This window comes from Zea mays, chromosome 10 (genome assembly GCF_902167145.1).
Source record: "Zea mays cultivar B73 chromosome 10, Zm-B73-REFERENCE-NAM-5.0, whole genome shotgun sequence".
NCBI classification, from domain to species: Eukaryota; Viridiplantae; Streptophyta; class Magnoliopsida; order Poales; family Poaceae; genus Zea; species Zea mays.
The window spans coordinates 74,838,924-74,911,012 of NC_050105.1; the positions used below are offsets into that span (position 1 = coordinate 74,838,924).

Sequence of the window (72,089 nt, forward strand, 5' to 3'; positions counted from 1 at the left end):
TTCCAATAGGTTCCTTGTCGTCGTGATATCGTCGTCAGCCTAGCTAACCATCGCTTGCATCAATGGAGGGGATGGAGGGGTACACGATAGCAAAAAACTTCTAATAATTTGCTAGTCCTGAGTAGTTTATTATCTATGTTATCACAATCCAAGCTAGTATGAGGATGTTGTGATTGTGAGCTATGTTATCAAATTAATTTGTATTTGGCCACTATTTATTTGGTGCAACCTATTTGTTACTACTTATGGTACGGATATAGTTAATATATGAAACAAGAGACAAATATTATGGTTGTCAATTTTGGTTCTGACGTTATAGATGTTAAATATTATTCTTTTGCATAACATTTTATACCCAATAGAAATGCAAAATGCATTGTCGTATAAATTGTGGGTTTGAATATATGTAAATGCAACGATTTTATTGGTTGTTGTATGGTTCAGTTGCAATGATTTTTTTGTTGCAATAAGATGTAATTACCATGGATCTATTTCGTTGGGACTTCAGTACTCGCAACCTTTTATCCTTGTTGCAACATCATTAGTTACAATATTTTTTGTTGTTGTTATAACGGTTCTTACCACAGATAATTTTTATAGCAAAAAGGTCATATAGCCACGAGACACATTATGTTGCAAAATGATCAAATGCAACGAAATTATTTGCATGGCAATACATCTTGTTGCCACGAGTCACTTGTGTGGCACTAGTGTTTTGTTGGCACGAAGCATCTTGTGGTAACAAAGCCATTTGCAACAGATTTAAACGTGGCATTAACACTGATTACCATGAAATATGTTGTGGCAATAGAGTTTTTGGCAACTATCGTAAATGTTGCAATATAACTTATTGCAACAGAATAGTCCATTGTAACAACGAACTACTGCAACACTTGAATACGTTGCAAAAGATGTAGTAATTGCAACAGAAAGTAAAATTGTTGCTATAGCCTATTGCCACTCTGTTTTCTGCAACAGCAGGCAACGACAGTTGTTCTATCGCAATTGGTGCCTATCACAACGATTTATGGTCTATCGCAACGATTTTTGCCCATTGCAAGAAGGTGATTTTTAGTAGTAGTCACGACTTGAGCTCGAAACACAACACACGGAGTTCGCAACTCAAATGAAGCTCAAATCGCTAACACAGAGAATCAAATGCGTGGAGTCGGAGTCTAGGAGTCTTAGAATGTTTCGTGAAAGCCTTGGTTTTTCCTCCATGCGCCTAAAGGTCTCTTTTATAGCCCCAAGGCAGCTAGGAGCCGTTGGAGGCCAACTTGGAAGGCCAAACTTGCCTTTTGTTGGGTGGTGCACCGGACAGCCCGGTGTACCACTGGACAGTCATTGTAGCTGTCCGGTGCACGATCGCCTTCCATATCTGGCGCATCCGACCGTTGGTGCGGGCCACACGTTTCCCGCGGATCACGCAACCGACCGTTCACGCTGGCAACTGTTGGCTCACCAGATAGTTTGGTGCACCACCGCATGCCTCTGCTTTTTCTCGAGAGCAGCTGGTTCACCGCTGGCCAGCCTCGCCGCCTGTCAGCCGCTCGTAGTAGGCCACGTGGCAGCATTGGGTCTCCGCCTGGGCGAGGAGCAGGAGTGTATGTGATAAGGTCTGGATCCCACCAGATCAGGTCTGGACACGTGTCGGCACCGGACCCCCGCCTGGGTCCTGATTGAGGCCCGGGTATGTTCTGTCCTGGAACCCTAGGACTCCACTGTGGACGTCCCGGACCCCATATAGGGGGGGTCCGGATCCCATTCCAGGGGTCCGGTTCGCATACGGGGAGGTCTTGGACCAAACTTGGAGGCCCGGACCGTATATACAGGGGTCCGGTACCTTCCCATGGCGGTCCGGACTCACTGGTGATGCCTCAGAGTATGTCACTTACTTTGGGCCAGCAACAACACCTAACTCGAGTGTCCGGTGCACCACCGGACAGTCCGGTGTGTCTGGCCAGAGTTGGTGTTGGCTGCACACAACCAACTCTTTTCCTTTTCTTTTCTTCTTCTTTTGTCACTGTTTCTAGCACTTAGACAAACACATTAGTATACACAATAATATACTAAGTCTAGAAACATACCTTATGCTTTGATTTGCACTCTTCACACATTTTGCACATAAAAACTCATTTAATGTGTTGGGCATCTAATCACCAAAATACTTATAGAAGTGGCCCAGGGGCACATTTCCCTTTCAGGTGTCAGCGAGCCAGGGCGGGCTGACCGGTCGGGCCTAGGGGCAGGGGCGCAGGTGAGGGGGAGGGGGAGAGTGGCCGGATCCAGATCGGAGGGCTGCGATCAGATCCGCATTGATGAAACCTAAACCACCCGATCTCGGACGGACGCCCGAGATCTAACGGCTGGGGTCCGAACCTAAACGCGGTGGCACTGCTCGGTCCCGCGGCGAGGGCTCGCCGGAGACGAGGGGACCGGCCATAGCGGGGCTCCAGAGGCTTGGGAAATAGCTCGGGTGCGTTCAAGGCGGTCTGGCGAACTCGGCCATCGGCATCACGCTGGCGCGAGAGCACCAGAGGGCGCTGCACACGACAAGGCGGGCTAACGGCGGCGTGGATCAACTCCAGCGAGCAATCACACGGGCAAAAGGGCAGTAACTGTCGAATTAAGGGCGCAGGTAGGTTGCTCACCTCGAGTGCGAACTCCGAAGCGCGTGGAGGACGGCGAAGGTGCGGTGGAACCTCGGGTCGATGGCGGCGGAGCTCCGGCTACGCAAGAACTGCTTTGGTGAGCGCGGGCCGGACAAACCAGAGAGGGGGAGGGCACACCGAAGGGTGTCCCGAGCAGCTAACGGCGAGGCAGAACTCATCAAGGCAAAAGACAAGGCGCGGGCGCGACGGTGATCGCAGAACGGATAGCAGCCGACGGTGAGCCGTGGCGGAGTTCTCTGGTCGCGCGCGCAGAGCTAGAGAGAGAACGAGGGGGCTCGGCTGAGGGCGCAAGTGAGCGAGGGGAGGTGGGCGAGAAGGGCGCGGGGCTCAAAAGGGACGCGGACGCGAGGACGTGGTCGGAGAACGTGCGGACGTGGGCGCGTCCACGGCGGGGGATCGTTGGCGGGAGGTTGGGGATGACTGACAGGTGGGCTCGACAAGGCAAAGAGAGAGAGCGGGCGCGGGAAAAAGGAACGACGCCGACAGATCGGCCCCATAGAGCAGCGAGAGGGAGAGAGAGTGAGTGCGCTCGGGTTGGCGCCGACAGGCGGGGCCCGCCGGTTAGACACCGAGGGCACGCGGGCGCGGGTACGCGCAGGCTGGGCTTAGTGGGCCGGCTGGGCTGAAATGGGTTTTCTATTTTCCAGGGACTTTCTAATTGTTTTTCTATTTATTTTCTCTAGGGTTTTCAATTCAAATTCAAATCAAGTTTTAAATTCAAACCAAATCAAACATGTGCAACAATTCAAAGAATATTTAGGCTCAACATGACGCAACATTTCATGACTCATATGTTTTGGGGAAAAATAAAATAAATAATCCCTCACTAAATAAACTAACCCTAATCAAAAGAGGAAGAGGGGGAGAGAAACTAGAGAGAGAAACTAGAGTGAGATAGAGAAGAGTAACACCTGAATTTGGATGATAATAAGAAAAAACATTATACAGGAACTGTTCGAGTTCCTTAACTGGTGCCTGTATTTCATGAGCCTGTTCGACTACAGGATGGTTTTCCACCATCTTATAGTCAAACAACTGCTCTATGATGTATAGCTCGCTACCAGCATCAGAAACAACTGCTCTCATCTAATGCATCCCATAACTCTTTTGCATATGTGCACGTTATATAAGAATCAACATACTTGTTAGCAAGAGCGCCAATCATGGCGCCTCGAAAAAGGTTATCGGCAACGTCGAACATTCTCTCCTCTTTAGGAGTGAACTGTTCAGGTTTCCCCTGTGCGACATGAAAGCAGTTCATTGAAGTCAACCATAGTATCATCTTACAACACCACCTCTTGTAAAACGTCCCATCAAAAGGTTCACTTGGTTTTAACACAGCAGCAAAACCACTAACAGAAAAAAATGCCTAATATTAGCTTTTTGGATTATTGGAGAAATAAGCATTTTCAGTTTTAATTTAATCTAGAAAATCACAGTGATATATGTGACGACATGTAGGTGCATATGTGTATCACTACTCACATAAGCAGTAAATAACAATAAAATATGCACAAATACTAATAACAGAGAGTACCCTGAGGAGGGACCGATGCTTAAGGCATCAGTGGCTCCATTCACACGAGACATCTCATGTGTATGTTCGATGTAGTCGTACGCAGTCGATGCAAGCAGATGTACCAGTGCAGTCCCACGAATAGTGCCGATGACGAAGAACTAGATTAGTGTTGGTGGAGCGCATGGAGCGAGCAGTCGCGAGTACGCTCCCCAAAAACCTGATCGCCCGCACACCCATGCAAGTGTAGCTCTGCAAACGACGATTTCAGAGGCCTGCTCTCCCACACACCATGTGCTAGCAGAAGGTGGGACGGGAATGACCACGTGCAACGCGTCTGAGACTGTTCGGTGTTCGTACGTACTGTAGTAACCAGAAGCAGCCTCACCTCCTCCGTATATATACACGCACAGAGGGAGGCCAACGAACACTAACGGTCGCCATCGGAACTACCGGCCCGTCTGTTACTAGCCATAACACAGGAAACGGCCAGTAACGGATGCCAGGAATGGACGGTCATCACTCCAGGCAAAATGCACAACCATTAGGAAAGAATATATTCAGAACAAGGTCCGATCTACCACAGCCACGGCCGAGTCGGTGGCGCGAGCGTGTGGCAGTTCTTCATCATTTTCTCAGCTTCTCAATAGATGCACCACACGTCCACCTATTTAAAATGATTGAATTGTCCCTTAAACTTTCGGTATGGTACTAAAGTACTAGTATGCCGTAGCATTAAAATGGACCTTTAGCATTGACTATTATTGAATATTAATTTGGCACAGCCCCATATTAATTCAACAAATATGACTACTGATATATAAGTGATAAATGAAATAGAGCAGTGCATAGGGAAATCCAGTTCTTTATTATCTGAGAATACATGCAAAGTACAATACAATTATAAGGTAACATTTTTTTTGTTTCCAAATATAACCTGTGAACAATTAAGCATTAGGACTGCTGTACTACACTAGACCAAGAACACAGTACAATTATTTGTGTCAACAATTCAATATATGTAGGTGTTGACTTTATTTCGTGTAACATAATAACACCATGCATGTCCTCAAACATGACTGTGACAATTATTTCAAAAGCACACGGTACAATATATAATTCAGGTATTATTGGCTCCACGAACAGTAGTCGTATCGTTTCTCTGACTGCTTCTGAAGAAGTAAATGCATCGCAATTCTTGTACATATTATCTGTGGTTCTTAAAAAGTCAAACACTGTTCGTGGCACAGCCTTTGGGAGCCCGTTCAGTGCTTGGTATTGTTCTAGCATATCCTTCCACGAATCTTCGATAAGCTCCTTTATCTTCTCGCATGCATCGTCCATTGTCGTTCCATACTTCCATGCTCCTTCATGTAACAATGGACAGTGGAGGGACTATGGTCTTTTGAAGCAAGTCTGAGAATCTTATCTGAAATGGGCAAGCAGGGAAGTGTTTCTCATGTATAAGGAGGTTCTTGGATTGATATGTCTGTGATAGCTTTTCAGATGAGGGATTCCCATACCACCTCATCTTGAAACCACCTCATCTTGAAACCGTAGTAGGTTTTCTCATGCTATTGGAATTTTGCAAAGGCCTCTTAGTGAATCTTACCTCGCCTCCTTGAAATAGGTGTATAGGAGTCCCAATCCCTTGACAAGAGGGTAACATGACTTGTGGGTAAAAATGTGTGACCTCTATAGAGTATAAACTGATAAATCACCATTCTCACAGTCAAGTAAATTTAATATGGAAGTAAATCACCATGCTCACCATGCTTAGACCCTCACATGATTAATATATGGATGTAAATTTAACCTATCATGCATGTGGTTGGTTTATGGGCAACGGTTTAATTATGATCCTTTCTCTAATTGGGTTGGTATTACTTATACCTATTAATTGCTAATAAAAGATTGACCAACTTAATTAAAAGATAATGGTTAGCCTCAGACTTTTCCTTGGTAAGCCTCACATTACACTTATTCTCACACACTTGTTGAGCTCCCACCCTAAGTAAGCCCACCCTTGCTATAATTATTGTTTTGATCAGGAATAGGTACCGCCAGAGGATTATTATTATGATGAATTCGATGAGTTATTGGACGTCGTCTCCTAGTCAATCGTGTCTGTGGAGAAGTTTATCTTCATTTAGTTATTTTATCTAGTTATTTATGTAAAGACATTTTATTTATGTAATAAAGATTATGACATTGATTTTGGTTGATGAATGTGAAACTTGATTCTGGCACACATGTGAGATGCATGTGGATTTATCCTTAAATGGAGGTGTGACAGATCTAGAGTTTGGTAAGGGATGCAAGAAATGTTCGTATTGGACTAAGGTCTGATGGCTTCACCTTTTTGTCAAACCGCAACATCCTAGTCATGATGATCTATGTTTGCTAACAACCTAGACATATATTTAGAGGATAGAAGGATGGTTTTAGAAAAGTTATCTTCGCCCAAAAGGGACTACCAAAACGTCTAAGCGGATAGATTACTGGTAAATTGAATAAACTGGTCATAAATGAAGAAGGGGCTGGCTACATAAACTGATCATAAATTGAATCAGCGTCAGCTTTACTATCAAAACATATTTCTATCCAAAACTTGGTTTTTAAATTAGAAGGTGATATAATTATTTTTAGGCTCTGGAATCATTCACCCTTCCCTCTGAACGTCTATCCTTTTGTACTTTACGATCCCATAGGTTTCTCTTAGTCTCGAGAGCTTCAATGAGTCCCTTGCTAGCAGTTCAAATGAAAAGTTGTCGGTTTTGGCATGTATATATGCGTGCGATAGCTATCCTTTATTGATTTGTTTGTAAAACTTGGCACTCCTCAACATGTAAGGACTAGTTTGGGAGCTCAATTTTCTCAAGAGATTCTTATTTTTCCAAGAGAAAATAAACTAATTTGTCTTAGAAAAATAAAAATCCCTTAGTGCCCGTTTGTTTCCCTTCATTTTGATGAATTAGAATTTAACTAATGTAATAGATTATTTTTTTAGAATGCGACATTCCACAACTTTCCACAGTGTATATATAAGCCTATCTCAAATTTATAGGTGCGAGAGATGGAAATTAATTCTATAGATTTACATGTTACTTTTCTAATGTACAATTTATAGCACATTATTCTACTTATTTGTCTATAACATAAATGTAGTGTATAACTATCTATTTGATATGATTTTGGATAGCATACAAATATATTACATAAATAAATATATTAACTTAATTAGTTTTATCTAAATTGTAATTATTATAATAGAATTCAATTCCAACGAAACAAACGGGGTCTTATGATAATGTGGTTCCCAAACTAGCTCTAAATAATGTTTTTTTATCCGCTGCTTTTTATTAAGTCCATTTGTGATCATAACATTGTAATTAACTTTTATGCTTTCGCATCGACAATACGACTATTGATGATAAATGATAAATGAAATAGATCAGCAGTGCATAGGGAAATCCAGTTCTTTATTATCTGAGAATACATGCAAAGTACAATACAATTATAGCTAGGGTAACATTTTTTTGTTTCCAAATATAACCTGTGAACAATTAAGCATTAGGACTGCTGTACTACACTAGACCAAGAACACAGTACAATTATTTGCGAACACAGTACAATTATTTGCGTCAACAACCCTATATATGTAGGTGTTGACTTTCTTTCGTGTAACATAGGGCCTGTTTGTTTCATCTTTTTTCTGACCAGCTTTTCTGAAAATCTGGTTGTGGGGAGAATCTGAGTATCATTACGATTACGTGTGGAGGAAGATAAAGTTGTTCATAGGGCTCAGGATCTAGAAAGTGACGGATTCCTACTATTACAACGACTCAACCGATTATGTGTTTATGTTGATTTTGGATGATTTTTGCCCCAACAAATTTTATAGAAACTGGCTGAAAAGCTGAGCGTTTGACAGTTCGCAATAGCTTTTGGTGGCTAGAAGCTGCCAGAAACCGAAACAAACAGGCCCATAATATCACACCATGCATGTCCTCAAACATGACTGTGACAATTATTTCAAAAGCACATATATATTTTTTTTATCTGACAAGCAAACAGCTTCGGTTCATTATTCAGGTATTGGCTCCACGAACAGTAGTCGTATCATTTCTCTGAGTACTTCTGAAGAAGTGAACGCATCAAAATTCTTGTACATATTATCCGTGGTTCTTAAAAAGTGCACCAGACACTGTTCGTTCGGTGCGCCATTGGCAACACACTCTCAAGTCCTTTGCTCCAAATTTATTTGAGTCCCCAACTGAGTTTCTTTCTTGGTTTGTGTTGAACCTTATGCACCTTAAGATAAATGACATGTAGGCAAACTAGTTAGTCTATTTGGTTTGTGAGAGCATCTCCAATAATGTGCCCTATAAAAATGCTCTATAATTTTAAAACATGTATGTTTTAGAGAATTTAGGTCACCATAAAAAACATAAACTCCAACAATAAAGCCTCAAATTGTCGATATCTGGCAACTTTCGCCACCAGTCTGGTATTCCGGCGCGCAGCTACTATTTTCTCCCGCGCGTCTCCCCTTTTTTCTCCCGCGCGACGCCTCTACTTTTCTCCTGCGCCCACATCTTTTGCCCTCTCCACTCAGATCGATAGAGATTGGATGTTGCCGGCGACAGAGATTGGACATTTGCGCCATGATTCCTGCCCATGAGACTACCATCCGTCAGGTGGTTGTTTCCAGATTTTTAAATGTTCTTTATTTCTTTCATATCTGCATGTACACCATTTGTTCTTTGTCTTGTTGCTGGAATTTTTTAACTCAGTAATTCTGATATGAACGATGACTATGAAACATGCCCAACTGCCATCGATCAGGTGGTTGTTTTCATATTTTCAAACGTTATTTATTCCTTTCAGATTTCCATGTACAATTATTCTTTGTCTTGTTGCTGGAATTTTTTAACTGGGTAATCATCAACTGATTTTTCATTTGAACGATGACTATGCAATCATGTTCATCTATGTCGATGATAATTAACTTACTGTTTTGAATTGCGTTGATACATTGTAGAGGATGGCCAAAATGAGGAGACACATCATTTATCGCAAGGATGACGGACTTGATAACTTCATGCTTCTTATGATGGGTGAATATCGGAAGAGGGAGTGTGGCAAGCGTAAAAGGCATCGAGGTTCAGTTTTAGGACATAAGGTTTATGACCGGAGGAGGGAGGAAGGCGCTAAAAAACTATATCAGGATTACTTTGATGAAAATCCGACATATCCTGAGAAAATTTTTCGACGCCGCTTTCGGATGAGTTCCCGTCTTTTAAACAAGATCGCTAAAGCTGTTGAGGAGCATGACCATTATTTTGTTCAGAAAGAAAATGCTGCAGGTGTATGTGGGTTTTCCTGTCTGCAGAAGGTAACAGCAGCATTAAGACAACTGGCTTATGGTGTACCAGCAGATTATGTTGATGAGTATGTGCGGATAGGTGAAAGCACTGCTATTGAGAGTTTGAGGAAATTTGTTAGATCTATTGTTGATGTGTTTAGCAAGGAATATCTGAGAGCCCCAAATGCAGATGATACAGCCAGACTACTTAATATTGCAGAAAAGCGAGGATTTCCTGGTATGCTTGGAAGCATTGATTGTATGCATTGGAAGTGGAAAAATTGTCCTACAGCTCATCAGGGTATGTATTGCGGTCATGTGAAAGATCCAACTATTATTCTAGAGGCAGTTGCATCTACCGATTTATGGATATGGCATGCTTTCTTTGGTCTGCCAGGATCGAACAATGATATTAATGTTTTGCACAGATCTCCTCTTTTCGATAGGCTTGCTAATGGTGAAGCCCCAGAAGTTAAGTACACAATTAATGGTCATAACTATGACATGGGCTACTATCTCGCAGATGGGATTTATCCTACTTGGTCGACATTTGTCAAAACTAAGAAGGCACCAGCAAATGTGAAGGACAAGAATTTTGCTAAAGCTCAGGAGGCACAGAGGAAAGATGTTGAGCGTGCTTTTGGTGTAATGCAAGCTCGATTTGCCATTGTTCGAGGTCCGGCGCGATTTTGGGATGAAGCTACACTTCGAGACATAATGATAGCATGTGTAATCATGCATAACATGATTATTGAAGATGAACGTAATGACGACAGCTTATATGACTCATATGACAAGAATGATGCTGATGTCAAGGATGTAGTTTCACGAGCAGGGACTTCAAAGTTTACGTCCTTTGGTCATATGCGTGAAGAAATCGAAAATTCTCACGTACACCGTCAACTTCAGGAAGACCTTGTTGAACATCTATGGTTGCGTCGAGGACAAATGGAGAATCATGAGTAGTTTCATTTATTCTATTACAATATGGATGTTAATTTATTTTTTCTTCTTTACAACTGGTTGTGCACGGTGTGGTCCAAGATGGTTGTTTTTCTGTATCTCTAGTTGCACTCACCAATTTATGTCTTATTAGTTCAATTTTTTGTTGAATTTACAAAACTGAATAAATAGCTACGCAGTAGAATGAACAAAGATGAAACGCATCAGTTTACTGGCTGTTTTTAGGAGCCCAACCCCACGAGAGAAATTCATACTAGTTAGTGGCTGGATATGGGTGACCACAAGTCCCAGGCAAACGCGACACTCTGCTTCAGTAGAGCGCTAAGAACAAAGAACAATGAAGAAAAATCCAGGAATATTATTCAGTGACTTATTCAGTACAATCACACTGCAAATAAATCCAGAAATATTTATTATCTTATTTAGAAACATGACAGCTGACCTTATTTAGAAAAATCTAGTGACTCACAACCTAAAAAAACTTTGTCAGACCACACACTATGGCTGCCTACTATTGAAACGCCGAGCCACAATTTCCTCTTTCATTAACTTGTAATACTGTTTTGACTCGTTGTCCATCGTGGTAGTGTCGGTATCCATTATTGTCTTGTCGTGTTGGTCTCGTTCTAGCTGTAGTCTACTCTTCTCTATCTCCAACAGCTGATCTTCACGACCTTTTTGGTCTCTATCTATTTCCAACCTTGCTTCTCTCATTTTTTTAACTTCTTCAATGAAAGGATCAGTTTCGTCATCTTCTCGCTTTCTTGCTCTCATCTTTTCCTTCTCAGCTTTCCTTCCTGGTGGTCTTGCAACGTTGAGTTCACCACCAATTTTACCATCTCTAGCCGTGTTGTGTTCTTGGATTGTGGCCCACTTCGGCTCGTGCCTAAGAACGTTCCATGCATGAAACAAAGAAAAAACCTTCTTCCTTAACCTTTGGTATGTACCTTTTGCTTCGGCAATCTACAAAGAAGCACATATTTGACACTTCATTATTTTCAACAGTCGTTAAAATGTTTCAAACTAAAAGGATCTGAAATAAACTATTCACCTTATCATTGATTGTTTTCTCGCTTTCATTTTTCCGTTCAATGGCTTCATAGAAACTATTGAAAATACTCACTTCCTTTGAGACTGTCGTCCAACGGTGCCGCAAGGATGACCAATTGCGATTTGATTCAAAGGTTTTATTCTCACAATAGTATTTTTCAATCCTTTCCCAAAAACGGCCATCTTTTTGATCCCTTCCAGCAATAGGATCTTTGCTAACATTTAGATACGCCGAAATCAGCAACATGTCCTCCTCCTCAGAAAAATTTTTGGTTCTTCCCTTTGAATGTGTTTGTGAGCTCATGTCAGCTACAACCGGTGACTCAGGCAAATCATTATCGCTTTCCACATTGTCCTCTGAGCCTAGCCCTTCTACACATTCTTGGTTCAACAGATTAGTATAATAATTTCCTTGGGAGGGTATTGTGCTGCAAAACAAATTAGATATATCCATTATTACAAAAACATTCGTACAATTGTAGTATAGTGCAAACAAAGCAGTGGTGAAGTCTCTGTTGAGAATTATAACATTGACCCAAAGTGCATTGTACGTTTGCAAATTGGCAGTAAAACAATAATAAACAAGAGCAAGTCTAAAAAATAAAAATACATGGCTGATGCTTCAAGCTACAATTCTGACAGCTACATTTGAATATAGGAACCTGGCAAAACTGATATTGAAGGAGTTGACTCCTGAAATGCATGCTACGGTGGAACAAATGCATTGTTTAAATGTGTTCACTGGGTTGAAAACAACTAATGGGATGGGCGTCCATATGAAGCAGCATACCTGTACTCAGGAAACATCCACGAATTATCAGTGTGCGCAGTGGGGATTATTCCAGAACTACGGACAAGAGCATGGGGGCTCACAGCAGGGTTGAGACAGGAATGACAGAAATTATCGCGGGGGGAAAATTAGCGAGAGGCGACAAAGTTGGATGGTCATACCTGGACGTTGCAGGTCCTACAAGCCCTTGGGTAGGCGGCACGACGCCGAAAGTAAGACTTGTGGGGCGTCGTCCCATGGCTGCTGCATCGGTGTTGGTAGGAGCGGGGTGCTTGGATCTAGGAGGAAGATCACGGGGCATCGCGCAGACGAAGGAATCACCGGATATGGTCGGCGCTGCGTCCTGAAGGGCGGCAGATCTGCGTCGCGAAGGGCAGAGGGGCGCTGCGTCGCGAAGGGCGGCGGCGCTGGGTGACGAGGAGTGGCGGCGTTGGTTCGCGGAGGGAGGGGCAGGTGAATATTCAGGTTGTTTGGATTAGGAGATAGGGCAGTCTATTTGGTGCAATATATTTGTCGCACTCTAGGAGGTGCCCTTTATTTTTTAAACAAAATTTGATAAAATAGGGCACTATTGGAAGGCTTTTTTTTGACTTAGCCCTATAATTTAATTTAGAGCACTAATCTGGGGCACTGTTGGAGATGCTCTGATGGACGTCAACCACCAAAATCGATTATAGGAAATGATTAGGCCTATTTCCCTTTCAGTTTTACAATTTGGGTATTATACTAATATCAGGTTTTTGGATTGTTGGAGAAATAAGCATTTTCAGTTTTAATTTAATCCAGAAATTCACAGTGATATATGTGACGACATGTAGGTGCATATATGTATCACTACTCACATAAGCATTAAACAACAGTAAAATATGCACGAATACTAATAATAGAGAGTACCCTGCAGAGGGACCGATGCTCGAGACATAAGTGGTTCCGTTCACACGAGACATCTCGTATGTATGTTCGATGTAGTCGTACGCAGTCGATGCAGGTAGATGTACGCAGTGTAGTCCCACGAACAGCGCCGACGACGAAGAACTAGATCAGCGTTGGTCGAGCAGATGGAGCGAGCAGTTGCGAGTACGCTCCCCAAAAACCTGAGCGCCCGCACACCCGTGCAAGTGTATCTCTGCAGACGACGATTTCGGAGGCCTGCTCTCCCACACTCTCTGTGCTAGTAGAAGGTGGGATGGGAATGGCCACGTGCAACGCGTCTAAGACTGTTCGGTGTTCGTACGTACTGTAGTAACCAGAAGCAGCCCCACCTCCTCCGTATATATACACGAGGCCAACGGACAGTAACGGTCGCCATCGGAACTACCGTTATAGCCAGCCAGAAATTGACGCCATCAGTGACGTCCGTTACTAGCTGATAGTCAGCCCGTCCATTACTAGCCATAACACATGAAACGGCCAGTAAAGGACGTCGGGAATGGATGGTCATCACTCCAGACAAAATGCGCAACCTTTAGGAAAGAATATATTCATACCAAGGTCCGATCTACCACGGCCACGGCCCAGCCGGCGGCGCGCACGTGTGGCAGTTCTTCATTATTTTCTCAGCTTCTCAATAGATTCACCAAACGTCCACCTATTTAAGTTGATTGAACTGTCCCTTAAACTTACGGTATGGTACTAAAGTACTAGTACACCGTAGCATTAAAGTGTGTCTTTAGCATTGACTATTATTGAATATTAATTTGGCATAGTCCCATATTAATTAAACAAATATGACTACTGATATATAAGTGATAAATGAAATAGAGGAGTGCATATGGAAATCCAGTTCTTTATTATCTGAGAATCCATGCAAAGTACAATACAATTATAGCTAGGGTAACATTTTTTTGTTTCCAAATATAACCTGTGAACAATTAAGCATTAGGACTGTTGTACTACGCTAGACCAAGAACACAGTACAATTATTTGTGTCAACAACCCTATATATGTAGGTGTTGACTTTATTTCGTGTAACATAATATCACACCATGCATGTCCTCAAACATGACTGTGACAATTATTTCAAAAGCACATATATAATTTTTTTTTTCTGACAAGCAAGCAGCTTCGGTTCATTATTCAGGTATTGGCTCCACGAACAGTAGTCGTATCATTTCTCGGAGTACTTCTGAAGAAGTGAACGCATCGCAATTCTTGTACATATTATCTGCGGTTCTTAAAAAGTCAAACACTGTTCGTGGCACAGCCTTTGGGAGCCCTTTCAGCGCAAGGGATTGCTGTAGCATATCCTTCCATGAATCTTCGATAAGCTCCTTTATCTTTTCACATGCATCGTCCATGGTCGTTCCATGCTCCTTCATGTAACAATGGACAGTGGAGGGACTATGGTCTTTTGTTTGCTCACGCTGTGACACATTAATTAATTGTTGTAACAAAGAATATTAATTATTGTCATATATGCTATAATAATAACAACTATTTTAATCCAATTGTTATGATTCTTACAAATATAATAATGTACCAAACTAATCCATTAGATAGCAGAGGGTATTTAAGGATAGAGAAATATATACCTTTGTTGATACAACATCGTTAGACAGTCGTACGATACCGTAAGTCGTCAGAAACTGAGGATAGCTCAAAACCCAGTCAAGGGTCTCCTTTGTTATGACGTCACCCATTCCAACATATGCAGCACATGCTAGAGCAACGGATCCTATGCTTTCCATTGACACTTGAAGGTGTTCGGTCATTGTTTTCGGCACATAGTTTTCGTCACGCCACTTTATTTCCCTGTAGTATTGCTGAACTAGACGCTCCATCTGCATGCATGGTAACACGTGAAAGTTATTTCTGATTCAAATATTGCTGCCAGATAGAATATAGGCAGCTTTTGGAAATAAAGATAGGTTGCATAAGTTGCTTTATTGCTAACAAAAAAAGTAATTTATTGATTTTCATGTTTAAGGACAACAATACAGTTCTCCAAATAACTTCTACTACTAGCAAATAAGACATTTCGTACATAGTTTGACACCACATGTATCCATCTAATTAAGTTATCGAACAAATTTATGACCAATTCTTTGTTAGAGGGCATGTAGAATACTTGCCGATTTTTTTAGGTAATGGACACGATAGCTGTTCTCGGGCCCCAACTCATCTTCAAATGAACGAAATGTCTCCAACTGAAATAAGTAGAAACCCTTCATATACTGTGGAAGAAGAGGTAGGGCGCTTTCATCCCATCTGTAATTAACATGCAATGCAATCAAATATGTATGTGACAACAATTAATAACCGTAATATTTTTTGAAATATATAAATTCATCTGGCATACGTTCATGTGTAGGTGTGTTTTGGAAGATTGTTATACATATATACCTGCCAATTGCTTCATGGAACTTGGTGCAGTCTTCAGTGGTACCATATGTGTCGAACATGTCATCGATTATTGTTACGAGAGATGTGATCTTCGTTAGTATGATTCGGGAACGAGAGTACGGGGGATCATAGCATGCCCCGTTCATCCAGAAATACACCTCCACTATTCTATCCCTAACAAAAGCCATCTTTGATTTGGCAAGGAAATCCTTCCACCACCTATACCATATATATATGCATGCATCCGTATGTCAACTAAGTCAAGCAAAACATAGTACTGATGATCGAACAAAAAAAAAAACAGGTGAGAAAACAAACTTACAATGTGCAATGCTTTAGCTCTTCACAGAAGGCAATTTGCTGAAGGTTAAAGTTCAGTTTGGCAAGCTCCAACACGGCGTCATTTCTTGCCGCCTCCTTCTCGTAGATGGGTATGTAATTTCTCGCCTCTAGTATCCCAACCCTTCTGAAAAGAGGGGTGCGAAGGATACCTGCTTCAAGGCAACGTCGTCTAGCGAAGGAAATTGCCTCGTCCAGTACCTCCTCTCCATGCTTCCTCAAGTACGCTGCATTGTACAAGCTTAACAAGCTTGCCGTGTCATCAGCATAAGCGAAGCTCCCTTCTTCTGTTTTGAAGACTAGAAATACATCTGCAAATTAATAAGTTGAGTCTCAGTGAACAAGTCATGTGCTAATTTTTTTTCATAAATTAATTTGATAAAGATCGATCTCTTACCTGATGACACATCGTAACCATTCTTTCGAAGAAGATAAAAGCGCAGGGAAACTAGGTTTAGATCTTTATCATCGTAATCAGAGTCGTCGTCGTCGTAAATACAGTGGAGTAACTTGTCGATCTCGTTTTCGTAGTAGTAATCCAGTGCAAGACGTTGCAACGTCAATATAAGACCCAGTGTCTCTGGTAACTCACATGGCCCCATCAAAATCTTCCTGACATCTTCTCTTAAAACCTCAGCTCGTTCTTTCATGCATGCTTGCTGTGAAGGGGACAGGTATAAATAGACCAAAATTTCACCAACGAAAAAAAAAGTTCATCCCCCTGATATGATGATCTTCAGCTGCTGGCAGGTGCAATTGTTACCTGAGGCGCAGTTGGCGGCTGGTAAGTCAGGAAGAAATCGCCCCACAGGCTTGGGTGGAAGGCAGCAGTCTCCTCTGCCAGCGCTGGAGGAGGAGGCGCCATGTTTAAAATTCGATCTAGTCTAGTTGATATTTTCTTTCTGATGTTTCTGATGCATTTGTTGGTGCGTAGTATATGTGTTGCATTGCAGAGGTATTTATAGGCCGCGATGCATGCAACAATATACTGCACCCAGCCAGGAAGCACCAGCAGCGAATTCACTACTTGAAGATAATACCTGCACACACCAGTAGAGAACAAATTAATCTTCAGTTTGTTCCTTTAGTCCAGAGTCCAGACTAGAGTTGGGTCTGAACTCTGAAACTAATAATAGGAGCATTAGTTCTATTCTAATAGAAACCACCAAACCCACACCTAACTTTAATGGCTAGTTTAGGAACTCCATTTTATTTTGGAACTGCTAATAGTAGCAGTAAAAATTTCCAATGTTTGGCCAGTTTTTTTTTTTTGTGTAATTTACATGAGACTTACCATACACACATAAAACTAGTCATTGCAGCTGCAGCAGTTTAAACACCACTACCTTACAATTTATGAAGACAGGACAAACCGAAGGGGTTGTATTAATATGATTAAACGCCCTCCTTGCACTGCGCTCCCAACTGAACAGATGTTCCGTTCCAGGCGAATCATCTGCTTAAAATTGTCGAACGACACATGCAGGAGAGAGAGGCATGGTGTGTGGTGACATTATTGCCGTTGTTCTCGGAATCTGTCAAAATTGAAATGGCAGCCGTACGTCATGCGAACGGTTTTTTATACTGCAATAATGGGCACATGATTTAAGAGACAGTTAAGAGATAGTCTCTAGATAATTAATGTAGTTCAGAGAAAATATATAGAGAGGGTTCTAAAGAAAAGGACTCTTCGCGAAAAACTCGTCTCTTGATTTTTTTTTTCACTTGGCTCCTAAAGACCTCTTAAGAGAACCCTTATTTAATTAGGTTGTATATGTTCTAAGAAGATGATTGACCACATTGACATAAATATAAATCTTATGTCTTGAAGCCAGCGCCGACGGCGGCTTCGTAGGCATTACTTTAGGACCTAATCACGCTTCACAATCAGTAGTACAAACAAGTAAACGTCATTTTTTGTCGTGAGGAGTGTCATAATTTAGAGACCCCGCCCCCGTTCCATATACATACATATGTAGTGGAATATATATATATATATATATATAGGGTAGGTATAACGGGAGCCCTGGGCTTCCAATAGTTAAAGGAAGCCCAGGCCGACCACCCCTTCAAACTGGTTCAACCAGCGCGCCCAAACAGGCTGTCGGGTGCGCCACCTGCCCCACGTCTGTTAGCGCAAAAAAAGGAATGCATGCATGAGTCAAACACGATCCAATGCATGCGCATAAATTTAGGAAAGATATGTGCGGCAGTTTCTGTTTTTAAAATCCTTTATTTCCTCCATAAATTTAGGATCGCTGCAACAGCCATGCAGCTAGACGCGTAAGGACCATTTTATGCTATATACTGAGACTAAATATGCTATACTGTGTTAATAATTATGCAATTCGATACACTGCGTAAAAATCTGTTACCAGCTGCATGCACACCAATTTATGATAAAAAAATGTGCAATGAAAGGAAATGAATTACACGCATAAAAACAAAAAAATCGTATTTAATGTTTTATTTCCTTCATAAATATAAGGTCCCTCCAACAGCCATGCAGCTAAAACACATTAAATCTAGTTTATGACATATACTGATACAAATTATACTATATGGTGTAGGTATTTATGCAATTCGTTACACTGCGTAAAAAATCTGGCATGTTGTTCACTGGTGGACGCACCTCCGGGTTGGAGCGTAATAACCTTAAGTTTTGAGCATAAAATCCCTCAATTATAAGCGTATATACCGAGTCAATGTGAGAGGTTGATAGCTCTAGTAGGTTGTTATTACGATCCTATTTTTATGGCAGATCCGAAAAACATGGCAGTCGCATGCATGCGGTTATACAGATCCTAAAATTATGGCAAAATGCATGCATGAGTCAATCACGTTCCCTTGCATGCGCGTAAATTCAGGAAAGATATGTGTGGCAGTTTCTATTTTAAATGCTTTATTTCCTCCATAAATTTAGGATCGCTGAAACAGACATGCAACTAAAACTCGTAATGACCATTTTATGCTATATACTGATACTAAATATGCTACACTGTGTAGATAATTATGCAATTCGGTATACTGCGTAAAAATCTGCTACAGGCTGCATGCACACGAATTTATGATGGAAAGAATATGCAATGAAAAGAAATGAATTGCATGCATAGAAACAAAAAATCACATTTAATGTTTTATTTCCTTCATAAATATAGGATCCCTCCAACAGCCATGCAACTAAACGCATTAGAACTAGTTTATGATGTATACTGAAACAAATTATACTACACGGTGTAGGTATTTATGCAATTTCTTAGACTGCGTAAAAAATCTGGCATGTTGTTCACTGGTGGACGCATCTTCGGGTGGAGCGTAAAAACCTTAAGTTTTGAGCATAAAATCCCTCAATTATAAGCGTAAATACCGAGTCAATTAGAGGTTGATAGCTTTAGTAGGTTGTTATTACGATCATATTTTTATGACAGATCCGAAAAACATGGCAGCCGCATGCATGCGGTTTCTATTTTTATACAGATCCAAAAATTATGGCAAAATCGTGGAAGTTTCCATTGCATGCGCGCAAATTAAGAACAGCATAAATCAAGGAATTTCCTTTCAAATGTGCATGCAGTAAACTGATATACGAACTCTGTGTTAAAGCATAAAAACATACAGTTTTTAGCGTAAATAATACATGTGGTAGGCATAAAACACAATAAACGAAAAGAAAAATGCGCCGGATCAGAGGATGTCACGCGCGATCATCGCTGCGCGCATCTCGCCCCTTCCGTGACGTCGCTCGCTCGAACATCGCGCCTCATGCGTCGTCGTCGCTACTCGCACGTCGACGGGCGTCGCTTGCTCGCCGGTCTTGGAAGTGCCGCCTCCTCGGGGCTTCGGGGACGCCGCCGCTTGCCTGCACAAGGGCCTCGCTGCGGATCGAGGAACCTCCGCCACCGCGCGTCGAGGTAATGGAGTTGCGGCCACCGGCCTAGGAATCGCCGCCACCGCACAAGGACGCTGTCGCCGCTCGCCCTCTGGATCGGGGGCCGCCACCGCCGGCCTGGAAACCGCCGCCACCACATAAGGGCGCTGCCGCCGCCGCTCGCCCTCTGGATCGAGGGCCGCCACCGTCGGCCTGGGAACCGCCGCCACCGCCGGCCTGACAACCGTCGCTAATGAATCGAGATGGGGCGTAAAAACGGATCCCTAGCACTACGGATTTCCTTTTATAGACGTCTGGACCTGGTCCAGCTCGACCGGATTGCACTGTCTGGCCTGGGCTTCCAATAACTAAAGGAAGCCCAGGGCTCCTAATATACAATCTATATATATATATATACTCCCTCCGATTTCCCATTAGTTATCGTTTTGGATAAGGTTCGAGTCAAACTTATAAAATTTTGACTACAAATAACTATTTTATTATTTAGTTTTGGAACCTAATATTTATATGCGTCAATTTGTCATAAAAAGTACTTTTATAAAAGTATAAATGTATTAAGAGTTCATTTGTATTTTAACAAAAAACATTGATCAAAGTTATATTTTGGAGACCATGTCGTTGTCCTAAACGACAACTAATAGGAAACCGGAGGGAGTATAGTTTATTTATTAGGAGCTCTGGGCTTTCTTTAATTAGAGAAAGCCCTAGCCACCTCGATCCAACCGGTTGACTAGACGCACCAATAGATCTACATATATCCAAGGCATATACTTTGTGGGCCCCACACACAACTAAATCATGCGTTCTATTATTTGCGGCAGCATCGTCTCCGAACAGTTGCTCAATTCTCAATCACCACTCGCCCATCGTGGGCGCCGCCCTTCTCCCCAATCCTCATCCTCGTACTACCGCCGCCAAGAACGCTACCGCCGCCAAGAGCAGCACAAGCACCCGTCGCATCACCGTCTTCAATGAATTCCTCTGTCTACTCGCCTACCCCGACTTCACTTGATAGCCCGCCAGACGCATCTCGATGCTTCTGCTCCCTGGTTCTTAGGGCCTGTGGATGAGACCGTGTCCCTGCCGTCCAAAAATCAGCAGGCCCTCATGCTCATAGCGTTCATGGATCCAGGAAAAGGAGACGCCGGTGATACTTCAACCACCAGAGAGCGTCGGATGGGGACCACCATCGTACGGGTCCGCTGGGACCGCTGCTAGCCTACTAGGGCAGCAACGAATTGACAGGTATGATTGCGCATGGCCATCACTGCGAGACGTAACCACATCAACCTTTTCAAGAATTGATTTGCTTTTTATTCTTTCCTTTATTCCAAATGAATTTATGTTCTATTTTTTCAAACAAGCAAAGTGCCCTTCGACATCCGAAGCTTGCACACAATGGGAATCTTAATGGCATTTCCAGATAATATTGCATTTTTATTCCGACCTGAGAATGTATGCTTACTTGATTAGTACTGAATATCATCACATAATTTAATTCAGTTTATTTGTTAGGTATATCAAGTTCGTAATTAACTTTTAATTAAAATGTACACCAAAACGTGCATTTCTTGTGAACATGGATTACCATAATCTTTTATGCATACAACGAGAACATTATGCTACAAACCTACAAGCTTTGACTAGGCTGATACAAAGTTGTTTCTGCTTCTTTATCTCTATATCATACTAGCGGTAGACCCACCCAAGGAGAGCAGGGGACAGAGAACAGGTTTCTGGTTGGATTCATGCATCTCTATCCTTTCGGTTCATGGATTCTCGCTTTGTTTGGAGACTACCTGCATAATATGTCGCTGAACCATATTTTGTCTTGACTTTCTATTTTTTTCTGCATTATTTATTGTCGCATATGCATCTGACTGAATCTGATTTTTAGTAATTTCAAATAACTGTCATTTGGTTGATGGTATTGGAGGTTATGGGTAATCATGTTTGTGTTACAGTTGGTGGTGCGAATGGGCATTATTGTTTCCTCTGTTAGCAGATGTAGAGTTCCTCTGATTTTAATTGCTAGATTTTACATTTTTTTTTATAATTTTAGAAATCTGTATGGCTAACTAACACCTATGTAGCAAGTGTTACAGAGATGTTAGTAACCCATTTTTTGTTGCAGCTAGCTTGTAGTATTTTTGATACTCCAAAAGTTCTTTTTACCTCTACCTGTTAGTTGCTGGTATTTTATCTGTCAAATCTTAGCTCGGGTTTCAATCGTATGTAGTCCTGTAATTTGTAACCAATTACAAACCATGGCAAAAAAGATGTTCACGTAACACTACTTATTTGGCATCGTGTTCTTCCTTTTCATGGGGTAAACAGGAAAACATTGGGCTTTAAAATTTTTGTATGACTCTATAGTGGTACTAGAAATTGTTCTAAAGAAATGTTACAGGATAAAGAAGTAAGTTACTAAAGTTTTGGACTGTATTCTTTCATTTTCATCTCACTTATCCTATTTCTTTTAGGAATCATAAAAGCATATGGAGGAACTATGTATAGGCTACAAAGAAGCATAAGAAGCATTTTTATAGCAGAAGCCAAGTGTTCTGATGATTTTGTTTTTTCAATTGTGTTTTCTGTTATTGGTTCAGCATGCACATATATTGACATGATTTATGGCATGGCATCTGCCATCTTTGTTATATTTATGACATCGTTCTTGATTGATGTGTGCGACATGAATGATGGATCTTTTTAACATCCTGACCATCATTGTGTCGCTCATTATCGTATTTTGTATATCATTTATTGGTTCACGGATATGAAATGACAGGTTTTTTATTTTTGAGATCTGAACCATGTGTTGCCTTTTGGTTGTTACATAATAAATGGTCCTGTCGATGTGTTTTACGTTCAAAAACTTCTATGCGACATGCACGGAAACTAACGCTAAACATGCGCGATTTAAACTCTGTAATTCGTTACGAAACAGATCAACGATTTATGCTAAAATTCACACCCATTTACGCTATTTTGGATCACATTTTACGCAAAAATCCGTCCGAGCCATAACCCGCGCACGATCGGACGCGCGCGATTTTTACGGTGTAATTTTTGGGCCACATTCGTCGTTATGAAACAAATTTACGATTATGCTAAAATTTGTATATATTTACGTTGTTTTGGTTCACGTTTTACGCAAAAAAAATTCTGAACCAGAACCCGCCCACGATCGGATGCGCGCGATTTTTACGCCGTAATTTTCGGGTCTCATTCGTCGTTACGAAACAGATATATGATTTACGCTAAAATTCATACCCAGTTACGCTGTTTTGGTTCACGTTTTACACAAAAATTCGCCCGATCCAGAACCCGCGCACGATCGGAAGCGCGCGATTTTTACGCCGTAATGTTTGGGCCCATTCATCGTTATGAAACGGATCTACGATTTATGCTAAAATTCGTACTAATTTACGCTGGTTTGGTTCACGATTTACGCTAAAATCTGCCTGAGCTAGAACCATGCACGATATGATGCACGCCTACCTGCGCGTAGGTATACCTGGCTGGGGCTTCCCGTACTAATGGAAGCCCTGGGCTTCCATTAGTTCGTCCCTATATATATATATATATATATATATATATATATATATGATATAGTATCACTAGTACACAGAAGCTCTATAGTGTGGTCTTAGAGCTATTTGCACTGTCGTTTTTCAATGCCGCCAGTGCTTGGGGCCAGTAGAAATCAGACTTTTTCACTGGCTGTTTTTTGCCACCGCCAGTGGAAATATCATTAGCACTGGCGGTTTTCTTTAGTAGCCCGCCAGGGGAAATATCATTAGCACTGGCGGTTTTCTTAAGAAACCGCATGTGGAAACATGATTATCACTAGTGGTTTTCTTTAGTGGCCCACCAGTGATAATAATGTTTCCACATGCGGTTTCTTAAGCAAACCGCCAGTGATAATCATGTTTTCACATGCGGTTTCTTAAGAAAACCGCCAATGCTAATGTCATTTGCACTGGCGGTTTGCTTAAAAAACCGCCTGTTGAAACATGTTTATCACTGGCGGTTTTCTTAGAAGCTCGCCTGTGGAAATTGTTAGCACTGGCGGTCTCCTTACCATTTCCCGCCAGTATAAATTTTCCTGCCTTTTTCAAATTTTCAAACAAAACTGATTTTTATATTTATTAACATAAATCTGTTTACAATATATTGTTTACAACATATATTTTTCTGTTTACAACCATAAATTTTCAATAAATGAAAACTGAATTAAATTCGATATATTCTATATGTCAAAACTGAACATATAAGTTTTCACCTATGCTCTAGCTAGTAACTATCTCGGTTAAGAGATAATCTACTAACTTTTGTTAATATTCTAAACTCTGGCATAGCTAATGTACTGGAAGTGTCATGATATTTCTCTTCAGCTAGAATGACCTCTTTTAATATGAATGTGCATAGGTCTTCAACTATACCATACAAGGCACCTTCGGTCAAGTTCTCCGGATTTCCTTTTTGAAATTTCTGTAAAGGAAGTTTATAAACATCATCTATTCACACTCGATAACACATTTGCATGAATTGATCACAAATACAAACATGACTGTTACTAATAATACCTTGCTAGGGTTTGTGATGTATCGTCCGTTCATTCTCATAAACTCGCACGCATAGAACCCACATAGGACCGATCCTTATGGTTGCTTATGGCACTACATACATAACAGAAGATTGGTTATTTAGTTGCAGCATTATGTATGATATGTATTCATAAATTCACATACTTACCGGAAAGTGATGATGGATGTCTAGTGGCACACATTTTTTGGTATTGTCGTACTTTCCACCTCTAAGCTTATAGAACCTAAATGCTCTGTGATATCCAGTAGAATCTCCATGTTATTTTAAAATTCTCAACGATATAAGTATGCATGCATAGAAAAGGCTTACTACTCTAAGATACTGAGGAATTTTGCGTAGGTTGAAGGGTCGTAGTTCAAGGAGTCAAGCACTAGCACCTTTCCAACCTTAGAATAAATGAGGAAGCATATCTAGTGGTCCTTGTACGAATCAAATTAATTTGTCATGCATGTGTATTGAAATTATTATTTTTTATGCAAAATCACACTTACTTAAAGTTGTATGGGGCCATTACGGCTTCCCTGTCTTGAAATTTAAGCAATGCATTTCCTATGTAGGTGGCGTATCTTGCTTCAAAATCCTTCTTCATAGTATTTATACGATGCTTAACTTCTTCATCCGTCTTTCCCTTTAACTCTTCATTGTCTTTGCCAATTCTGAAAGTGTGGCTTTCCTCACATATCAGTATTGGGTTCAGATACCCAATCCTTTTACTGGCACTAGCATCGGGCTTGGTACCGTGAAGGATCTCTTGTTGATCATGTTGCATTCTACAAGTCACATGTGCATGTGTCAGATATTGAAAATTTATACGACTCACTAATAATAATAACACATATATGTGGAAATATGAGCGACACTTACAGTGCAAACAGAGTCACAAGTTGCACGTCGAGTTTATGAAGGTTCATCATTAACAACATATCCTCGAATGCAAGAAAGGCCTTTTGGTTTGAACCAATAAAAGAATGGTCTGGTATATGCACACTAATGGCGTCAATGTCAACTGATGATGCACACATGTACCAGTCATGCAACCTTTTAATACCAGCAGGGACCTTCCTTAGTTTCTCAAGAGTTAGTAGAGGTCTGGCCAGCACATATTGTTTAGGCACATTTTTATAATCTGTCTTAGTTGGGATCTTTATCTTTGCGGCCATTGCCTTAGCCTTTTCTGCGGACTCCTCGTGCTCAGCCAAATCAACAGTACGTGACGTGAGGTCCCGTCCAATCCCTTTCAAAAATCGAGCTGTGCCAGCAGTAGTAGCTTTACTCTTCTTTTTCTCGAATGCAGACACCAATTTTGGTAGAGGGAATTTAGATTTCTTTGATTGTCGTGAATCCCTTGATGGCTGTGGAGAAGGTGGTGGTGTCCTAAATGTTGATGCTTGTGGCGGAGATGGTGGATTAGAAAGAGGATAAGGAACAACATGGGAAGATTGTGGAGGTGATGATGGATGTAAAGGTACTAAAGTTTGAGGAGGCGGAGATGGTTGGGGATGAGACGATGACGACGTTGGTGGATCAACCAATTCGACATCCCTTCGAGGCCAAATGATGAAATTTTTGATGGCTTGTCCAAGTGTCTCGATTCCTTCGGGCCCAGGGATGTCTAGCATGTCGTCCTCAGATCCTTGGACGACCATCGTCACTTCTACCCTGCAATAATCATCTGGTATGTCGCTTCCATGAAACTTGCGTCCTGGGACCGCAATGCATGTTCCTACTTTTTTCGTGCAATTATTGTTAATATCATATCTTATAACCAGTGTGCACGTCACTGGCCTTGTTATGTCATCAACTGGATAATAGACCTTATTTCCCGTTGACACGACAGAGCTTGGGACGGTTGTACAATCGGTGGAAGCCGGCAGTTGAGCTGCTGGAATTATTTGCAGGTGTGGAGTGGTCATCTGTTGAACATATATCGCACTTGCCAACTACTGCATCAATTCTGGTGGAGGATTTGATAGCATTTGAGACATCAGGTCTTTGAACTCTTTCTTTGCCTCCTGCTTAAAATAATCCGACAACTCTTCTTTGTATTGATCACGTTTCTTGTACAAACCTTCCCACTGTGGTCCAAATCCTTCCTTCCATCCTTCCTTAGACGAGATTCCTCGTACACGGCCTGGATGCTCAGGGTTACCGAAACCAGCCGTTAGGATGTCTCTCCCTTTGTGGATTAAATGATCCTTGGCTCTGCTTAGCTGCCATTGCAAATATGTTTTTCGCAACTTCTTCGACATTTGGATCATCAAAAGATACACCCGCCTCAGTTTCCCTGGGTTTTCTAGCACGGATCCAATTAGCCATCCTTTCACCAAGTTGCTCGAAAAGCTTCGGCAACCCTTCGGCCTTCTTCTCGACGTCTTCTTGTCTCCATTTAGAAACTTGACGCTTGTAACCACCTATGCCTAAGTGGTGGTGGTACTTGTTCTTCTTAGATAGTTCTGAATTTGCCTCGCTTAGAGATATGAATTCAGGGCTGCTCCTCTGCTCTAGAAATACTGGCCATTGACCTTCTAAGATTTTATATTTTTTTGTAGGTGTCGGTGTCGGTGTTTGGGACCCGACCGCCCACCCGGGGTTACCCCTCGAGGTGCTTTTGGGTAGGACGGTATTGCTGACTGTAGCTCGATGGTTCGTGCTAGGCGCACGAGAGACGATAGACAATTTTCTACAGGATCGGGCCGCTTAGAGAGGCGTAACACCCTACTTCCTGATGTGGATCTTTATGTGGTGGGTTACAGGGGGATTCTCTAGTATGGAGGATGCTAGAGAATGGAGTAGATGGCTGATTAATGACCTGTCCTTTGATGGGGTGCCCCCTAGGCCTTATATACTCGACCATGGGGTGTTACATGTGGGTATGATAACAATGTGCACCTAAGTAATAGTGAACCGACTGAACTTATCTTCCTATAATCCTGCCGACTTATCCTCGTTTAGTTCCGATGTCTAAGGGCGCTACGCGGGAGAGTTGGATCGATGCTATGGATAATGCTTGGATCTAATGAGCCGTCTGGGCCCGAGTCTATCCAATCTTGTGTCAATCCATTCCGCCAGCAGTTCCTCCCCTGGCCCACAAAGGGATGGCCTTGCGAAATAATGGGCCAAAGCCTTTCGCGAGGCCTTCCAGCCTTCTACTGGACCCGGGGGATATCAGTCCCCCACAAGCCCCCAATATTTGAGTTGATTTTGAAATAATCGGCCCAAATATTCTAGGTCCAGCTTGCGGTTTTGATTTTGGGTAGTGGATGCTTTGGAATTACACCTATCGAATCGTTGCTTCTGAACTCTAAGCAATTCAATAAAAAAAACCTTCTGTTATTCTTCTTTGACATATTCAACGGTCTTCGCTTTATACTTCAGAAATCGGTGCTCTGTTACTGGCTTATGCTTTGGAGATCAGCATTCTGTCCTTAGAGGTTGAGGATTCATTGGGTGCACCGGAGGTGCACCCAATGGGTGTAGCCCCCGAGCTTTGAGTGGATTACTGAAGATAATCCACTCAAAGGTCTTCATCTCATGCTTTTTAGAAATCATCATTTTATCTTTGTCTCATGCTTTAGAAATCAGCATTTTATCGTCGATCCATGCTTTGGAGGTTAACATTCTGTCCTTAGGGGTTGATGATTCATTGGGTGTAGCCCCCGAGCTTTGAGTGGATTACTGAAGATAATCCACTCAAAGGTCTTCATCTCGTGCTTTTAGAAGTCATCATTTTATCTTCGTCTCATGTCTTAGAACTCAGCATTACATCATCAGCTTATGCTTTAGAGATCAGCATGTTGTCTTCATTTCATGCTTTAGAAACCAGCAGCGTGATCTGCCCATGTCTTGTTAGGTTTGAAATTTATTTGATCAGCGACAGATTGGACGTCTGGTAGATGGCTCTTGGCTGGTCTTCATTTCGCTTTGTGCTTCAGTGCTTCTGTTGATTACACTTGTACTTCAGTAGCTATATTTGGCTTTCCTCTGATCTCCATCGCTATCTTTCTTTTGTCTTGATACATTCATTGTGTATACTATATGTATGTAACTGCTTGGTAAAATCTATTGAAAATTCTTGGACGTCCCCCCCAATGGGTGGAACCGAGGGACGGCTTGGTACACCGAACGTTTAGCAAACTGTCCTTGAGTAGTAACTTGATGTGACCGCGGGGTGTAATCATATCGTCCAAGCAGTTGACCTCAGTCCAAATGGTGTCGTGTTACGTGAAACGGCGTCTGCTACCTAACTTGCTTCCAGACGATTTGAATTGCTTATTGAATACTTGCGACTGTTCGATGACCGTGGTAGGAGATGAACGGTTGCTTCCGGCCTATATAAATAGACTGCCTGCCTCGCTGGTGTCTTCACACATCTTCTGATCGTTTTTTGCTTATTTTCCCACTTTTCTCTTCTCTTCCAACCGACCATGGGCAAGAACAAAACAGGTGGAAGTTCGTCGCACCACTCCGGCGACAAGCGAAAGCGCGAGCCAAGTCCCCCCTCGGAGGACTTTGGTGACTCCGAGTACTCAGAGGAGTAGTTTTCCTCCGAGTCCGAGGGGGCGCCGGTATACACCTTTCCTCCGGTGTCGTCCGATGACTCGGACGATTCCCAGAGGATCGCCACCGAGGTGTGGACGTACATCCGGGCCGTCGAGCGCTCCAGGCTCGAGGGCTCGGATGAGTCGGAGGTCTCCTCGGACGAGAAGAATTCCTCCGGCTCGTTCGAGGAGAGTGGCGGTGATGGCGACGACGAGGGCGACGACAAAGATGGCGGTGACAGCGGCGATGACGGCGATGACGACGGTAAGGGCGGCGGCAGTAGCAAGGCCAGTGGCAAAACGCCACTGGTTTAAATATTAGTATATATAATTAGTAGTAGTAGTAGTAGTAGTAGTAGTAGTAGTAGTAGTAGTAGCATAATAATGTAGTAGTAGTTAGTAGTATAGTGTAGTGTGAGTAATGTAGTAATGTAATGTAGTGAAAAAGGGAAAAGGCTGACTCATAATGAGTTGGTCTTTAAGTTTGTGGAAAAACTTCCCTCCTCTATGTATTGAAGAAAATTTCAACTTGTTCCGGGCAACCTCTCGCTTTTCCGCCGCTCTTCCTTTATAGTCGATTGATAGTTTGTCTTCGCGCCTAACGCTGCTGACGTTATTAGGAATAATTACCAAGTGATAACTGGTTACTGTTGAGTCATGTTTGGTTCTGCCGGCGTTTTTTAGAGGAAACGACTGAGTTATGACAGGCACTGTCGGCGTTTTAGAGGTAACAGTCGAGTGGTGCTTGATGCTGTCGATGTTTTAGAGGTAACAGCCAAGTTATGCTTGATCCCGTCGGTGTTCTAGAGATAACAGCCGAGTTATGGCAGACACTGTCGGCGTTTTAGAGGTAACGACCAAGTGGTGCTTGATGTTGTCGGCATTTTAGAGGTAACAACCGAGATATGTCGAAAATCTCGTTTTTCCAAGTGATGACTTGGCACTTTTTTTAGAAACGGTGCCCAACCCGGGAAAACCCCATTTATACTCATGTCATCGTACGCTTTTGAGTTCTGAGCCCTAACTTCACATTTCCGCCTCCAACCACTCCTCTGTTTCCCTCTGATTTCGCCCTTGTTCGACCCGCAGGTGAGATTGCGATGGCGCCCAAGCGGATGAATCAGAGTTCTGTTGTGGTAGTCATTCCTCCCATTGACCCCAACAGCCAGTTGCCGTTCGCAGGTAACCATATGTCTGTTGTCTCGGAATCAGATCTCCTCCACCTTGTTGATGTTGGAGTTCTTCCTCCAAAAGAGCTATGCTCTTGGCGGATTTGCCGTGGGGTCACTGTTCCGACAGAAGATACCCACGAGTCCGTTGTCTATGTTCCTTTTCTCATCCGCGACCTTGCTCTTCCTGTTTCTCCCTTCTTCCGCGGTCTCCTTGATTTTTACAATCTAAACTTGACCCATCTGAATCCCAATTCCATCTTGCAAATTTCTATCTTTGTGCATCTGTGTGAGGCCTACCTCAGAATTCTTCCTCATTTAGGACTATGGAAGTATTTGTTTCACTGTTGGCCTGGGATGGCTGGGGGCAGCACCAGCTCGTTGGTGGTGCAAGTTTGGAGATGCGTCGTGGGAGAAAGATGGAATACCTTGACATTCCTCTCAAGGATAGCATTAAAGGGTGGCGCCTTGAGTGGTTTATTATGGAAAACCACTGCAAGTCCCTCCCTCCAGGGTCGGGGAGACAACCAAATGTATGTACTCCGAGTTGGGTTGAGTCTCCCACTGCTTTGGAGGTGACAGAGGCTAGAGTTCTGCTTGATGAGATCTGTCTGCTGAAGGAGAGGGGTCTGACTGCCGAAGCTGTTGTTGCTGACTTTGTTTTCAAGAATATTCAGCCTTTGAAAGACAGGGCGTATCCAGCTTACTTGTACAGCGGTATTACTGATTCTACCTGGGTCACCAACAAGAAAATTCCTACTGACGTTTTGGTGAGCCGACTAGACATGATCCTGAAGGGCAAGATATCAAATGTTGGTGCTCATGTTACCTATTCTGCTTGGAATCTGCCATCTCATAGGTCATTTTTTCAGTTTCGTGTCCAACCCTCCTGCTAGTGATGGTAGTCTGGGTCTTAGAGTGCGACCCTCTCCCAAGGAAATTGCGGCTCTGGTTGCTCCCCTTCGTGATCTTCCCAATGATGAGAGACAGATTCATTTTGAGATGTCGACCAGTCCAGATGATGCAAAAATAGATGTTGTACTCAGTATGTTGGCTGGAGAATCTTCTGACTCGACCCATGCTGAATCGATGGCTATTACGGCTGGACAAGAGCTTAACAAAACAGTGGAAACCCAGAAGCCTGAGGGTGCCCGCCCGAAGCGTTCTCGCCAAGTTAGCCGTCCGACTGCGCCTGTTTAGGAAAAGAAGAAGAAAAAAAGAGGCGGCTCCGGCGACGGTCATGCTTGGATCAGGATGTCGGTCCTTCTGCTCCGGTTTGTGATGAAGTGCCAGCAGAGGTCATTCCTGAGGTTGATCCCAATGGTGGTGTCCATGTTGAAGTTGATCCCAATGGGTGTGACCATGCTGAAGCTGATCCCAATGGGTGTGACCTTGCTGAAGCTGATCCCAATGGGTGTAACCGCGCTGAAATTGATCCTAATGGGTGTGACCGTGCACCGGCTATTCTCCGTATTTTTGATGAGGACGAGGAAGAGGAAGAAGAAGTCCCGCTTATTCGTAAGAATAGCCGGCGTTACAGAGGTAGTAGGGGGGATAGTGATATTCCTTCTCCAGCTCTGTCTGCTCCTGTTAGCCTTCAAGAACTGTCCATAGCGGATTTTGATCAGGCCCTTGAGGATGTCGTCCCTGAGGATATGCTATCGGAGCCGACTGCTGATGACATGATGGCCATTTGTTCTGAAATTCCAAACATGGGATTAGAGGTATCCCGAGCAGTGTCTCAAGCATCGTCGACTTTGGAAGGCAGTCTCTGATGTCAAGATGTTGGTCAGGATTGCCCGACTCACATGGAGGTGACTGAGGATCCTTCAGCCTTAGAGGTGGCTGTTGCAGAAAACCCAGCCCCCGAGGGTGTCACCGGTAGTGATCCAGCTTTGATGGGTAGCGCGAGCTACGACCCAGCCCTCGAGGGTGTTGTCGGTAGTGATCCGGCTCTGGTGGGTGGCGCGAGCTGCAACCCAGCCCTTGAGGGTGTCCAAGTGAGCTCTCCTTCCCATACCTCCATGGATGTCCATGTCGGGTCGTCTCCACCATGATCTGATGGTCGCCTTGGAGGTCGGCGAGCCAGATGCAAGAATTCTGACATCTACTGGCGGGGCTGAGCCAACCCCTAACAATGTTCTTCAGATTGTTCCGGTTGATCTTCCTTCGTCGAGCTATGATGTAGCTCCTCCTGACTTGGGGTTACCATCATTCCTCTCTAATCTTCAGGTAACTCAGCTCTTGCGCTCTATCGTTCCTCCTTGTAAATTATCTTCCCTATACTCATTTGTCTTTGATCACAAGCTTTAGTTGACGGAATGTCTGCTTAGTTGGGATCACATGGTGCCACTGTCCTAGAAGGGGCTCTGTCTCTGACGCAGTGGAACCCATTGCTGCTTCAGAAACAGATAGCTGACTTGAAGGCGTCAAACGCTGGTTGGTAACTTTGTTTCTTCCTTGACTGATTGATCAACTTGTTTTTAACTGTGTATCCTTCTTTTACTGCCTTGCCAGATATGGCTTGGCGGTGCTTTGAGCTTGAGGAAAAACATCTTCAACATCAAGCCGACTCAACCCGATGGTATTATGTTCTTGAGAAGAAGTATTCTCAAGGTCAGGCCGACCTGGCTCGGGTTTCTGCTTCTCTGGATGATGCACATTCTTTGAATTTTTCTCTCAATGCTCGGCTTAACTCCGAGAGGACAGCACATGAGGTAAACTTCCTTAATTGGCTCTGTCGTGCTTACTGTTTACTGGATGCTGAAAGTTGATTCTTGTTTGTAGGAGGAGAAACGAGCACTTGTAGGTTCTCGTGATAATCTGGAAAGGTTGTATCGTGATGCCAGCAATTCCTTAACCATCATGGAAAGGAGCCATCGCTTTACTATGTCAGATCTGGATCATCATCGTTGCGAACTGCAAGTGTCCCAGGATGAGGTCTTGGGGCTTAGACAGTTGGTGTCGAGCAAGGATTCCATCATCAAAGATCTGTGTGCCTCTAAGAAGTCAGTTGCCCAGGAGCTAGAGGTCGCTTGACTGGCTACCAAAGTTTCAGAGGACAACTGCGCCATTCTGAAGGCTCAGCGCGACAAGGCTATGGACAAAACCATTCGCGTGGGGCGGATCTTGATGAGGAGGCCCGGCGTAGTGGTTCCTGATGACATTGTCGCTGACGTCAAGGCTGCGCCTGATGCTTCGAGTCGCCCTTCTTCCTCGATTGCTCCTGCGAAGGACATTGCCAAATAGAGACGTTTCGCCGCAGTGACGTTCTAAAAGATACTGAATGTATTTGTGAATTCTATGTGCGTGTGATCATTGTGTTCGAATATTCGGTGGGTAGGGCACAAGAATGTGTCCTTGGTGCTGACAATTATCATATTTTGTTTCTGTTGTCAGGATGTCACAGTTATCCTGAACAATTGCGGAAGTAAATGCGGCGTGCTGGTTTTGGAGTTTTTTCCTGATTTATGCCAGTCGCTTGGCTGGTAAGGCATAGTGGTTGCCTTAAGATGAGTAGACGTGAGCCTGTCGCATCATCTTAAGTCATCACCGACTTAAGTCAATTGCTCCGTTAATAGGATATAGTGGTCATCCTAAGTCGAGTAAGCGCAAGCATGTTGCACCGTCTTAAGTCATCGCCGACTTAAGCCAATTGCTCCGTTAGTAGGGTATAGTGGTCAACCTAAGTCAAGTAAGTGCGAGCATGTTGCACCGTCTTAAGTCATTGCCGACTTAAGCCGATTGCTCCGTTAGTAGGGTATAGTGGTCACCCTAAGTCGAGTAAGCGCGAGCATGTTGCATCGTCTTAAGTCTTCGCTGACTTAAGCCGATTGCTCCGTTAGTAGGGTATAGAGGTCACCCTAAGTCGAGTAAGCGTGAGCATGTTGCACCGTCTTAAGTCTTCGCCGACTTAAGCCGATTGCTCTATTAGTAGGGCATAGTGGTCACCCTAAGTCGAGTAAGCGCGAGCATGTTGCACCGTCTTAAGTCTTCGCCGACTTAAGCCGATTGCTCCGTTAGTAGGGTATAGTGGCCACCCTAGTCGAGTAAGTGTGTTGATTTCAAGTCTAGTCAATCGGAGTCAATTGATAACCAACAGTTTGAATGCCTTTGAGAATGAAATCTTTTTTGATGACGTATTTTCCAATTACAGAGTACAACGTTGCTCTGATAGCTTTTGAAGTCTTGCTAAGGGTAAAACTTCCTGAGATGCTCTATATTCCACGAATTCCCCACTTCCGTGCCATCCATTTGAGTGAGCCGGTATGATCCTGGCCGAGTGACCTCCGATACCATGAATGGTCCTTCCCATAGTGGTGATAATTTGTGTCGTCCTTCTCCCGTTAGAATTCACCGAAGGACCAAGTCTCCTACTACAAAGGATCGATGTTCTATAGCTTTATCCTGATAGCGCCTCAAGTTCTGCTGGTATCTAGCTAACTGAATTACTGTGTTCAATCGCTCTTCCTCCAGCACATCAATATCCTCTAGCCTGGTTGCTTCTGCTTCAGCTATGCTTTCGAAGACCAGCCTTGGTGCCCCAAACCTAAGATTGGCAGGTAGCACTGCCTTCGATCCATAGACCATGAAGAAGGGGGTGTTTCCATGCAGAGCTCGACTGGGTTGAGTTCTTAGGATCCAAACCACATAAGGTAACTCTTTGATCCACTTTCCTGCGAACTTTTCATTCTTGTTGAAGACTTTCTTCCTGAGTGCTTCCAGTATCATTCCATTAGCTCTTTCCACCTGACCATTAGCTCTTGGGTGTGCTACTGATGCATACTTGATCTGGATACTTCGTTGTTCGTAGAAATCAAAGAATTTAGAATTAGTGAAATTGGATCCCAGGTCAGTTATAATTCTATTCGGTATCCCAAACTTGAATATTATGTCTTGTATGAATTCCACTACCTTAGCTGAGGTTAGAGAAGCAACGGGTTTGCATTCTATCCATTTGGTGAATTTATCGATGGCAACCAGCACGTGAGTATAGCCTCCCTGAGCTTTCTTGAAGGGTCCAATCATGTCCAATCCCCAGCACGCAAATGGCCATGTTATAGGTATGGTCTGCAGCTGCTGTGCTGGTAAATGTTGTTGCTTTGACAAGAATTGGCAAGCTTCACATCTCTGGACTAACTCGGTTGCATCACTCTTTGTTGTTGGCTAATAGAAACTAGACCTGTAGACTTTCCCAACTAGAGTTCTGGATGCTGCGTGTATTCCACACTGTCCGACGTGAATCTCATCTAATAGCTATCTCCTAGTAACCGAGGAAATGCACTTCATGAGGACTCCTGTTGCGCCCCTTCTGTATAGTGTGCCCCCTATGAGGGTGTAGTGGGCCGACTGTCTTACGATGGGTTCTGCTGCAGCCTTGTCATCTGGTTCTTCTTCATTCTTTATATACCTAATGATAGGCTCTCTCCAGTCATTAGAGTCTGACTCTGGCTGGCTCAAAGTGTTGCACTCTTCCGCTTGATCTGAGGGAATGCTTGGGCGTGACACTTCCTGAATGAAAACTCCGGGTGGGACCTGGGCTCGACTGGTCCCTAGTTTCGACAACGCGTCTGCTGCTGCGTTGCGATCTCTTTCCACGTGATGGAGTTCCAGCCCTTCAAATTTGTCCTCTAATTTTTGGACGGTTGTACAGTACTTGCCCATAGAATCAGTCGAGCAATCCCAGTCTTTATTTATCTGGCTTATGACCACCAGTGAATCTCCGTATACCATCAACCTCTTAATGCCAGTGATATGGCAATGTTCAACCCATGGATTAGAGCCTCATATTCTGCTGCATTATTTGATGCTAGGAATGATAACTGAAGAGCGTACTTAAGTTGTTCACCTCTAGGGGCAATGAAGAGGATTCCTGCGCCTGCTCCCTACAGTTTCAGCGAGCCATCGAAATACATTCGCCATACTTCAGTAGCCTCTGGGTTGTCAGGAACTTGTTGCTTGGTCCATTCTGATACGAGGTCAACCAGTGCTTGAGTCTTTATTGCTGTGCGAGGCTGAAACTCAATGTCGTGAGCTCCCAGCTCGCAGGCCCATTTGGCTATTCTCCCGATGGCTTCTTTGTTGTGAAGAATATCCCCTATTGGAAACCCGGTGACTACTATGACTTTGTGGTCGTCAAAGTAGTGACAAAGTTTGCGAGCAGTTAGAAGTACTGCGTACAATAGTTTTTGAACATGGGGATATTTTTCTTTTTAGAGGGCCCTAGAACTTCGCTGATGAAGTAGACCGGACGCTGTACTGGATATGTGTGCCCTTCCTCTGCCCGCTCGACTACTAACGTGGTGCTCACCACATGAGTCGTGCAGGAGATGTATAACAATAAATCTTCTGCCGGCTCATCTGGCGTGGCTGGACGTGGCGGCTTTAGCACTGGTGACGTGGTCAAGAACTTCTTCAATGCATCGAGAGCTTCCTGTGCTTCTGTGGTCCATTGGAACTTGTCCACCTTCTTGAGCCATTTGTAGAATGGTAAGCCTTTTTCGCCTAGCCTTGATATGAACCTACTCAAGGCTGCCATGCATCCAGTAAGCCTTTGTACTTTCTTCTGTGATCGTGGTGCTTCCATTCTCATGATAGCCTCGATTTTTTCTGGGTTAGCTTCAATTCCTCGGTGGCTGACAATGAATCTGAGTAACTTCCTTGCTGGTACTCCGAAGACACATTTTTCTGGGTTGAGCTTCCACCGGTATCGCCTCAGGCTGTTAAAGGCCAGCTGCAAATCTTTAATGAAGTTTTCTGAGTTTTCTGTTTTGATCACCACATCATCAACATAAGCTTCTACCCACTTGCCCCAGTGATGGGCTAAGCATGTTTGAATAGCTCTCTGATAAGTCGCTCCAGCATTTTTGAGGCCGAACGACATGGAGGTATAACAGAAAGCTCCAAATGGGGTAATGAATGCAATTTTTTCCTCATCTTCTTTTGCTAGGCTGATCTGATGGTATCCAGAGTAGCAGTCCAGGAAGGACAACATAGAACATCCGGCAGTCGAATCTACCCCCTGATCTATTCTAGGAAGTCCGAAGGGATCCTTCGGATAGTGTTTGTTGAGATTTGTATAGTCGACGCACATGCGCCAATCCACTTTATTCTTTTTGAGTACAATAAAAAGATTTGCTAGCCACTCAGGATGCAGTACTTCTCTAATGAATCCTGCTGTGACTAAGCGAGCTAGCTCGGCGCGAATAGCCTCTCTCTTGTCAGGCATGAAGCGACACAGTTTTTGTCGGATCGGCCTTGCCTGGGGATAGACCTTCAGTTTGTGCTCGGCCAGTTCTCTCGGGACTCCCGGCATATCCGCAGGCTGCCATGCGAATATGTCTCGGTTATCTTGCAGAAACTGGACGAGCGCGCCTTCCTATTTGTCATCCAGGCTGGAGCTGATGATGGCAGTTTTGCGTTCATCAGCAAACCCAAGGTTGATTCTCTTCGTCTCCTCAGTCGGCCGCATAGAGGTCACGGCTTGAGCTTCATTCGTAGGTATCGCGAGGTCTTCCTCAGGCTTTGAGTTCGCCTGCGCGGAGGAAGTCGTCGGTGGTTTGGTGGTGAGGGCCGCCTGAATGGCCACCCGGAAACATTCCACGGCGCCTTGGAAGTCAGCGCGCACTGTGATGATCCCTTGTGGTCCCGACATCTTCAATATAATGTACGAATAGTGCAGAATGGCCATGAATTTCGCCAACCCTGGCCTGCCAATGATGGCATTGTATCCGCAGTCGAAGCTCGCTACCTCAAACATCAGGAACTCGGTTCTGTAGTTTTCCGAAGTTCCAAAGGTGACAGGCATGTAGATGTGTCCAAGCGGGTATTCTCCTTCAGTCAGCACAATGCCGAAGAAAGGAGTGTCTGACTCGTGGAGCTCTTTTAGTGCAACTCCCAAGCCTAAGAGTGTCCGGGGGAAGGTGACGTTGATGCTGCTTCCCCCGTCCACCAACACCTTCTTTACCCTGCTCTCTCGGATCACCAGATCAACAAGGAGTGGGTACTTGCCCGGATGATCGAAGTTGAGCCATTGATCCGCCCGAGTAAAGGTGATCGGGTGTTTTGACTACCGATAGGGGGCAGGAGCACTGGTGGTCGCCACCAGTATCTGTCGATCATTGAGCTTCTGCTGCCTTTTGTTCTCTTGTGACCCATGTCCGTCGAAGATGACGTTGACTTCTCCATCGACGCGCGGGAATGCTCCGCCTCCTCCCCCTTCCTGTTGCTGAGGTTGTCGAGGTTCTCTGGGTCCTCCTCGTGGTGGGGGAGGTGGTAGAGGTTGGAAGGGTCGGCCATTCCTTACGAAGTGCTTGAAGTCTCTGCAGTTCTAGAGGGTGTGACACATATCTTTGTGGTACGGGCACTGGGCATCAAGGATGTAGTCCAATGTTCGTTCGCCTCCATGGGGTGCCCCTCGGACACGAGAGACGGGAGGTCCAGCGGCATGGACTTCTTCACGAGGCCTCTTCTCCCAGCGCTTGTCGGTCTGCTGGTTCGCGTCACGCCGTGGTGCAGATGGAGCAGGCTTCGTTCCCTTGATGAGGTCCTAGGCCCGTTCGTCGGCGGTGATGTAGAGGTCCGCCTCCCTAAATAGCTGCTCAGAAGTGGTCGACGCCTTTTGTATTATGGCTCGGACGAGGGCTGAGTCATTAGATCCCCGATAGAAGTTCGCGATCACTGCTGCTTCAGCGACCTCGGGGATACGATTTCTCATGGTTTGAAACCTTTTGAGGTATGACCGAAGAGTCTTATCCCCTCAGCGCCGGATGGATTTGAGGTCCCACGGCTGCGTCGGCTTGTCGGAGACGGATTGGAAGTTGGCGATAAAACACCGACTAAAGTCGCTCGAATCGTCGATGCAGTACCGGGGTAGTTGTCGTAGCCATTGCAGTGCATCTTGCCCGAGGATGATGGGCAAGTATGCAGTCATAACATCTTCAGTTGCCCCAGCAGCCCGGGCAGGAGTGGTATAGACGGCCAACCAGCCTCCCGGGTCCGGCTTGGGCTCGTATTTGTCGATGTTGGAGACCTTGAAGTTTTGGGGCCATTGAATGGCCCTAAGACGCGGAGTGAGCGCAGATACTCCACACGTGTCCTCCTATCGATGACCGTGGTGCCGGTCCCGGGGAGGGGAGTTGCCGACGTGCAGTCTCGATAGTCCCCGGGTTGTGCCACCAGTTGAAGCCATTGCCGACTCAACTCTAGTGGCCTGACTTCGTGTAGGGACGCCATGATCCCAATCGTACTCCTCTCAGCGCCGTATTTCATTCTCATGTCGCCGTTCGCGTGAAGCATTGATGGAGCTCCGCGTGTCCCGCCGACTGTTGATGGCGTGCCGTAGATCGCTTGGAGGATGAGCGAGAGGTAGAAGATGATTAGCTACCCGAGTGAGCAGCCGCCGATAGCCTTTAGCATCTGGAGTCTGGGGGAGGCCATCGACTATCCGAGCCAATACTCCATCGACCTCACTCGGTGTGTTCATGGCTTGGGCGAAGTCAGGGTTTAGGTTTCGTCCGAAGAGAGGGTTCTCTTGGCGTTGCCTCGCATCCTGCTCAGCTTGCTATTGAGCCTGCCGACGATCACGTCGGCGGGAATTCCTCTTTTCCCTGAAGACTCGTTCATCAGGGGTTTCTCCCACCTCTGAAACCTCATCTCGAGATACAGGCTGCGCCGGGTCCCGTTCTCCAGCTTCATGATGTCGCCGAGCATTCCGGCGTCGGTTCCTCCGTTGGCGAGCTTCTCGCTGAGGAGGTTCTTCCCTAGGCATGGTTGGCTCATCGTCGGATATGGGAGACGATTCCACTCTTCCCCCGATGAAGAGGACGTCGGGGTAGAACAGAGTTGCCGTGGTGACAAGCTTCTTTCTGTCCTTCTCTGAGGGCGAAGGTGCCAGAAGAGCAGCTTGGTGGGCCTCTATCCTGTTCGCTTCTTTTTTTCTCGTAATCTGTGTCCATTCTTCCGTGGATGAGGTGGACAACGGGGTTTTCCGGGTAAACGAATTCTCTGCTTCTGGCTTGCAGGAGGTAGTCTTCGCCCGAGACGCTGGAGGTTGCGCTATTTCCTGCTTCATTCTGGCTTTTTCGGAGATTTTTAAGGAAGGTTTCTTCTCCGGTGGATCTGCTATACGACGCAGAATTCCTTCTTCCTTCTTCGTCTGCCACGGATGAGATGGTTCCAAAGCAGAACACGGATCCAGGGCGAAGATCAATCTTGTGTTGGAAAATGATGGCCATTGAGCTAGCTTAGATCAACGACACACCCCCTACCTGGCGCACCAGTTGTCGGTGTTTGGGACCCGACCGCGCACCCGGGGTTACCCCTGGAGGTGCTTTTGGGTAGGACGATGTTGCTGACTATAGCTCGATGGTTCGTGCTAGGCGCACGAAAGACGATAGACAATTTTCTACAGGTTCGGACCACTTAGAGAGACGTAACACCCTACTTCCTGATGTGGATCTTTATGTGTTGGGTTACAGGGGGATTCTCTTGTATGGAGGATGCTAGAGAATGGAGTAGATGGCTGATGAATGACCCGTCCTTTGATGGGGTGCCCCCTAGGCCTTATATACTCGACCGTGGGGCGTTACATGCGGGTATGATAACAACGTGCACCTAAGTAATAGTGAACCGACTGAACTTATCTTCCTATAATCCTGCTGACTTATCCTCGTTTAGTTCCAACGTCTGAGGGCACCGCGCGGAAGAGTCGGATCGATGCTATGGATAATGCTTGGATCCAATGAGCCGTCTGGGCCCGAGTATATCCAATCTTGCGTCAATCCATTCCGCCAGCAGTTCCTCCCCTGGCCCACGAAGGGATGGCCTTGCGAAATAATGGGTCCAAAGCCTTTCGCGAGGCCTTCCCGCCTTCTAGTGGACCTGGGGGATATCTGTCCCCCACAGTCGGGTCTAGGCCTTTCTTTGCAAATTTTGTATTCATCTCAGACCTCCAGTTTCGAAAATTGATTGCAAGCTGCTTCATCATGTATTCCTTCACAAGTTCTTCTGAACCCCGAGGTAGAACAAACCTCGTTAATAGCTTATTCCATATTTGATTCTTAACATCATCTGACACATCTTTCCAATGTTGGATTGTGATGTCAAGATTATCCCTAACTAAGAACCCAAGTGCATTCCAGAACTTAGGGAGTGCTTCTTCTGGACATAGGGGCTGACCTTTCGGGCTCACATCTGAGATTTTATATGTTTTGTCAGGAAACTTGTTCTGTCCCCTGACACACCCGGTTTTAGAAGGAAAACCGAATGCGAACCATGCACATGCCACGATCAGCAATTCAAGTACACAACAGTTACATAACTGGACATCATCACAAAGTGCTCAAATCATAATATAAAAGGGGAATAATAGTCGATTACATCATATGTCTGAGACATCCACATAGTCTTTACAATAATCAAAGTGCGGAAAAGAAACGTAGATACATGCGGCCTTCACAGGTAGCCGACTGGGGGTTGCCGCTAACCCACGCCTAGAACTCATCGTAATCTTGGAACTCCTGGAAGTCACCTTCCAAGGCTTCATCTTCTCCTGAGCAGTGGTTGCAATGCAGACAACCTTGGGATGGGGGGGGGTTTGGTGTGGAGAGCAAGGGTGAGTACACATCAACATACTCAGCAAGTATCCTGTTTGGCTGTAGTGGACTAGCTTTATGTGGGGATAAGTCAAGCAGTTGCTTTTAGTTGGTCAAATTATTATTACTAGTAGAGAGAGCCAGGTTTTAGAATTTACCCACGTTATTAACCCAAACGTACCCTTTCCAAACGGAAAGAATACCACTTACCATTATCATAGCCAATGCCAAAACCATCATTCTCATTCCCACCTGTAATCCGAACATCTCTGATCAAGTGTCACTAATCAATGGAGCTCCCTTGGCCGCTCATAACCACGAGCACGGTTGATATATCAGTTTTCAAACACTCTGCAGAGGTTGCGCACTTTACCCATAAGTCGTGATTCCCTTTCTGCTCGGAGATCATGACTCTCCATTGATCACTACCAAGGTGACTGATAGTCGCCTAGAGGGGGGGGTGAATAGGGCGAAACTGAAATTTACAAAAAATAATCACAACTACAAGCCGGGTTAGCGTTAGAAATATCAACGAGTCCGCGAGAGAGGGCGCAAAACAAATCGCAAGCAAATAAGGAGAGTGACACGCGGATTTGTTTTACCGAGGTTCGGTTCTCGCAAACCTACTCCCCGTTGAGGAGGCCACAAAGGCCGGGTCTCTTTCAACCCTTCCCTCTCTCAAACGGTCCCTCGGACCGAGTGAGCTTTCCTTCTTCTCAATTAACCGGGAACAAAACTTCCCCGCAAGGGCCACCACACAATCGGTGCCTCTTGCCTTGGTTACAATTGAGTGTCGATCACAAGAGCACAAGAGAAAGAAAGAATGCGATCCAAGCGCAAGAGCTCAAAAGAACACGGCAAATCTCTCTCGCTAGTCACTAAAGGCTTGAGTGGAATTGGAGAGGATTTGATCTCTTTGTATGTGTCTAGAATTGAATGCCTAGCTCTTGTAAGTGGTTGAGAAGTGGGAAAACTTGGATTGCAATGAATGTGGGGTGGTTGGGGTATTTGTAGCCCCAACCACCAAATGTGGCCGTTGGGGAGCCAGTCTGCTCGATGGCGCACCGGACAGTCCGGTGCACACCGGACATGTCCGGTGCCCCTGCCACGTCATCAGTGCCGTTGGAATCTGACCGTTGGAGTTCTGACTTGTGGGCCACCCTTGATGTCCGGTGGCGCACCGGACAGCTCCTGTTCATTGTCCGGTGCGCCAGTATGGGCAAACCTGACATCTGCGCGCGCTGCGGCGCATTTAATGCCTCTGCAGGTAGCCGTTGGCGCGGGATAGCCGTTGCGCTGGAGTCACACCGGACAGTCCGGTGCACACCGGACATGTCCGGTGAATTATAGCTGACGAGCCGTTGGCTTTTCCCGAAGCTGAAGAGTTCCTGAGGCCGCTTCTCCATGGCGCACCGGACACTGTCCGGTGTACACCGGACAGTCCGGTGAATTATAGCGCGAGAGCCCCTGGAAATTCCCGAAGGTGGCGAGTTCGAGCTGGAGTCCCCTGGTGCACCGGACACTGTCCGGTGGTGCACCGGACACTGTCCGGTGGCACACCGGACAGTCCGGTGTGCCCAGACCAGAGGGCCTACGGTTGGCTCTTTGCCCTTTTGTTGAACCCAACACTTGGTCATTTTATTGGCTATGTTGTGAACCTTTGACACCTGTATAACTTATACACTAGAACAAACTAGTTAGTCTAAAGATTTGTGTTGGGCAATTCAACCACCAAAATTATTTAGGAACTAGGTGTAAGCCTAATTCCCTTTCAATCTCCCCCTTTTTGGTGATTGATGCCAACACAAACCAAAGCAAATATAGAAGTGCATAATTGAACTAGTTTACATAATGTAAGTGCAAAGGTTACTTGGAGTTGAGCCAATATAACTACTTACAAGATATGCAAGGAATGTTTCTTTCTTATATAACATTTTGGACCACGTTTGCACCACATGTTTTGTTTTTGCAAAACCTTTTTGTAAATCCATTTCATAGATCTTTTGCAAATAGTCAAGGTAAATAAATAAGAGTTTGCAAAAGCATTTTCAAGATTTGAAATTGTCTCCCCCTATTTCAAATGCTTTCCCTTTGACTAAACAAAACTCCCCCTAAAAGAGATCCACCTCTTAGAGTTCAAGAGGGTTTTGATATACCATTTTTGAAATACTACTTTCTCGCCCTTTTGAACATAATAGGGTACCAAATGATAAAGACTTTTGGAAAGCACTAAGTTTTTGAATTTGGTGGTGGTGGTGCGGTCCTTTTGCTTTGGGCTCATTTCTCCCCCTTTTTGGCATAAATCGCCAAAAGCGGAGTCATTAGAGCCCTCGAAGTAAGTTCCTCCCCTTTGGTTATAAGTAAATGAGTTAAGATTATACCAAAGACGAAGTCCTTTTGCGTTTGAGCTTTTACTCTCTCCCCCAAGGATGAAGTCCTTTTCTTTGATGCTCATTTCTCCCCAAGGAATAGAGAGTTGCTCGGAGTGATGGCGAAGCATGAGTTACGGAGTGGAAGCCTTTGTCTTCGCCGAAGACTCCAATTCCCTTTCAATATACTTATGACTTGGTTTGAAATAGACTTGAAAACACATTAGTCATAGCATATAGAAGAGATATGATCAAAGGTATTCAAATGAGCTATGTGTGCAAGCTTAGCAAAAGAAATTTCTAGAATCAAGAATATTGAGCTCATGCCTAAGTCTGGTAAAAGATTATTCATCAAGTGGCTTGGTAAAGATATCGGCTAATTGATCTTTAGTATTAATGTAAGAAATCTCGATATCCCCCTTTTGTTGGTGATCCCTAAGAAAATGATACCGAATGGCTATGTGCTTAGTGCGGCTATGCTCGACGGGATTGTCGGCCATTTTGATTGCACTCTCATTATCACATAGCAAAGGGACTTTGGTTAATTTGTAACCGTAGTCCCGCAGGGTTTGCCTCATCCAAAGCAATTGCGCGCAACAATGTCCTGCGGCAATGTACTCGGCTTCGGCGGTGGAAAGAGCGACCGAATTTTGCTTCTTTGAGGCCCAAGACACCAAGGATCTTCCCAAGAACTGGCAAGTCCCCGATGTGCTCTTCCTATTGATTTTGCACCCCGCCCAATCGGCATCCGAATAACCAATTAAATCAAATGTGGATCCCCTAGGGTACCAAAGCCCAAACTTAGGTGTATAAGCCAAATATCTCAAGATTCGTTTTACGGCCGTAAGGTGGGATTCCTTAGGGTCGGATTGGAATCTTGCACACATGCAAACGGAAAGCATAATGTCCGGTCGAGATGCACATAAGTAAAGCAATGAACCAATCATCGACCGGTATACCTTTTGATCCACGGACTTACCTCCCGTGTCGAGGTCGAGATGCCCATTAGTTCCCATGGGTGTCTTGATGGGTTTGGCATCCTTCATCCCAAACTTAGCAAGAATGTCTTGAGTGTACTTCGTTTGGCTAATGAAGGTGCCCTCTTGGAGTTGCTTGACTTGGAATCCTAGAAAATACTTCAACTCCCCCATCATTGACATCTCGAATTTCTGTGTCATGATCCTACTAAACTCTTCACATGTAGACTTGTTAGTAGACCCAAATATAATATCATCAACATAAATTTGGCATACAAACAAGTCATTTTCAAGAGTTTTAGTAAAGAGTGTAGGATCGGCCTTGCCGACTTTGAAGCCATTAGCAATAAGGAAATCTCTAAGGCATTCATACCATGCTCTTGGGGCTTGCTTGAGCCCATAAAGCGCCTTAGAGAGCCTATAGACATGATTAGGATACTCACTGTCTTCAAAGCCGGGAGGTTGCTCAACATAGACCTCTTCCTTGATTGGTCCATTGAGGAAGGCACTCTTCACGTCCATTTGATAAAGCTTGAAGCCATGGTAAGTAGCATAGGCTAATAATATGCGAATTGACTCAAGCCTAGCTACGGGTGCATAGGTTTCACCAAAATCCAAACCTTCGACTTGTGAATACCCTTTGGCCACGAGTCGAGCTTTGTTCCTTGTCACCACACCATGCTCATCTTGCTTGTTGCGGAAGACCCATTTGGTTCCTACAACATTTTGGTTAGGACGTGGAACTAAATGCCATACCTCGTTCCTCGTGAAGTTGTTGAGCTCCTCTTGCATTGCCACCACCCAATCCGAATCTTGGAGAGCTTCCTCTACCCTGTGTGGCTCAATAGAGGAAACAAACGAGTAATGTTCACAAAAATGTGCAACCCGAGATCGAGTAGTTACCCCCTTATGAATGTCGCCGAGGATGGTGTCGACGGGGTGATCTCGTTGGATTGCTTGGTGGACTCTTGGGTGTGGCGGTCTTGGTTCTTCCTCATCCTCCTTTTCTTGATCATTTGTATCTCCCCCTTGATCATTGCTATCATCTTGAGGTGGCTCGTCTTCTTGATTTTGCTCTTCATCATTTTGAGCCTCATCCTCATTTTGAGTTGGTGGAGATGCTTGCATGGAGGAGGATGGTTGATCTTGTGTACTTGGAGGCTCTTCGGATTCCTTAGGACACACATCCCCGATGGACATGTTCCTTAGTGCGATGCATGGAGCCTGTTCTTCACCTATCTCATCAAGATCAACTTGCTCTACTTGAGAGCCGTTAGTTTCATCAAACACAACGTCACAAGAGACTTCAACTAGTCCAGTGGACTTGTTAAAGACCCTATATGCCCTTGTGTTTGAATCATAACCAAGTAAAAAACCTTCTACAGTTTTAGGAGCAAATTTTGATTTTCTACCTCTTTTAATAAGAATGAAGCATTTGCTACCAAAAACTCTAAAATATGAAATGTTGGGCTTTTTACCGGTTAGGAGTTCATATGATGTCTTCTTGAGGATTCGGTGAAGATATAACCGGTTGATGGCGTAGCAGGCGGTGTTGACTGCTTCGGCCCAAAACCGGTCCGGTGTCTTGTACTCATCAAGCATGGTTCTTGCCATGTCCAATAGAGTTCGATTCTTCCTCTCCACTACACCGTTTTGTTGTGGCGTGTAGGGAGAAGAGAACTCATGCTTGATGCCCTCCTCCTCAAGGAAGCTTTCAATTTGAGAGTTCTTGAACTCCGTCCCATTGTCGCTTCTTATTTTCTTGATCCTTAAGCCAAACTCATTTTGAGCCCGTCTCAAGAATCCTTTTAAAGTTTCTTGGGTTTGAGATTTTTCCTGTAAAAAGAATACCCAAGTGAAGCGAGAATAATCATCCACAATAACTAGGCAGTACTTACTCCCGCCGATGCTTATGTAAGCGATCGGGCCGAATAGATCCATGTGTAGGAGCTCCAGTGGCCTGTCAGTCGTCATTATGTTCTTGTGTGGATGATGAGTGCCAACTTGCTTCCCCGCTTGGCATGCGCTACAAATCCTGTCTTTCTCAAAATGAACATTGGTTAGTCCCAAAATGTGTTCTCCCTTTAGAAGTTTGTGAAGATTCTTCATTCCAACATGGGCTAGTCGGCGGTGCCAAAGCCAACCCAAGTTAGTCTTAGCAACTAAGCAAGTGTCGAGTTCAGCTCTTTCAAAATCTACCAAGTATAGCTGACCCTCTAACACTCCCTTAAAAGCTATTGAATCGTCACTTCTTCTAAAGACAGTAACACCAATATCAGTAAAAAGACAGTTGTAGCCCATTTGACATAATTGGGAAACAGAAAGCAAGTTGTAATCTAATGAATCAACAAGAAAAACATTGGAAATGGAATGGTCAGGTGAAATAGCAATTTTACCCAAACCTTTGACCAACCCTTGATTTCCATCCCCGAATGTGATAGCTCGTTGAGGATCTTTGTTTTTCTCATATGAGGAGAACATCCTTTTCTCCCCGGTCATGTGGTTTGTGCACCCGCTGTCGAGTATCCAACTTGAGCCCCCGGATGCATAAACCTACAAAACAAATTTAGTTCTTGACTTTAGGTACCCAAACTGTTTTGGGTCCTTTGGCATTAGATACAAGAACTTTGGGTACCCAAACACAAGTCTTGGAACCCTTGTGCTTGCCCCCAACAAATTTGGCAACTACCTTGCCGGATTTGCTAGTAAGCACATAAGATGCATCAAAAGTTTTAAATGAAATGGCATGATCATTTGATGCATTAGGAGTTTTCTTTCTAGGCAACTTGGCACGGGTTGGTTGCCTAGAGCTAGATGTCTCACCCTTATACATAAAAGCATGGTTAGGGCCAGAGTGAGACTTCCTAGAGTGAATTCTCCTAATTTTGCTCTCGGGATAACCGGCAGGGTACAAAATGTAACCCTCGTTATCCTGAGGCATGGGAGTCTTGCCCTTAACAAAGTTAGACAAATTTTTAGGTGGGGCATTAAGTTTGACATTGTCTCCCCTTTGGAAACCAATGCCATCCTTGATGCCAGGGTGTCTCCCATTATAGAGCATGCTTCTAGCCAATTTAAATTTTTCATCTTCTAAGTCATGCTCTCTAATCTTAGCATTTAGTTGAGCTATGTGATCATTTTGTTTTTTAATTAAGGCTAGGTGATCATGGATAGCATCAACATTAATATCTCTACATCTAGTACAAATGGAAATATGCTCAACATTAGATGTAGAGGGTTTGCAGGATTTTAGTTCAACAACCTTAGCATGCAACATATCATTTTTAGTTCTAAGGTCGGAAATAGTAGCATTGCAAACATCAAAATCCTTAGCCTTAGCAATCAGTTTCTCATTCTCATTTCTAAGGCTAGCAATGGAAACATTTAACTCATCAATCCTAGCAAGTAAATCAACATTATCATTTCTAGGATCAATGCAAACATGAGAATCTACCTTAGCAATTAATTTAGCATTTTCATTTCTAAGGTTGTTAATCATCTCACGGCAGGTGCTTAGCTCACTAGACAATTTTTCACATTTTTCAACTTGTAGAGCGTAAGCATTTTTAACCTTAACATGTTTCTTATTCTCCTTGATTAGGAAGTCCTCTTGGGAGTCCAAGAGATCATCCTTTTCATGGATGGCACTAATTAGTTCATTTAATTTTTCCTTTTGTTCCATGTTAAGGTTAGCAAAAAGAATGCGCAAGTTATCCTCCTCATTTTTATCATCATCCTCATCACTAGATGTTTCATATTTAGTGGAGGACCTTGATTTTACCTTCTTTTTGCCGTCCTTGGCCATGAGACACTTGTGGCCGACGTTGGGGAAGAGAAGGCCTTTGGTGACGGCGATGTTGGCGGCGTCCTCGTCGTCGGAGGAGTCGCTTGAGCTTTCGTCGGAGTCCCACTCCCGACAAACATGGGCATCGCCGCCCTTCTTCTTGTAATACTTCTTCTTCTCCTTTCTTCTTCCCTTCTTGTCGTCGCCCCTGTCACTGTCACTAGACATAGGACATTTTGCAATAAAGTGACCGGGCTTACCACACTTGTAGCAAACCTTCTTGGAACGAGGTTTGTAGTCCTTCCCCTTCCGTTGCTTGAGGATTTGCCTAAAGCTTTTGATGATTAGGGCCATCTCCTCATTGTCGAGCTTGGAGGCGTCAATTGGTTGTCTACTTGGTGTAGACTCCTCCTTCTTCTCCTCCGTTGCCTTAAAGGCCACCGGTTGCGCCTCGGATGTGGAGGGCTCGTCAAGCTCGTTGATCTTCTTGGAGCCCTTAATCATGCATTCAAAACTAACAAAATTCCCGATGACTTCCTCGGGGGTCATTAGTGGATATCTTGGATTACCACGAATTAATTGAACTTGTGTGGGGTTAAGGAAAATAAGAGCTCTTAGAATAACCTTAACCACTTCGTGGTCATCCCACTTTGTACTCCCGAGGTTGCGCACTTGGTTCACCAAGGTCTTGAGCCGGTTGTACATGTCTTGTGGCTCCTCCCCTTGGCGAAGACGGAAGCGACCGAGCTCCCCCTCGATCGTTTCCCGCTTGGTGATCTTGGTGAGTTCATCACCTTCGTGCGCCGTCTTGAGAAGATCCCAAATCTCTTTGGCGTTCTTCAACCCTTGTACTTTGTTGTATTCTTCCTTGCTTAGAGAGGCAAGGAGGATGGTTGCGGCTTGGGAGTTGAAGTGCTCGATTTGGGCCACTTCGTCCGTGTCATAGTCCTCATCCCCTATTGATGGTACCTGTACACCATACTCAACAACATCCCATATACTCTTGTGGAGAGAGGTTAGATGAAATCGCATTAAATTACTCCACATAGCATAATCTTCACCATTAAAAGTTGGTGGTTTACCTAATGGGACGGAAAGTAGAGGTGTATGTTTAGGAACACGAGGATAGCGTAGGGGAATCTTACTATACTTCTTACGCTCTTGGCGTTTAGAAGTGACGGACGCCGCGTCGGAGCCGGAGGTAGATGTCGATGAAGTGTCGGTCTCGTAGTAGACCACCTTCCTCATCCTCTTGTGCTTGTCCCCACTCCGATGCGGCTTGTGAGAAGAAGATTTTTCCTTCTTCTCCTTGTGGTGAGAGAAGGAAGATCTTTTCTCCTTCCGTTTGGAGGAGTTCTTCTTCTTCTCCCTTTTCTTGGTGCGGGACTCTTCCGATGAGGTGCTCCCTTGGCTTGTAGTGGGCTTGTCGCCGGTCTCCATCTCCTTCTTGGCGTGATCTCCCGACATCACTTCGAGCGGTTAGGCTCTAATGAAGCACCGGGCTCTGATACCAATTGATAGTCGCCTAGAGGGGGGGTGAATAGGGCGAAACTGAAATTTACAAAAAATAATCACAACTACAAGCCGGGTTAGCGTTAGAAATATCAACGAGTCCGCGAGAGAGGGCGCAAAACAAATCGCAAGCAAATAAGGAGAGTGACACGCGGATTTGTTTTACCGAGGTTCGGTTCTCGCAAACCTACTCCCCGTTGAGGAGGCCACAAAGGCCGGGTCTCTTTCAACCCTTCCCTCTCTCAAACGGTCCCTCGGACCGAGTGAGCTTTCCTTCTTCTCAATTAACCGGGAACAAAACTTCCCCGCAAGGGCCACCACACAATCGGTGCCTCTTGCCTTGGTTACAATTGAGTGTCGATCACAAGAGCACAAGAGAAAGAAAGAATGCGATCCAAGCGCAAGAGCTCAAAAGAACACGGCAAATCTCTCTCGCTAGTCACTAAAGGCTTGAGTGGAATTGGAGAGGATTTGATCTCTTTGTATGTGTCTAGAATTGAATGCCTAGCTCTTGTAAGTGGTTGAGAAGTGGGAAAACTTGGATTGCAATGAATGTGGGGTGGTTGGGGTATTTGTAGCCCCAACCACCAAATGTGGCCGTTGGGGAGCCAGTCTGCTCGATGGCGCACCGGACAGTCCGGTGCACACCGGACATGTCCGGTGCCCCTGCCACGTCATCAGTGCCGTTGGAATCTGACCGTTGGAGTTCTGACTTGTGGGCCACCCTTGATGTCCGGTGGCGCACCGGACAGCTCCTGTTCATTGTCCGGTGCGCCAGTATGGGCAAACCTGACATCTGCGCGCGCTGCGGCGCATTTAATGCCTCTGCAGGTAGCCGTTGGCGCGGGATAGCCGTTGCGCTGGAGTCACACCGGACAGTCCGGTGCACACCGGACATGTCCGGTGAATTATAGCTGACGAGCCGTTGGCTTTTCCCGAAGCTGAAGAGTTCCTGAGGCCGCTTCTCCATGGCGCACCGGACACTGTCCGGTGTACACCGGACAGTCCGGTGAATTATAGCGCGAGAGCCCCTGGAAATTCCCGAAGGTGGCGAGTTCGAGCTGGAGTCCCCTGGTGCACCGGACACTGTCCGGTGGTGCACCGGACACTGTCCGGTGGCACACCGGACAGTCCGGTGCGCCCAGACCAGAGGGCCTACGGTTGGCTCTTTGCCCTTTTGTTGAACCCAACACTTGGTCATTTTATTGGCTATGTTGTGAACCTTTGACACCTGTATAACTTATACACTAGAACAAACTAGTTAGTCTAAAGATTTGTGTTGGGCAATTCAACCACCAAAATTATTTAGGAACTAGGTGTAAGCCTAATTCCCTTTCAGTGACCCAGCAGGGTATCACTACGTAGCCTTTACAAAGATTCCCTGGGGCTGTAGTCGCCCGTTAGGTTTCCTAAATGCACCGCACTCCTCCCCAAGGGGCGAACCAACCTTGGCAGAGCGAGCCGCATACACCGAGCCCCATTAACGACACGACGGCTAAGCGAACTACACCCCGGTTCCTCTAATTATTCAGCTAAGGGCGTCCCATTCCACCCTCATGGTTGCATTGTTTTCCCGGGCAGTCATCCAACGAACAGGTCCTTACGGAGAGGCACTCGAGAAACCGCTCGAGCCCCCTTAAATGCCACAAGTATAACATCATAATAAAGAAGGGAAACATCGTATCATTGATAAATCTCATCATGTTCATTGATTAGTGTTAAGCACTAGCATGAAGCTAAACCAGAATAATCCAACCCAAATAGGTAAGCAAGGACATGGAAAACAAAAACTAGTCAATCCTTAGGTATAAACTGTGTAAACGCGGAAAGTGAATTAAGGAATGTATAGGACATAAGTGGGTCAAGAGACACTTGCCTCCACCAACCAGCTGCTACTCAGGGGCTTCTCCTGCGAGTTCTTCAGACTCAACCAGACCGTTATCTATGCGAGCGCAAGCATACATCCATCCATTTGAATTAGTAAATAAATAGTACACCATTCAAGAGAGCAGATAAACTGAATATGCATAAGATATGACATACGATTTGCATTCGCAATTGCTAGAAAGAGAAAAAGAAAGGTCTCACAGTGGTTAAAGCTATAGTCGAAGCGTATTACCGGTAGATGTACAATTAATCATTACGTGATCTAGTTTCACCTAGTTACACTAACAAGTATTAATCACATGTACTAATAGAATTATAAATATTTCCAATTGGTCGACATTAAACCAAGTCGATAATTAACTACGTGAGATAATTAACGTAATCAATTTCTGAGTTGAGTTTCCATTTTATTAATATAAATAATGTGATCAACGCGCATAAAATACATGGGGGGTAGATGGGTGGCTAGGGGTAGACAGGCACGTCTAGGGATATACGGGCACGTCACCCACGACATGACGCTACGCGCACCACGTGAGCACGCGCCAAAGCACTGCACGCACCATGCGAGCACGCGCGCGCAAGGCCGCGCTGACGTGCCGCGAACGAGCCGCGCACACGCCGGGGCCGAGCCGCGGGCAGGGGGCGCGTAACGCAGGGGCACCGCGGCCGCGTGAGCCGAAGCCACGCTGGGCCGAGGCCGCGCTGTGCAGGGGAACCATGCCGCGCCGGGGGCGGGACCGCGCACAGGGAGGGGGCCGAGCCACGGGCACGCCATGGCCGCGGGCGCAGGGAGCAGGGGCGGGCCGCGCGCCAGGACGAGCGCGAGGGAGAGGGAGTTGGGGCGCCGAGGGGCACCGGGCCGGGCCGCGCCGGGGCTGGGGCGGAACGCCCAACGGGCGAGGAGCCGCGCGGGCGCTCCATCGCGCCGTGGGGCGCCGGGGCCGGGCCGGATGGCGCCATGGCCGGAGAAGGGGAGGAAGGGGGAGGAGAGAGGAGGGAGGGTCTTACCGCACGGGGGCGAGGGCGAGCGGCGTCGAGGGAGAGAGAGGGACGTGCGTGGGATAGAGGGGAGAGAGAGGGAGGCGGTTTTGGGGGGCGGGGCTGACGGGTGGGCCCCACCAGGGGGTGGCGGCGGCTGCTCAACCACCCGCGCGCGGCGCGCGCGAGGGCAACGGGGGGGGGGGGGGGGGGGGCTGGGCTACCAAGCTGGGCCGCCAAATGGACCCAAAGTGGGGGAGGGGGTTCACCGAGCTGGGCCACAGGGCGGCGGCTGGGCCGCGTGTGGGGGGGGGAAGGGGCAGGCCACGCCAGGGGGAAGCCGGCTGGGCCGCGGCTGGAAGCCGGCCCAAGGGGGGGAAGAGGGAATTTCCCCTTTCCAATTCCTATTTAGCTCTAAACTCCACTCCAAAATACTTTTCACAAATCACTCAACCATAAGCAAGAAAAAATCATGGTCCGGCATGATGCAACAACCAAGAAAATATTTCTAGGGTTTGCTTACACAAGGTATTGAGCTAATTCTCGCTAGAACTTTAGAAAAAGAACAAGGTGCAGTGAGAAGAAAAAGAAAGAGGAAAGGTAACGTCCGAATTTGAGGAGTGCTGGAGAAAGAAAAAATTAAACTCTCAAATTCGGGGCGTTACAATCCTATCCCCCTTAAAAGAATCTCGCCCTCGAGATTCAAGGTTGGCTAGCAAAGAGCTCAGGATATTTAGCCATCAGATCATCTTCACGCTCCCACGTTGCTTCTTCCTCAGAGTGATGACCCCATCTGACTTTGCACATCCTGATAGTTTCCTCCGGGTGACTCTGTCTGCAGTCTCAATGATTTGCGTTGGCTTCTCAATATAGGTCAAATCTTCCTGGACTTCAAGACCTTCCACTGGCAACTGCTCCTCTGGCACACACAGACATTTCTTTAACTGAGACACATGGAAGACATCATGCACGACAGACAAATTTTCTGGCAGGCTGAGCTGATAGGCCACTTCTCCATGCTTGGCGAGGATCTGATACGGACCGATGTAGTGGGGTGCTAGCTTGCCTTTGACTCCGAATCTTCTGACTCCTCTGATAGGCGATACTTTCAAATAAACGAAATCCCCAACTTCGAAACTCAGCTCTCTTCTTCTTGTGTCTGCATAACTTCGCTACCTTGATTGCGCTATCTTCAGATTCTCCCGAACCATCTTAATGTTCTCTTCAGCTTCGAGCAGAATGTCTGGCCCGAACACTTGCTTTTCTCTAGGCTGATCCCATTGCAATGGAGTTCTACAACTCCTCCCATAAAGCGCCTGAAATGGTGACATCTTCAAGCTGGCTTGGTAACTGTTGTTATAGGAGAACTCTGCATAAGGCAACCTCTTGTCCCATCCGGACTGATCTTGCAATGCACAGGCTCTCAACATGTCTTCGAGGATTTGATTAGTTCTTTCGGTCTGACCGTCTGTCTGTGGATGATAAGCTGAACTGAAATTCAGATGTTTACCCAAGGCTTCATGCAACTGTTGCCAGAAATGAGAGGTGAACTGCATTCCTCTGTCTGACACTATCTTCTTTGGCACACCATGAAGACAAACGATCTAGGACATGTACAACTCTGCCAATACTGCACTGCTGTAGTTGGTCTTGACGGGTATGAAGTGGGCTGACTTGGTTAAGCGGTCCACCACTACCCAAATGGAATCGTAGCCAGCTCGAGTGCGAGGCAATCCGACTATGAAGTCCATTCCGATTTCATCCCATTTCCACTGAGGAATTCATAACGGTTGCAACAATCCAGCTAGCCTTTGATGCTCTGCCTTGATCCGTCGACAGCTATCACACATAGCCACATGCTCTGCGATTTCTCTCTTCATTCCGTACCACCAAAATTTCTTCTTCAGATCCTGATACATCTTCTCACTTCCAGGGTGTATAGAATAAGCTGTCTCATGAGCTTCCTTGAGGATAAACTCCCGAATAGACTGGACATTGGGAACACACAAGCGGTCTTTGAACCATATCACACCTTCTGCATCTTCCCAAAAATCTTTACCTCTGCCTTCTAGAATCAGTTGCCGGACTTCATTGATCTTCTCATCATTCTTCTGTGCTTCTTTGATTTCCCGCTCTAGGGTAGGCTCTAGCTCAACTGTCACTCCTCGCGTATTGTTCAGAAACCCGAGACTCAACCTGTCAAACTCTTTGGCCAACTCATAAGGCATCGGATGAGTGACCATCATATTGACCTGACTCTTCCTGCTCAACGCATCTGCCACTACGTTTGCTTTGCCTGGATGGTAATGAATCTCCAATTCATAGTCTTTGATCAACTCTAACCATCTTCGTTGCCTCATATTCAACTCTGACTGAGTGAATATGTACTTCAGACTCTTGTGGTCTATGTAAACATCACATTTCTACCCATACAGATAGTGCCTCCATGTCTTTAGTGCATGAACCACTGCTGCCAACTCTAGGTCATGGATTGGGTAATTCTTCTCATGAACCTTCAGCTGTCGGGATGAGTAAGCCACAACTCTTCCCTCTTGCATCAACACGCATCCCAAACTAGTGTAACAAGCATCGCAATACACAGAGAAGGGCTTGTGCACATCAGGTAAGACTAAGACGGGCACTGTAGTCAACTTCTCTTTCAGCGCTTCAAAGGCTTCTTGGCATTTCTAGGTCCACTTGAACTCAACCTAGTTGGCTAACAAAGCTGTCATTGGTTTCACAATCTTTGAAAACCCTTCAATGCATCGCCGATAATATCTGGCCATTCTAATGAAACTCTTGATTCCTCGAGCATCTGTTGGCGCTTTCCAGTTCAGAATGTCTGTCACTTTCTTCAGATCCACATCCAATCCTTCTTTGTTGATTATGTGACCCAGGAACATGACTTCATCAATCTAGAACTTGCACTTGCTCAACTTTGCATACAGCTGGTGCTCTCGCAATCTCTGCAATACCATCCTCAAATGATCTGCATGCTCCTCCTCACTTTGAGAATATATCAGAATATCATCAATGAATACCACCACAAACTTGTCAAGATAATCCATGAATACGCTGTTCATCAGATTCATGAAGAAGGCTAGTGCATTTGTTAGGCCGAAATACATCACAGTGAACTCGTACAACCCATACTTGGTAATGAATGTCGTCTTTGGAATGTCTGAAGGTCGAATCCTGAGTTGATGATAACCTGACCTCAGATATATCTTTGAGAACACACTGGCTCCTCTCAACTGGTCGAACAGATCTTCTATTCTGGGCAAGGGGTACTTGTTCTTGATCATGACCTCATTCAGAGCTCGATAGTCGATACACATCCTCCTAGTGCCATCTTTCTTCTCCACGAATAGGATAGGGGTGGCCCAAGGCGAGGTGCTTGGCCGGAGGTAACCTTTCTCTGACAGCTCATCGATCTGCTTCTTAAGCTCAACCAACTCTGGTCCAGATACTCTGTAAGCTCTCTTAAAGATGGGGGCGGTGCCATGAAGAAGCTCTATGGCAACCTCAACTTTTCGCTCAGGTGGCATACCTGGTAACTCCTTTGGAAACACATCTGGGAACTCAGACACAACCTTGATAATCTCAAGTGGATCTGCTTCACTGCTATCAACAGCCATCCGATGACAACTTCCTTTCTTTGGCTTAGGCGGGACTAACTTGGTCACCACTTCCTCTCCTAGTGGGGACATCAACTTGATTGTCCTCTTATCACCACTGATAACTGCCTGATACTTATCTAGCCAGTTCATCCCTAAGATGACATCTATTCCCTAAGTACCCATTACTATGAGGTTAGCGGGAAACACTATCCCCCTTATTTCCACACTTACATTCAAGCAAATGCTATCGGCTCGAATTCTACCACCGGCCGAGTCAATTTGAATAGGTGTTGACATGGTAGTTATTGGAAGATTATGTGCTTCTGCCCATGATGCAGTAATGAATGAATGCATTGCTCCAGTATCGAATAACACTTCTGCAATATGGGAGTCGACTAGAAACGTACCTACAATCATGTCGGGGGTTTCCTGAACTGCTTCAGCCTCCAAGTGATTCAGTCTCCCATGGTTGTAGCGTGGCTGAGAGCGGTTGCCTGCTCCAGGCTGAGACACACTCTGCTTTGCTGGGGCACTGGGGCCTAACTGTTGCTGGGCTGCCTTCTTTGGACATTGCATCACCCAATGGCCTTGCTCTCCACAGTGGAAACATGCCCTGCTTCCGCCCTGAACTGGTGCTGCTTGACTGTTCTGCTGGGTTGCTGGGGCAGGAAGACGAGGTGCCTGTTGATTCTGCCTCTGGAACTGACCTCCTCCTGACTGATTGTTCTGGCGATTCTGCTGCTAGTGCTGAGGGTACTGCCTTTGGAACTACTGCTACTGAGGTGGATGCTGGTTCTACTTGAACTGCTGAGGTGGGTTGCCTGAGAAACGAGGGCGATTGCTTCTTCCAATCTGAGGTCCACTGATCTTACGCTTGCGATCCTCCATCTCTTTATGATTCCTCTCTTTCATGATTGCTCTATAAATCAGGTGATGAAAAGTGGGGAAGGTATGATTCATCAGCTGATATTGCAGAGGGTCGACCAAGCCTCTCAAGAAACAATACTATCGCTTGGCGTCGGTGTTGACATCCTCAGGAGCATAGCGGGACAGCTACAGAAACCTGTCTCGGTACTCACTAACAGACATTGACCCTTGCTTGAGTGCCAGGAACTCCTCCTTCACTGTCATCAGACCTGCAGGAACATGGTACTGACGGAAACTATCTCTGAATTCTTCCCAGGTGATGGCGTCGGGGTTGGCATGGGTGGCGAGATAAGATTCCCTCCAGGACTGGGCTGCTCCTCTCAACAGACGGGGACCATATGGAACTTTCTCCCTGTCATCACACTGAGCGGTATGCAACTCCCGGTCCACTATGCGCAGCCAGTCTTCAACATCCATGGGGTCAGAAGAGTGAGCAAACACTGGGGGATGACCTCTCATGAATTCAGCACGCTTGTCTCTGGGCATCTGAGGCTGAGGTGGTGGCTGCTGCTGCTGCAGCTGAATGGCGGCCAGAGTCTGACCGATGGCTTGAACCGCCTGAGTCTGCATTAGGAACATCTGCTCGATGGACATCGGGGGCGAGGGTGGCAGCAGCTGCTGCTAGGGTGCCTCATCCTGCGGTGCTGCCTGCTGCTACTGAGCACGCCTTCCTCCTCTGCGCCTGTTTTCTGACATCTGCAGAATGCAATCACACATCAGAACTGATCTTGCAAGCTTGCAGCATAAGAAAAGAGTATAGAATTCTTCCACAATACTGAAAAGATGAACATCTTCACTGATTTCCAACACAGACCAACACAGCTTCTCAGATAAAGAGGAAAGTGGAATAAAAAGGCTCCCTAACTAGATAACTGACTTCATTAACATTTAACAGGTAAACCAAGGTGCTGGGGGTGCCCACACTCTGGTGACAGTCATTACAAAGATCCAAATCCAACATAGTTCACCATGACAAACATGAAAGCACAGGATAAGCAAACTACCCTGTCTAACTAAGGCTAACTAACAGTAAGACTGAGACTAAGACTAAGACTGAGACTAAGACTAAAACTTCTATATTAAGCATTTATTACAGGACCCAACACTGACGATCTATGGTTCTAAATTTATCTTGGTCCTGCAGTCGGGGTTGCCATAAGCCTGGTGTCCATGCTGAGGTGAGCGGTACGGGTGCTGAGTCTCGACTGGAGCGGGGGAGCCATCCTCCAGGTGACGATGCTCCGCGCGCTCAGCCCGCAGCTAGGCGATCTCAGCACGAGCCCTACTCAACTCGTCTAATGCATGGTCCAGCTCCATGTTTAGCACGGCGGCTAGGTTGACTGTGCTGCTCAACCTAGGATTGTCCTCACCAACAGGTGAGACAATCACGCCTCCTGTGCTACCAGATGGACGACAGGGGTAATACTTCAGGTTGAGACCGTCGGCTACCCCGCCGAGCACTGAGCAGTAGTGCGAAAGTGCACGTCATGCGGTATCTTGCATGGCCGCCTCAACTGAGTCCCGCTCAGAGATAGAGTAGTGCTCTGACCAGATCTCCGCACCTCTGAGACTGTTCTCTGGACGATGCACCAAGCAAGTCGCCTCCCAGCGGTCCGGGTGGACCCCGCGACTGTGCTGGAAGACCACACAGCGATACTCGATGGACCAAGTATGCCGATCGAGTGCCTGGCGTAGCAGGGTGTCGAGCGCGTCGTGGAAGTGACACCCGCGAGCAGCGTCGCGAGTGATAGGTCGAGCAACCCATCCTTCCGGCTCCTGGTCGGCTGAAAGGTCGGTGCTGAAGCTCGAGCTATCGTCGCCGCCTCCATCGTCTGGGTCTCCTCCAGCAGCTACTCCAGCGGCTGGGGCGCTCAGTGGTGGTGCAGGGGGCGCCTCCAGTGGGAGCATAGGGGAGCAGCTCCTCACAGACTCTATCTCCTCCTGGAGCGAGAAAGAAGAGCCCTGTTGCTCTAGCTCCTGTTGTCGACGCTCCTGCTCCTCGTGCAAGCGGTGGTGCAGCCTCTCCAAGTGGCTAGACTGACAGGTCACTGGACGGCGAAGCGGACGCTCAGCGAGACGAGAGAGCAAGAAGGAGATGACAGACTTCCGTGCAGTGTGTCTAAGACGAGCCATCTATAAAAGACATCGTAAGCACAAGAGTGAGAACAGAACTATTATGACCAGCAAGTAAACCATAAATAAATAAATAAGGAAGGAGGATAAACAAAAGTTTTAGCAAGGTATACTATATATAGTAGAACATAGGTTTGGTCGATATGACCAACTTTTGAAGGGATACCAAAGTCAAGGTGATAATAGGGGTCTATAATCCTTAGAACGACCATTCTACTCTAGGTTAGTGGTCCTACAGTCAGCACGGCTTTGATACCACATATGTCACACCCGGTTTTAGAAGGCAAACCGAATGCGAACCATGCACGTGCCAGGATCAGCAATTCACGTACACAGCAGTTACATAACTGGACATCATCACACAGTGCTCAAATCATAATATAAAAGGGGAATAATATTCGATTATATCATATGTCTGAGACATCCACATAGTCTTTACAATAATCAAAGTGCGGAAAAGAAACGTAGATACACGCGGCCTTCATAGGCAGCCGACTGGGGGTTGCCGCTAACCCATGCCTAGAACTCGTCGTAATCTTGGAACTCCTGGAAGTCTCCTTCTGCGGCTTCATCTTCTCCTGAGCAGTGGTTGCAATGCAGACAACCTGGGGATGGGGGGGTTTGTTGTGTAGAGCAAGGGTGAGTACACATCAACATACTCAGCAAGTATCCTGTTTGGTTGTAGTGGACTAGCTTAATGTGGGGATAAGTCAAGCAGTTGCTTTTAGTTGGTCAGATTATTATTACTAGTAGAGAGAGCCAGGTTTTAGAATTTACCCACGTTATTAACCCAAACGTACCCTTTCCAAACAGAAAGAATACCACTTACCATTATCATAGCCAATGCCAAAACCATCATTCTCATTGCCACCTGTAATCCGAACATCTCTGATCATGTGTCACTAATCAATGGAGCTTCCTTGGCCGCTCATAACCGTGAGCACGACTGATATATCAGTTTTCAAACACTTTGCAGAGGTTGCGCACTTTACCCACAAGTCGTGATTCCCTTTCTGCTTGGAGATCATGACTCTTCATTGATCACTACCAAGGTGACCCAGCAGGGTATCACTACGTAGCCTTTACAAAGACTCCCCGGGGTTGTAGCCGCCCGTTAGGTTTCCTAAATGCACCGCACTCCTCCCCAAGTGGCGAACCAACCTTGGCAGAGCGAGCCGCATACACCGAGCCCCATTAACGGCACGACGGCTAAGCGAACTACACCGCGGTTCCTCTAATTATTCAGCTAAGGGCATCCCATTCCACCCTCATGGTTGCACTATTTTCCTGGGGCAGTCATCTAACGAACAGGTCCTTACGGAGAGGCACTCGAGAAACCGCTCGAGCCCCCTTAAATGCCACAAGTATAACATCATAATAAAGAAGGGAAACAATGTATCATTGATAAATCTTATCATGTTCATTGATTAGTGTTAAGCACTAGCATGAAGCTAAACTAGAATAATCCAACCCAAATAGGTAAGCAAGGACATGGATAACAAAAACGAGTCAATCCTTATGTATAAACTGTGTAAACGCGAAAAGTGAATTAAGGAATGTATAGGACATAAGTGGGTCAAGGGACACTTGCCTCCACCGACCAGCTGCTGCTCAGGGGCTTCTCCTGTGAGTTCTTCAGACTCCTCAACCAGACCGTTATCTATGCGAGCGTAAACATACATCCATCCATTTGAATTAGGAAATAAACAGTACACCATACATGTGAGCAGATAAACTGAATATGCATAAGATATGACATACGATTTGCATTCGCAATTGCTAGAAAGAGAAAAAGAAAGGTCTCACAGTGGTTAAAGCTATAGTCGAAGTGTATTACGGGTAGATGTATAATTAATCATTACGTGATCTAGTTCCACCTAGTTACACTAACAAGTATTAATCACATGCACTAATAGAATTATAACTATTTCCAATTGGTCGACATTAAACCAATTTGATAATTAACTACGTGAGATAATTAACGTAATCAATTTCTGAGTTGAGTTTCCATTTCATTAATATAAATAATGTGATCAACACGCATAAAATACACGAGGGGGGGGGGGGTAGACGGGTGGCTAGGGGTAGACAGGCACGTCTAGGGGTAGACGGGCACGTCACCCGTGACAGGACGCTACACGTTGCTCCGAGGACACGGCGACCCGCGCCAAAGCACTGCGTGCACCACGCGAGCATGGGCGCGCGCAAGGCCACACTGACGTGCCGCGAACGAGTCGCGCACACGCCGGGGCCAAGCCGCGGGCAGGGGGCCACGCCATGCAGGGGCACCGCGGCCGCGCGAGCTGAAGCCACGCCGGGCCGGGGCCTGGCTACGTAAGGGTACCACGCCACGCCGGGACGGGGCAGGGACCGCGCGCAGGGAGGGGGCCGAGCCACGGGCACGTCATGGCCGCGGGCGCAGGGAGCCGGGCTGGGCCGCGGCGAGGCCGGGCCGCGCGCCGGGACGAGCGTGGGGGAGAGGGAGCCGGGGCGCCGAGGGCCGCGGCTGGAGGCCGACCCTGGGGGGGGGGAAGAGGGAATTTCCCCTTTCCAATTCCTATTTAGCTCTAAACTCCACTCCAAAATACTTTTCACAAATCACTCAACCATCACTACAGGAAACGCCTAAATTTTCGTGGGCCAAAAACCCACGAAAATAAGTGTAAACCGACGAAAACAGGCTATTTTCGTCGGCACGCCGACGAAAACAGCCGCCAAAAATATGTTCGACGAAAATAGGCAACTATTTCGTCGGCTTCCCCAAGGCCGACGAAAATAGGCTAGGTATTTGCGTCGGCCTCGGTGGCTGACGAAAATAGGGGCTTTATTTTCGTCGGCCCCGGTGGCCCACGAAAATAGATGGCGGCCTGCATGTATTTTCGTCGGCCTCCGAACAGGCCGATGAAAATTCATGATACCCCCCAAAACAGATTTTTCTGCACCTTTTAATTTACAGTAAAATACACATAATCCACAATCACATATATTTTCGTCGGCAGGCGTGCGGGTGGCGGCGCGGCGTGGGGCGGCCGGGCCGGCTCGGCGGGCGTGCGTGCAACGGCGCGGGTGTGCGTGCGTGCGGCGGCGCGGGCGTGCGGGCTAAGCGGCGAGGGGCGCCGGGCTTGCGGGCGGCGCGACGAGGGTGGGCGGGCGCGAGTGCGGGCGGCGACGCGGCGGGATTGAAACGAGCGAGAAGGTGCGGGCTGAGGTCGAGATGGACGATTTAGGGCCTCTATTTTCGTCGGCCTCGCTGAGGCCGACGAAAATAGTGGTCGGTCAACGACTTATTTTCGTCGGTATGGCCCTGGCCCACGAAAATACGCCAGATTTTCATCGGCCTCATGACCGACGAAAATAACTTCCGTATATTCGTGGGCCTGCCGACGAAAATATTGGTCGACCCACGAAAATATGCCCTATTTTCGTCGGTCACGAGGCCGACGAAAATAACTTCCGTATTTTCGTGGGCCGGCCGATGAAAATATCCCGGCCCACGAAAATTTATGTGTTTCCTGTAGTGCATAAGCAAGAAAAAATCATGGTCCGACATGATGCAACAATCAAGAAAATATTTCTAGGGTTTGCTTACACAAGGTATCGAGCTAATTCTCGCTAGAACTTTAGAAAAAGAACAAGGCGCAGCGAGAAGGAAAAGAAAGTGGAAAGGTAACGTCCGAATTTGGGGAGTGCTGGAGAAAGAAAAAATTCAACTCTCGAATTCGAGGCGTTACAGTGGGGCGTTACATGCGGGTATGATAACAACGTACACCTAAGTAATAGTGAACCGACTAAACTTATCTTCCTATAATCCTGCCGACTTATCCTCGTTTAGTTCCGACGTCTGAGGGCACCGCGCGGGAGAGTCAGATCGATGCTATGGATAATGCCTGGATCCAATGAGCCGTCTGGGCCCGAGTCTATCCAATCTTGTGTCAATCCATTCCGCCAGAAGTTCCTCCCCTGGCCCATGAAGGGATGGCCTTGCGAAATAATGGGCAAAGCCTTTCGCGAGGCCTTCCAGCCTTCTAGTGGACCCGGGGGATATCTATCCCCCACAGTCGGGTCTAGGCCTTTCTTTGCAAATTTTGTATTCATCTCAGACCTCCAGTTTCGAAAATTGATTGCCAGCTGCTTCATCGTGTATTCCTTCACGAGTTCTTCTGAACCCCGAGGTAGAACAATCCTCGTTAATAGCTTATTCCATATTTGATTCTTGACATCATCTGACACATCTTTTCAATGTTGGATTGTGATGTCAAGATTATCCCTAACTAAGAATCCAAGTGCATTCCAGAACTTAGGGAGTGCCTCTTCTAGACCTAGGGGCTGACCTTTCGATCTCACATCTGAGATTTTATATGTTTTGTCAGGAAACTTGTTCAGTCCCCTGTCACCTCTTTTCCGGTCGCTCTGCGTCCTTTTCCTTGACCTCTCGGTGGTTGTATCGGTCGGTACCGGTGCGTCTTCGTCTTGGTTTAGCCCCGATTCGTCTTGGTATCGTGCCACGGATTCATCAAGTATCACACGATATTGAGACAAGACCTCCTATTCATGTAATGAAATGCAAAACATGCATGTGTAATAGACATTCTGAAATCAACTAATTAGGTATACCCATACGAAACTAAATATGTGTACTTTACCTCACACTCTTGTGGATCATAATTAAGGTCACGATGCAATTGACGCCGAGCGACCCTATCTATGCTAGGACAAGGGTCGGTAGGCGTTTCATATCCTTCATCACTTGAATGTTCTTGAGAAACACCCTTGTTCATGTGGCCGGGCATTAACCATTGGTCCTTGTTTACAGAACTCATTGAGCTATATATATAAAAAAGATTGCAACAAAGATTCAAAAAATTGAACAAAAAGTTTGGAACAGAAGATTAGAACACAATATATATAATCACACTAGGTTCTTACATAATACGCAGTCCATCATACTAAGTTCTTAGATATATAATACATCATCCATAATACTAAGATTGGACCATATATCGTAATTTCTACTCGTCGTCGTCGTCCATCAGTGCCGTCCAATCGATCTCCCCATCTTCATCGTCGGAGAGGATGATGACTGGCGCTACCGGCTCCACATGCACGGCACGAAGACAACCTCACGTGCATTCGTCGAAGCCGAGGAGCCCACAACGGTGCATTGATGGCGACGCTTCGAGAGAACTCTACAGGCACACATGAAAATATAGCGTACTGTGTCTTGATGATTGAGCCTCGACTGGTGCTGGGTGTAACACCCCTGGTGTTACTGTTACTAAAACTTGAGCATAACATCATAAGCATTGACATCTCATGTGTTTGTTACACCTAGAGTGCATTCACTAGGTAAAAAGTTCAAACAAGTTGTATTGATGTGACATGTTATAAGAAAAACCTAGGATACAATGTTTAACCCTAGATTGGGCTTAAAGGGGGTAACCAAAGCCTAAACAAGTGAAAACTTCAAAACTTATTAGAGATAGTCATAAAATATCACTATGAATGGACTAAAGTGGCATTAAAACCCAAAAAAGAACCCTGGAAAACCTTGGACTAAAACCCTAAGGGGTTATATGCAAAGTGTGCACATGTTGGACCTAAGTGCAAAAATAATAGAAATAGGGTGTCTTTAGTCATATGGTTCACTTATGTAGGGATTTGCAAATGAAACCCCATGTTTTGGGCCTATTTGCAAAAAGCCACTTTTGGATCATATAGATAAGTCTGAAATCAGTGACATTGGCTTAACTTTAAAGCCCCATATCTCCCAGGTTATGAAGATTTTGCCCTAGGTCAACACATCAAGTTTGTAAAGCTATGTTAGGAGAACAATTTTGCTTAAGGGGTTAAGCATTGTCGTTATGCAAAGTTGAGAGAAAACTTGGCCCAAAGTTGGGCTGTCAGTCAGCCTAAACCTGATTTTTGGTATTCAGTGACATCAGATGAACTTTGGGAATCTTTTCGAGGATGATCCAGTAAGTGTTTGGCTATGGTTGCTATAACAAGAATGTAGCTGGATCATAGGACTGTAACTTTGATACAGAGTGATGATCATGTTACTGCACGAAATTGGGAGCAAATCCCCCTGCAAATTGCTCTGTCAGGTGTTCTAAACCACATGCTGATGGTACAGTACCCTGAACATGATCCAGATGCAGCTTCCCTCGCCGTCGACGACCATTGCGCCCGGCTTTGCGCCGTCGCCACGATTCGTGCTCGCCAGTACCGGATAACACTCCCGGGTGAAAGATCCTGGCGATAGATAAGTTTGGATTGGATAGACGAGGAGTTCACCGCACCCGCTCGGATTGTAGCTGGCCGAATTGGTCCTCGCCGACGTTAGTCGTTTACCAACCATGCGCCACGTGCCCGAGCATCTACCCACGTCGCAGTTAGTCGTGTTGAGCGTATCCGGTGATCGCCGGAGAGCTTGCCACGGTAATAGACACCTATCGCGCGCGCCAGTGACCTACTATTTCTCCAGCCGCCGCGCGTCTGTCCCAAATTCACCGGCCACCGCCATGGGCACCTATAAATTACTGACCCTGCCTGCTCCGCTTGGTAATTGCGCAACCAGTGAAGCAACCCGTGCCTTGAATCCTCTCCTAAAGCTCACCAATTTTGGATTTCCCCCAAAACACTCAAGAACACCGTGACAAAGACCTCGCCGTGGTCAGCGCATCTCAGGTCCATTCATGCCCTCTGAGTCCTCGTTTCCGTGTTCTTGGATGCTTCTAATACTCTCTGACCTGCCTAATTGAGCTAGGACCCCATAGATCATCGGGAACGCATTCGGTTGTCCGCGATACCCGCTGTCACCGTGGATAGGGTAGGTTAGATCACCATTGATGAAATTAGTTGGGGGGAAGCGATGGTTAGGACTTGAATTCGGTTTCTGCCAAAGTAAAGCCCTGGTCATTACCTAAATCAACCAGTACAAGCTCGCCGGAGCTCTGCACGGCACCGCTCGCCGTCGTGGACTTTGGTCTGTGAAGGCATAGAAGTGTAGGGGTGTTCCTGCAAAAGTCAGTGAGACACATGAATAGTGCTAGGGACTGCTGCTCTGATTTTTGAATCGATAAGGGTGTCTCTGCAAAATCGACAATGCAGGCGCGAGTGCGCGCGTTTCCGCCCGAAGTTGGGCCGACCTGGGCCGGATTCAGCCCAGAACTGTTCATGCCTTTTCTTTTTCCTTTTCTACCAGAGCTAAAAAAATTCTAGAGAATTGTAGAAAAATGATAAAAATACCAAACTAATTTTGCTAGGTTTCTAATTTTCTATAGTATTTACTAAAAATAGTTTTGTGATTTTTAGTCCAAAAGGCAAATTATAGAGTATTTAAAACAACCTAAGACCATGCTTTTGGATTTTTAGAAAATAAAAAATAAATCCAAAATTCACTAAATTTTTATGGTAATCTCTAAACAATATTTAAAAGCCTTGGGTAAACTTTGATATGATTTGGACCATGTTTGATGCTTAGAACCCGAAACCCTACCCCCTGCCCTTTGAACTTCACTATTGACTCCGGAAACCCTAAGTTCTCGGAGATCCGTGAAGGAAAGTTGTATTCAAGACCTTAGATAATAAACTTTTATTGTTTTTGCATCTTCATGAGCACTCCATGAGCATTCATTATTGTACTTGGCTATATTTAGAAAATAAAGAGGAAGTAGAGGTTGAAGAGATAAGGACTTCATCACCACCACCACCTGAGGAACATCAGGCAGGCAACTGTTTTTATTTCGATATCTGCGGAACAGAGCCTGATTCACCAATAACACAAGGCAAGCCCTGGTGCATTTGCCATCTCCTTGTTCCTTTTAAAAGTTTTCTCACTTGCTTGATGCATTAGGTAATAGGAGTTGTGTGCTAAACCAATTTCCTGCATTTCCTTCCTTGGATTGGATTACTTCTCCCTAAATCCCTATTTTACAAAAGGTTTTTCTTATGCTTAGCTTTGCTTTAGAAAAACAAAATATTTTGTTTCACAAAAGATGATGCTACAAAACGGGAGGGATGTTTTTGAAAATAAAACTTGATGGTGGATCCATCATGGCCATGATGGGTTCAACATCGGAAAAGATGTACCTCTGACAGTGTTGGGGACTTGTTCTCAAATGCTATGAATTAAGAACAAGGCACCATAAAATGTTAAATGTTGATGCCCTTCGTCCACTGAAGCATTGTCTCCCTCGGGATATAATGAACTTCGGACGAAGACCATAAGCAAAATATCACGAAGGTCTTACCTTCGTGATCAGTTCTATAAAACAATGCAGACAATGCTAGAACATGAAACATTAAAGAAATTTATATCAAAAACAAATATTATTATACATAAATTTTATTATACAAACTTAAGTATTAAAACGTAATATTTAGACACATTTATACCTTTGCCTTGGCAAAGAACAATAATTCCAATGTGATGCGTTGATGATTACAGGATTGCGTGAACAGTAAAGGAGTACTGTTCATCTATTTATAGGCACAAGACGTAGCCTGTGTGAAATTACAATCATGCCCCTTACAAAAGATTATAATTATGACTCAGACCCTTATGGACTAAGAAGTCATTACATCTTTAAGTCGGTTTGAACCTTCGTCTTCAGATACGTTATAGTACCGAAGCTTCATGAGTGGTAACTTCGGCATTACGTTTAAACGAATTTGCCGAAGGTGTTTCTTCCCGCAGGACCTTCGGCGACGAAGCATGGCCCCAACAGTAGCCCCTTCGCGGTGCTAGATCGTTTTTCGTAACGAGCTTGATCCGTGAAAAAGTCTGTTAGGCTTCGGGAAGCCGAAGGTCCGAAAAACACCTTCCCTGAGCTCGTTGCCGGGAAACGATAAAATTTCCGAGCGCGGAGTGGTCCCACCATGCAGATTCACCTTCTCGGGTTTTGTGGCCCACCGTTCAGTGGGTGCGAGCGACTGTTCGTCCGGTGTAGGAGTCTTGACGATTCACCTTCTTACCTGCAGTCACTATATAAACAGACGAGTAGGTGTGAAGTTACCACAACATTCATTGCTATTGCACTGTTTTGCTACCAAGATTTTAATCATAGCCGAAGCTTGACCCTTGCATTCAAACAAAGCACCACCTCGGATTCTGCTTCGTCACAAAAAGAGCTTCGGAAAAAAGGTCATAAATTTCAAAAAACTTCTAGAAATTCATAATCAAATGGCTAGAGTGCGCTCCACTGCCAGGGTTGAACGTGAGGGAGATGAGACCGAAGCCACTGAAACTGTCCCAATTTCCGAAGCAATGAGGCAGTCTAGGTTGGCAACATCAGAGGATACATCTGCCGCCGAAGCAAAACAAGCTGATGTTGAAGAAGATGAATTTGAAGATGAGTACGGTGCAACGCCATCTAAACCCAACCACTTAGAGTTTGGGAAGTCTACTATTATCGAAGGTGATATGGCTAAGCTACTGAAGCTAGGCTATTTTAGTGAAGACAAAAGGGGGTTGATCCGCTTCGGGGGAGAGGAAGTTACCCCGAAGCCAGAAAAAGATGAAGTGGTGGTTTTTAAGAGCTTCTTCAAAGCAGGGTTAAGATATCCTGTTGGGGGCCTTCGGCTTACGAAGGTCCTCAAAAACAGGATTTAACAGTATTTCTGGAGTATAATGTGTGAACAGGTATCTTCGGACTCGAGTCGGTATCACAGTAGGAGAAGCCCAAAATAATACGAAGGTTGATACAGCGCCGAAGATGTGAGCGGGAAAGCTTCGGCGTGGTAGCAGAAAATGAAACCGACTTAAAGATGAAAAGGCTATTCAGACCTCGGTGGATTACTATAGAATTATTACCAAATGTAAAGGGCATGAATGTAATTTCGTATGGGCTGTGTCCCGTGCCTATAAATAGGTGAACAGTACCCCCGTACTGTTCACACTGATTTGGCATTTGCTTTTGCGTCACACCTGTACTTTCATCTCCTTCCAAGCTGAAGGTACATTTGTAATCCGATGTCATTTCTGTTTCTTCATAATAGTAATGCAAAAATAAGTTGATAATAATATATAATTGTCTATGTTATCCTTCATATTCTTCATAATTCATTCTTCGTCATCGTATGCTGTGTTTATGAAGGTACGTCCTTCATAACCTTCGTCCAAAAATCATTATATCCTAAGGGAAATAATGCTTCGAAGGACGAAGGACTTTACCGATTAACATTTTCTGTGTTGCCTTGTTCTTAACTCATAGCATTTGAGAACAAGTCCCCAACATTGGCGCCCACCTCCGGTGAACTCACTTCCACTCTTTGAGTTTTTGAACACCTTCGGCGATCATAAACCTTCGCTATGGCGCCGAAGAAAGCTTCAGCAACTGGGCTGCAGCTCTGCAACAGCTGGACCACAATCAGGAGACTGTCTCCCTTCGGGAGGCCCGAAGTCAGAAAAGGAAGGTTGTTAGCCCGACACCGCCAGAGGATGAGATAGACCAAGAAATCAGAGACATGGAGATGCTTCATCAACAGGTACAGAGGAAGAAGGAAAAGATGGCCAGGCTAGCTGAACTGCAAAGGCAGATAGACGAAGTCTCTGAAGAAGTTCGTCATCTTACCCAGGATGAGCAACACCGAAGGCCTCAGCACCAAGACCTTCATCAGGAGGGTTTCCTCAACGAAGATGACTGGTATGACAATTTCCATCATGGGAATTTTGTTTTTGATGATGCTTCTCCTCTATCCGCTGAGCTGCAGGCTACACCTTGGCCTCCGTCCTACAAGCCACCTCAGCTTCCCATATTTGATGGTCACTCAGACCCGAAGCAGTTTTTGATGAGCTACGAAGCAACAGTATCTTCGTATGGTGGCAATGCTGCAGTCATGGCCAAATCTTTTGTTATGGCTGTCAGGAGTGTTGCTCAAACCTGGTATTCCTCCCTTCGACCAGGAACGATCACTTCATGGCAAAAGCTGAAGGACTTGTTGTTAACCAGCTTCCAAGGGTTTCAGACGAAGCCGGTCACTGCTCAAGCTCTATTCCAGTGCACCCAGGATCACGAAGAATACCTTCAAGCGTACGTCCGGAGGTTCTTGCGTTTGAGGGCACAGGCACCAACAGTGCCCAACGAAATTGTCATTGAGGCCATGATCAAGGGGCTTCGGCCAGGACCTTCAGCTTAGTACTTCGCTAGGAAGCCTCCTCAAACTTTGGAGAAGCTGCTCCAGAAGATGGACGAGTATATTCGGGCCGATAATGATTTTCGTCAAAGAAGGGAGGAGGCTTTCAGGTTTTCTGAAATGACCAGGGGCTTCGGAGGAAGATTCTATCCGAGGCACGTTAGGTCAATCCATAACTCTACTCAAAATGATGATAGGGGGAGCCAGCAGCAAAGGCCACATTGCTCCTCACAGGCTTCGAGGCAACAGCAAGGCTCCTTCCGACCACCAGCTCCAAGAGGCAGAGGCGCCAGGGGCTTCGGCGGAAGATTTGGAGATCAACCAAGAAGAATTTTTTGCTTGTTCTGTGGTGAGAACAAGGGCCATACCACCAGGATGTGCCATGTTACCATCCAGAAGCAAAAGGAAATAGCCGAAGCTGCGGCACAACAGGCTCAGCCGAAGCAGGTCATGCACACTGCTTCGTATCATTCGCCTTACATTCCAGAATATGTAGGCAACCACCCTGCAGTTTCTGTTGCTTCGGCGAGTCAACCTCAAGCTTCCTGTCAACAGCCTCCGCCTCCACCACCGCTGCAACAGGGCCAACAGCCAGAAGGGAGCCAATATGCTCCACACCAAAGGGACTTCAGAGAACAGTCCGAAGCTCGCACAGTCAACAGCACTGTGCCAGAGTCGAAGCACATCTATTGACAAATATCCTACCTTGATAGCAGTCTTTTTCATTCAGTTTTATTTTCTGTGTAATAAAGGACATTTTTCAAATTCCATGTAATAGTTTCGTTGTTTGCCACAAGGAAAATATATTTTCTTCACAGGCTTAAGTCGTTGAAGCTTAAAAGATTTGCGATAACAAGGAGAACCTTCGAATTATCAACAAATTCTTCGAAGCAACAAAAAGTCGTTCTAAGGAACGCAG

At 45.5% G+C, this 72,089-nt stretch overlaps 2 protein-coding genes and 1 long non-coding RNA gene across 4 annotated transcripts; 2 read left to right on the top strand and 1 right to left on the bottom strand.

The window, feature by feature from the left end:
• Positions 1–9,235: 9,235 nt before the first annotated feature.
• Positions 9,236–10,522, top strand: LOC103642532 (uncharacterized). Its single transcript, XM_020545390.1, has 2 exons — positions 9,236–9,798; positions 10,003–10,522. Exons 1-2 carry the CDS (start codon positions 9,236–9,238, stop codon positions 10,520–10,522), a joined length of 1,083 nt encoding a protein of 360 aa, XP_020400979.1.
• A 3,909-nt stretch (positions 10,523–14,431) lies between these two features.
• LOC542689 (uncharacterized) lies at positions 14,432–16,905 on the bottom strand. The gene is made up of 7 exons (NM_001112205.1): positions 16,804–16,905; positions 16,438–16,699; positions 16,024–16,351; positions 15,702–15,920; positions 15,431–15,566; positions 14,891–15,139; positions 14,432–14,722 (listed from the first exon to the last, which is right to left on the bottom strand). Exons 1-7 carry the CDS (start codon positions 16,903–16,905, stop codon positions 14,432–14,434), a joined length of 1,587 nt encoding a protein of 528 aa, NP_001105675.1.
• Positions 16,906–20,734: 3,829 nt separating this feature from the next.
• Positions 20,735–22,728, top strand: LOC109943007 (uncharacterized). 2 transcript variants are annotated; one of them, XR_002265599.2, is made up of 2 exons: positions 20,735–21,174; positions 22,413–22,728. It is a non-coding gene; the product is annotated as an uncharacterized lncRNA (long non-coding RNA). The 2 variants fall into 2 exon arrangements; XR_002265600.1 differs by lacking the exon at positions 20,735–21,174 and adding an exon at positions 21,181–22,258.
• Positions 22,729–72,089: the final 49,361 nt, after the last annotated feature.

Coding starts and splice junctions, on each gene's coding strand:
- LOC103642532 (XM_020545390.1), top strand. CDS start 9,236: ATGGCCAAAATGAGGAGACACATCATTTATCGCAAGGATGACGGACTT. Junction 9,799..10,002: donor AAGCGAGGATTTCCTGGTAT/GCTTGGAAGCAT, acceptor TCTTTTCGATAG/GCTTGCTAATGGTGAAGCCC.
- LOC542689 (NM_001112205.1), bottom strand. CDS start 16,905: ATGGCGCCTCCTCCTCCAGCGCTGGCAGAGGAGACTGCTGCCTTCCAC. Junction 16,700..16,803: donor AGCCGCCAACTGCGCCTCAG/GTAACAATTGCA, acceptor TCCCCTTCACAG/CAAGCATGCATGAAAGAACG. Junction 16,352..16,437: donor TGGTTACGATGTGTCATCAG/GTAAGAGATCGA, acceptor ATTAATTTGCAG/ATGTATTTCTAGTCTTCAAA.